Source organism: Pleurodeles waltl, chromosome 11 (genome assembly GCF_031143425.1).
Source record: "Pleurodeles waltl isolate 20211129_DDA chromosome 11, aPleWal1.hap1.20221129, whole genome shotgun sequence".
Taxonomy (NCBI): Eukaryota; Metazoa; Chordata; class Amphibia; order Caudata; family Salamandridae; genus Pleurodeles; species Pleurodeles waltl.
In genome coordinates, this window is record NC_090450.1 from 551,444,685 (window position 1) to 551,516,773 (window position 72,089).

Below are 72,089 nucleotides of genomic sequence, written 5' to 3' on the forward strand. Positions count from 1 at the left end.
TGCCATAATCCGTCTCGGTTCACAAAACGCGGTAAAAGAAGCTGGCGAGCTGATGGAGGGAGAGCAGCTTCTCTTTGGCCGCTCTGTGTCCCACGCGCTGCATACTGACGGCGTCCGGAGTCCGGGGTGGGCGGGGCCAACAGGCCTCAGCTACACCACTACACGGCAACCATCTTGCCCCGAAAAATGTTTAATGTACAAAGACACCTTCCCACATGTTTTTGTCACGCAGCCTTTGTACCTAATGGAAAATGTGTATGCTTATGAAGAGTACTTTTCGAAAAATTAAATGAAAGTATATTTTCAAGCATACTGTTGTTTTTTTTTTTTGCGAAGCCCCAAGACATCGAAAATCTTCTCTAAATGAAGGAAAAATCAGTTGGCATGGATTTCAGTCTTTTGCCAACAGGATTTTGTGAATAGTGTATAGTTATATTTACCATCAGAATAGCCACGTTGCTTTGTGAAGTCAACATTAAAGCTGAGGAAAGAAAGCACTCATAATATTCTCAATATCAAGTCATGTGAGTTCTGTGAATTATTGCCACGGACCAGTAGCAGTGAGTGGCCCAGTCGACTGTGGTATATTTTATCTACGGCACTGGATGGGGAAGACTACATGGTGAGGGTTCAAATCTTAAATAAGCATTTGCAATGCAATAGGGTCTCGCATTTCTCAGAGTTACAGCTATTAGCAGTTGTAAACTCCCAATCAGACTTTTCTTGCCACATTAAATGGAAAAAAACAGCGCAATTGTGCTGCTACAGTTCACTCGTATGGACAGTTGAAGATAGCATGCAGGTAGAAAAGAAAAAAAAATGCAAAAAAAGAGCGCAAGCGCGATTGCGCTGCCGCAGTTCACTCGTAGTGAAACCTATTGGCAAAAGGGCAATTATGTATGGAACCGGCAAAAGTGCAATTAACTATGTAACAGGGTCGATGCCATGCAAAGCTCTGGACTTCTGCCAAGCGAGATTGTGCTGAGAAAAAGAGATAAAAAGTAGTCCTTAAACCTGATGGGAAACAGCGAGCCTCGCATGTTTCCAGTACTTGGTCGCTGCGCTCGAGGAGGGCTAACCACCAGAAAAGGCATGACGTAAGCGTGCCTTCCACTAATGAAAGCAGGCAGATTTTGAAAGCAAGCCCATGAACCAATGAAAGACACTGACGTAACATGGACGGGGCTCTGAACCCTTTTCTATCTACTAAAGCATCTCGCAAGCGAAACGCATACGCAAGCGCAAGCGACGCAGGCCTGACCCTAAAAAGGGCAACTACGGGCAGTATTCCAAGGTTTTCATTGTTAAATGCTTGGAAAAATCCCCATTATCCACACAACCTTCACTCTCACATGCATTACCATTAGTAGGAGTCCTGTTAATTACTGGGTCATTGTAATAGCAGGGAGTACACAATTTTGGTGGATAACATAATGGGACCGGTATTTCCACACTGATTCCCGTATGTTTTCCCTCAGTGTTCACATGGCGATTTTGCCTGTTTTCAGCAATCAAAGTTTCTGTGGGAAACATCTCTTTTGATTCTGATGGAGCCCATAACTCCTTTTACTAGCCCCATCAGAATTACGGGCCTAAGAGATTAACTTGGTAATAAAAAAGGTAATGGGTCCAGTCGTGCCTGGGCAGGATTACATCGGGAGGGGTGGTGTGTGGGGGGGGGAGAAATTTTAATAAACTTACCTCCGCTCCTCTGGCGCCACTGCTCCTCAGTGTTGCAGTGCAGGCACAGGCTCCCACCTGCCCTGCGGCTAATTCTGATGCTGCTCAGAGGAATGTCAGGATTGGCTAGGAGCACCCTGGCTGGGCGTTCCCAGGCAGGCTGGAAGCCTGTGCAGGCTCTCTCCAGTCAGGCAAGACAGTGGCGGGCTGGAGAGAGCACACTGCACATGTATGTTTGGCCGGCCCGAGATGGCTGACCAAACACACATGCGCACTGAGGAGAGTTCACAGTGCACTCCCCTCGGTGCTCGTTACCCTGCCCCTTTCACAACAAAGGGATAATAAACACAGTAGTATATTATCCCTTCATTGAGAAAGCTTTTCAGCTTCTGCTGCTGGCGGGGGGGGCAATGCTCCTCCACCATAGCGGAGGAACCGCCACAAGATCAGTGGATTGTTTGGAACTGTCTCAGCCATTGACAATTCCTTGAGCTGCATTCCTGGGTATTGTTACTTTGCCCGTGCATAGCTCCAGACATGGTGCAAACATATGAACTTGGTCTTTGACTTGCTCCAATAGGAACAGTCCAACGTGCCATGCCAGGTCACTTCTCAACAGGAACACACGCAACCTCAAAATGATTCTAGTCTTGTTGTGACCATAAAAGAGAAGCAGTTTCAACTCAATGAGAGAGGGTACATGGGAGAAAATGTTGGCCATGCTCATCAGACTTTGGGCGTCACATTAAAACAACAAAAGGTGCTAGTTAGGAGTGCACAGAATCATGTAATTTTTCTCATGATTTTTTTGATAAAATCCATGAAACATGAGCATAAATTAGCATAACAAAATTTCATGAGAAAACTGCAGTAGACTGGTTTGAACAGGAAAAGGGTCTTTGTGAGGTATTTTTTGATTGAAACAGTCTCCTACTGTTATCTGGCATCTTGTGTGAGATGCACAGACTTTAAACAATTTCAAAATCACATAATTGTTTAGAAATGTAATTTTTGTGTGGCTCCAAGTGCAGATGAGCACACATTGGTTTGCCATTGGCATGCCTTCAGTGCACCAGTAGCGTGCAAGCACTGTGGCAGCCATTAAGTATGTCTTGAGAGGGGAGAGGAGAGACGTTGCTTCCTTTGTCGTTGGGTGACCGAAAATCTAGTGATGTCACTTCCTGTGCAGATGGACGACGGGAACTCTAGAAATGTCACTTCCTGTGCAGATGGCTCATGGGAAATCCAGTGATGACACTTCCTGGGCAGAAAAGTGATGGTAAATTCAGTGATATCACTTCCTGTGCGCATGGTTGTTGGAAATTACTAGTTTTGCTTGGGCTCTTTTCTTAAAGACATTTTTGACGGGAAACCAGTGATGTGATTTACTGTGCAGCGGGGTTAAGGTAAATTCAGTGTTGTCACTTCTTGTTCCAACGGATGATAGGAAATCCAGTGATGTCACTTCACGTGCAGATGGATGATGGGAAATCCAGTGATGTCACTTCCTGTGCAGATGGATGATGAGTACAGCTACAATTGCCATTAGCTGACAATTTGAAGGATGTGAGGTGCCCACTGAGAGGATGCAGGACAGTTAGTAACAAAGCAATCCCTCTATTAGGTTACTCTGGTGTTGTAAACTTCTTTTTCTGCTCATTACTTCATGGCAACTGTCAGTCTTTCACCTTCAGTCTCTTGCACGTCTCCAAAGAGTCAAGTCATGTTTAATTTGGTGGCAGCTGCTGCCCGTAAGAAACGCTTCCCATGTAAGGTATTGGTGTGCCTTTGGCGAACAAATCCACCAATTCCAGAAACTGTCCTCAGTCTTGGTGAAGTCCCTGTTCTTCTCATCAATGGTCAAGAGCATCATTACAGGTTCAAGCAGTCCGTACCTAAAGCTCCATTTACTGAGTAGAGGATGGAGAATTGGGAATTCATTTTTCTTCACACTGGTTTTATGAGAGAAATGAGCAGAAATGACAATTTTAAAAGGACCGTGGAGATGAGGAATATTCTGTTGAAGGGCACCTGGTGAGCTTGTTTGTGGCAAAAAAACATGCCATTATAGGAATCAGGGGTGGATTTTCTGTGGATTCTGTATATCTATGTTGTGAGCCCTTTAGAACTCAAGTAGGGGATTGAAGGATTGCTTAGTCAATTCCAGTGGAAAGATGTAACAGAAGGATGAAATGTAATTAGATTGAAGGATGCCTGGCACCCCTGGGGGCAGATGTTTCTGTGGCTTCTTTCTTCAATGTTCAACACATTTCTCATCTTGTGCTTCAATTTTTGTTTTTTATCCCCACTGCAGAAAAGAGAAGATGACATGGCAGTTCTGAACAAGGAGTGTGAATAAATGTTAAGCAATGGTTACCACCACCAATGTGTGCCATTGGAACCAAGCAGAGACACTGGAGCCACAAACCCTTGGGGAGTAGGATAAGTGGATGGTTTGTTGTAAGGACAAAGAACACTTTCCATGACACACCACTAGGTTCTGGAGGGCAGGTTGTTTCCATCCTACCCTGTAGCATTCCGAGGAGTCAGTGCACTACATCACCACGGTCTAGCACAGTGGTACACCTGTTCCACTTTCAGTAGAAGACGGAGGGTGGGAAGTAAAGGCATACAGAATAAAACTCAGACATAAACCCAGGAGGACCACAGGCCATAGTCTGGCCAACTTTAGGGGACAGAGAAAGAAACTGAGGAGGTAGGGTAGGTTGAGAGGTGTCCGAAGAACTTCTGGGTTCCATCAGAGCACAATAGACCACTCAGTGAATCCTGAAGCCATGAATCTCCACAGGTACTCAAAATAAAACAATGAGGTGAGTTCCTGTGGTGAATGTTTACCAACAGCTGGGCATAGAAGACAGTAGGGCTCACAGTCGCACAAGAGGCACCAAGTCCTTGTGTAGAGTTCAAGCGTAATTTCCCGCAGTGTAAATGCATTGGATATTCTTGCTATCTGATCAGATCGAACATCTCCTGATGGTGCACAGTGCGCCTCACTGTGGAGCGGTCTTGTCATATGTGGTCCTATCAAGTGGGAGGCATTCTCACCCTGCAGCTTCTTCCTATCATTCAGCGCAAAGCCTTACATCCACACCAGGTTAGAAAAATAGGTCTTAATTTAATGATTAAAATAAGAGCAAAACAACAAAAACCCCATTAGAGATGTTGAGATATGAATTTTGAAAAAAATAAACTTATTTGTAGTGCTTAGAAGCATAAAGTGCCAACTGGGACTATCTGGTCGTGCTAGACTGGGTCAAATCTGAAAAGTCAGGCCAACCACAATGGAACATGAGTCAGATGCAGAGACCACACCTGGCCTGCAGGAAAAGTACCTTGGTTCTTAGATGTGGTGATGCGTCGTCGTCGATCCTTTTGATGTAGGTGATGCGTCGGTCCTGAGTTGCACAAGGTTGGAGATGTGTCGGAAGTAAGAGACGATGCACCAAGCAGTCATTGATGCAGTATCCAATATCCTTGCGGTGATGCGTTGGCATCAAGAGAGATTTGTCAGTCTGGATCAGCACAATGCCGTTGATGTGCAGGTTCTGGCAGTTGCAGCACTTTACACCTACTTCCAAGGGTGCAGGACTGGATTGGCATCACTTGGCAGGCAAGACGTGCAGCAGTTACAGTCCAGATGCTGTTGCAGGATGATGAGAGGTCTTTGATGTTCCAGAGATGTAGAACAGGTGGCAAGTCAACATGCCCTCGGAGTCACTCTGGGTTCAAGTGAGATGGGTTCAGTCCTTCCTCAGCAGGGCAGATGGTAGAAGGCAATGGGACAGCACAGCAGAAAAGCAGTTCTTCAAGAGCAGCAGTCCAGAGTGGCCATCCTTGTAGCACCACATCAGTTCTTCCCAAGCAGCAGTCCAGAGTGGCCATCCTTCTAGCAACACTTCAGTCCTTACTTGTGGCAGAGCTCTTCACAGGCCCAGAGTTGATAGGGTCAGAAGTCCAGTACCACGTTGTGCCTTTGAAGTGGTAGGACTTGAAGGAAGGGTCTATGAAGTACACAGAGTACCTTTCTTCCTGCCCTGGGTCCAGATTCATTACTGGAGGTATGCAGCCCTTTGTGTGGGGATAAGACACTGCCTATTCAAGTGTTTGAGGCTGTGTCCAGCTCCTTCAATTCATCCTGCCCAGGATGGCCCAACACCAACAAGATGTTGGTGGCCCATCAGTCCCATCTAAGCTCCCTTTGTGTCTGTGTCTGTTTACAGATAATGCACAAACCCAGCTGTCACCCCACCCCCGATGTGTATCGGAGGCACACAGGGCTAAGATCAGGAAAATGCCAACTTTCTAAAAGTGGTATTTTCAAAATTGTAACAATAAATCAGACTTTACCATTAAAGAGGATTAATTATTACAATTCATTAAGTACTACACATTACATATCTACTCCTTCTCAATTAGGAGTTACAGCTTCTTAAATGTAATAAGGATTTTCAAATGTTAGCCTGCGGGAAGAATAGCCCTCACACTAGTAAAAAAAGAAATTTAGGAGTTTGTAACTGCCAGTATATGTAATACTTAAATGTATATACCCTGCCTTTAAAATACAAAACACCCTGTCCTATGAGCTACCTAGGGCATCCATTAGGGGTGACATATATGTAATGAAAGAAGAGTTTAAGGCTTGGCAGGAGGTTTTAAATGCTAAGTAAACATGGCAGTGTAACTGCATAGACAGGCTCTGCAATGGCAGGCCTGAGTCATGTTTAAGAGTTATTTGAGTGAGTGTACACAAGCACTGCTGCCTTCCCACTAATTGGACTTTATTAACAGGCCCTGGGCACATGAAGTGCACTTCACGAGAGACCTATAGGTAAATGAAGTATGCCAATTGTGGTGGTATAAATAAAACCATGTTTAGAAAGTGATCACATGCACTTTAGCACTGGTCATCAGTGGTAAAGTGCTCAGAGTTCTAAAGCCAACAAATAGAAATCAGCAAGAACGTGATGCAAGCAAGCAAAATGTTTGGGGGAAGACCACCCTAAGACTGTCAGGTCTAACAGTAATAAATATTCTACTATTCAGTTCTCCGCCATGTCCCACATTGTGCCTCACTTGTGTGGCTACTGGCATACATCACATTTTTACAATGAAAACTGAACCTTTTATCCATTATCAGGAGCTGGGTATTTTGAGCTCTTGCTCAGCTGGCACCTATGGAAACATAGAAACCTGAACATTTTTTTAAACTAGACACCCAGGGGGAATCAAGGGTGGGGTGACTTCTATGGCTCTCACCAGGGTTTGTTACCCAGAATCCCTAGCAGCCCTCAAACTTTAACTAAAAAAACAAATTTGCCTCACCTTTCTGTGACAAGAAGTTCTAGAATCTGTGGAGAGCCACATGCTTCCTTCCACTCAGCATTTCCCCATATGTCCTGATAAAAATGGTAGCTCACTTGTGTGAGTAGGCCTAGTGCACACTAATAGGAAACAGCCCTAAAGGCAACATGGACACATCACATTCTTCAACTCAAAACTGACCCTTTTTTTTGCAAAGTAGGCAGCTGTGGATTTTGGTCCCTCGCTCAAGCACCTAGGGAAACTTAGCAAACCTGGACATTTTTTAAAACTAAATACTTAAGGGCATCCAGGGTGGGTGACATGCATGGCTCTCATCAAGTTTTATTTCAACTCAGAATCTCTTGCAAACTTCAAACTTTAATTAGAAAGCACATTTTCTTCACATTTCTGTGATGCAAAGTTGTGGCATCTGTGGGGAGCCACAATCTTCTTTCTACTCAGCATTCCACTGAGTCTTCTAATAAAAATGGTACCTCAGTTGTGGGGTAGGACTAGTGCCCGCTACAGGAAACGGTCCAAAGCGTAACATGGATACATCACATTTTTCCACGAAAAAAACCATTTTGTTGCAAAGTGGGTAGCTGTGGATTTTGGGCTCTAGCTCAGCTGGCACTTAGGCAAACCTAGCAAATTTGCAAATTTTTAAAAACTAGTCCTTAGGGGAAATCCATAATGGTGAGACTGAGGCCCATATTTATACTTTTTTAGTGCTGCATTTGCGTCATTTTTCTACGCAAAAGTGGCGCAAACTTCCAAAATACAATTAGATCTTGTGATTTTTTTGCCACTTTTGCGTAAAAAAATGACGCAAATGCAGTGCTAGTCAAGTATAAATATGGGCCTCAATGTGGCTCTCATCAGGTTTTAACACCCAGAATCCCATGCAAACCTCAGTTTTTGACTAAATAGAATATATTTTCCTCATACGTATGTGATGGAATCTGTGGTGGGCCACAAACATCCTTCCAACCAGCATTCCCCTATGTTTTCTGATAAAAATAGTGCTTCACTTGTGTGGGTAAGGCTAGTGCCCGCAACAGGAAACAGCCCAAAATGCAACATGGATACATCACATTTTCATACTTAAAATGGACTGCTTATTTGCAAAGTGTGTAGCTGTGGGTTTTGGGCCCTAGCTCAGTCACCACCTAAGGAAACCTAGGAAACTTGGGCATGTTTAAAAACTAGGCAATCTAGGGAGGTCCAAGGGTGCATGACTTGCATGGCTTTCACTAAGTCATTTTACCCAGAAACCCTTTCAAACCTCAACCTTTGGTTAAAAACAGACTCACATTTTCTTCACATTTCTGTGATAGAAAGCGCCGGAATCTGTGGTTAGCCACTCATTTCATATCCAAGACTGAATCAAACCAAGGTCAATGTGAGCCCTTGCGAGGGGACTCCCATTAACCTAGTTTTAATACATTCCTGGCACTAGGTCCAGCCGTACAAATGGTGCAGCATTTTTATTGATCCAAGTCGGGTAATGCTTGGTGGTAGCAAGTGTATGGATTCCTCCTGAATCCAGAAGTTTCAATCACAGAAATGCAACAACAACTCGTGATTTTAGCAAAGTTTGAGGTTTTAAGGGCATTGTGGGTATGAAAACTTCATGAGATCCATGCAAATCGTGCTGCACTGGATTCTCCCATATGTCTACGTTTCAGAACTGTGTGGGTTTGGTCCATCTTGATATGTGATGGCTGAGCCAGGTCCCAGTTAACACAGCTACCCTTATTGCCAAATTCGGTTAGTTTTTTGATAGGATAGGTTTTGGAGCTTTTCCTGTTGTGGATACTAGGCCCACCCACACAGGAAGGGTAGCTTTTTTATCTGAATGGGTGGGGGAATGCTGGGCAGTAGGACTTTTGTGCATCTCTGTGTATTCTGGAAGTTTACTTCACAGAAATGCAAGGGAAATGAGTGATTTGAGGCAGTGTCTGATGTATGCAAAGCATTGTGGGTGAGAAAACATTATGGGATCGACACCAAGCATACCACCCTGAACCCCCCCCCCCAAGTCTAGTTTTCCAAATGTCTGGCTCTGGTAGTTTCCTCCAGGTGGTGGCCTACTGAAGAGGAAAAAGTGCAGCCATTCACCAAGGCAAGTGAGAAGATACTGTAATATAGGCCCACTCTCCTGGCCTACGTGGAAAAACAACACCCAAAAGAATCCAATGTCTTCTTTCTTGCCTGTGGGGTGGGTTGTTACGGTGCCCAGGAAAGCAGACAGACTGTTGAGGATTTAGGGGTGAGGATGGGGCCTGATGTCAGTATGGGACTGATCCATCTCATTAAGTTTATGAAAAAGAAAAATAGCTCTGTCTTCCACTGGGCTTTCACCCACAGGGGCAAATTGGAGGTAAACTCCTTCTCTGGCCTCTGTGATGGCCACAATACTGGTTTGTCTCTTTTGCAGTGGGGTTGTAGCCAATGCCAGAGTGCAACACCTGTGCCCCTTTCCTTTGCCCAACTGCATAATTCCTGTCTAGAGGGCGTTATATCCTGTGGGATAGATTTAGGACAACCTCTCCAGCTGGGACAAACTTCCTAGCTGCCTCGGAAGGGGGGGACACACTATTGCCTCTTCTGATGTGGAGGTGTAGCTCGACACCCGGGTAAGTGGTTGCATCTTTTTGTTTTTTTTGGTGCCATTTTGGATATCTTGGTGTCTAGGTGCGAACCCACAGGGGCAAATTGCGACAACTTCCCAGTCTACTGTTGGGTGAGGAGCAGGACAATTAGTTTGTCTTTTTTGGGGAGGGGGATGTGACCAATGCCTGAATGCAACTCCCATGCCCCTTTCTTTTGACCCAAGTACAAAATGACTGGGGTCTAATGGGCATAGTATCCCCCGGGGACAGATTTGGGGCAACCTCCCCAGTTGGGACAAACTACATATCTGCACGCACCCGGGAGAGGAAGAAAGACACTGTTGCCCCTTCTGGGTCAGGGTTATGGTTCGATGCCAGGGTAGGCACCACCTACTTTTGTTAGTTTTGCCACCATTTTGAAATCCCTTTCTGCACCCCAATTGGGAGGGGGTGGGGTGATCAGATTGGGAGTATATATTTTTATTTAAAAAAACGTTATTTTCTAGTGGACTTTCTGCCCCCTCAGGATAGTTTGGGTAATCATTCCCATCCACCCCACTGGGAGGGCAGAAAGACTGACCATTTTTAAATTTTTGGTGGGGACATAGCCATGCCCATCATGGAAAGCCTCCACTGCTATATTTTTATTTAAAAAAATAACCTGGTGTCTAGAGTTCTTTCTGCCTTTCAGGGGATCATATTGGGGTAATCACCTCACCGCCCCCCACCTCTCCAGAAGAGACAGAAAGACTGTTACCGTATCTATTGTGTGTGGTGGAATGGCCATGCACTGGTGGGCAGCCACCACCCCAATATTTTTCTACAAACTATAAAAATCCATCATGTCTAGAGGGCTTTCTGCCCCTCGGGGGGATCATGGGTAATTACCCCCATAGGTTCCCCAGGGGGGCAGAAAGACAGAATTTTTGGAGGGGGTAAGGGGAACACAACTCCTTGTCTAAGGAGCCACTCCCCCTATACTTGTGACTAGTAGGTGGATCACAGTTTGGAGATCCCTCTCATGTGACAACTCGAAGCAGGGATCAACTGAGCAGATTACTATTGGAAAGGGTAGATTCTCTGCCTTTGCAGCAATACCTCTCCCAAAAGAATAAGTGCATAAGGCAAGATATGTCCCTGAACACTGATTCAGTGAAACAAGCCCTTTGGCTTGTTTTACTTTCAATTTTCGAATGTAATGATGTCAGCACACCTTGAGCACTGACCGTCATTAGAAATTTAAAAAAAACTCAGGCTGCTCAGAAGCTCTTCTTGAGCATCCTGAGCATCTGGAAGGAAAAAGAAAGCCTTCTGGTGCAAAGAACCAGAGGGGCCTTTCCAACCCTGCCCGTGTTGACCAATTGCCAACAGATATACTGGGGAGAAAGTAGATGGTCTCATTTAGGGGGCATACAGAAAATTCTGAGAGAAACCAAAATGCTGGCTGGGTGAAACTCTATGAGGATCACAGAAAGTTTCTTTTATCTGGGAACTATATAAGCCACACTCCTTTTAGGACTCTCCACTTTTTACGTCCCATTTACAGCTTTTGAATGCTATATTACCATGAAAAATATAAATTTCACAAACTGCAAACTATTTGAAACCCACCTGTTTCTCACATTTGCCTGCCAAGCAAATTTGGTTGTGATATTTTTTAGCCCAATTTCACTTCTCACGTGATTTAAAACAGAGAGGAGATGTCACATGTTTTACAATTTGTGAAAATGATTCACTCATCCCTCATTGTGAACTGCCACCCTTCACTCAAGATTGTTGGTGTTACACCTAGGATCCTTAGGGTGGTCTTACCCAGACGTTTTGCCTGTATCCCCTGTTTTGTTGCTGTATCTTTTTGTTGTCCTTAGGACTCTGAGCACTTTACTGCTGTTAACCAATGGTAAAGTGCACATGCCTCTCCCTTAAAACATGGTAACATTGGTGTATCCACAATTAGCATATTTAATTTACCTATAATTCCTTTGTAAAGTGTTGTACCATATACCCAGAGCCTGTAAATGAAATGCTACCAATGGCCTGCAGCATTGACTGTGCCACCCAATTAGGTAGCCCTGTAAATATGTCTCAGGCCTGCCACTGCAGAGCCTGTGTGTGCAGTTTAACTGCCACTTGACTTGGAATTTAAAACCCATTGCCTTGCCCAGAACTTCCCTTTTCTTACATATAAGTCACCCCTAATGTAGGCCCTAGGGTAGCCCATAGGGCAGGGTTCCATGTAAGCAAAAGGCAGGACATATACCTTTAAGGTTTCATGTCCTGGTAATGAAGCCCCCCCCCCCCATTAGGTTTTCACAACAGGGAGACCTGCCCCTTTCATAGTCCAATGCTGAGAGTTCCTTGTAAGACCTTTAAGCTGCAATTCCTGATCTGAGAAGAGTAGCTGTGTCATGTTTAGTACCGTTGGAAGGATAATAACAAATCATCTTTACTGGTAAAGTAAGATTTATTATTACTGTTTTAGAAATGACACTTTTAGTAAGTAGCCATATATCTGCACTCACTGCCCTGTGTGTCCTCAGCCTTTCCCCAATACAGGTCTGACTTGGACTATGGACAGCTACACTTATGTATTCCCTTCTGACACCCACAACACAGGATACTCAGCTTCATCTGCATGGATCTGCACATTGATGGGTCTTCCTGTGGAGGAGGTTGAGAAGGGCTCACACTTACATCTCAAAGGGAAGTGTCTAGAGTCCACACAAAAGGGGCTGATTACCTCAAACTGATAATCTTGAGTTGAGGCTGACCTGATAGGGGGACCTATGAACTTCACAAGAACTCTTTGTAGTCATCCCTACATCAAAGGCACTTTGTAGAATAAGTACATGGTCCCTGACCCCCTAAAATCAGTACACTTCTGGATTAAGGAGAATGCTGTTGGAGTAAAGACTGCTGTGTGCTAGGCTTACCACTCTGTCATGATTGACTGCTCTCAGGAACTGCTGCCCTGCTTTGCTGTACTGCACTGCTGACTGCTGATCTGTGCCCTGTAGCCCAAGACTTGTCCTCCAGACCCAGAGAGACACCGAGTGGCTTCTGCTTTCCTCTGACACTTGCTACTTTCAACTTCAACCCGAGCAACTTTTGCCAAACTTTGCTGCTCATGTCTGTGACTTGCCCAGAGCGGCTCAGCTTTCCTTTGCAGCTCTCTTTCAATTTCAGCCTGAGAGGCCTTTGCCAAGCTTTGCCGCTCGCGTCTGTGGCCTGCCCAGAGTGGCCATGCTTTCTTGTGCCGCTCCCAACTTTCAATTTCAACCCAAGCAGCTTTTGCCAAACTTTGCTGCTTTGCATCTTTGAACTGCCTAGAGCGGCTCTGCTTTTCTTTGTCACTTGCAACTTTCAAAATCAACCCAAGCAGCTTTGTCAACTTCGCTGCTACCATCTGTGAACTGTCTGGAGTGGCCTTGCCTTCCTTTGCCGCCCTCTACTCTCAGACAACCCACGTGGTTCTGCCCAGCTTAGCTGCACACTGCTTCCTGAGAGGAGCAGAACCAGGACAGAACCGGAGTCCATCAGGACATCGCACACCCATGACGAGGAGTCCCTGGCACCACCACTTTTTGATCTCTATATTTGCTCATCAACCTTGCTTTATCGTTGAGTCTGCAAAGCCAATACTTCACTATTTGTGAATTGGATCTGTATTGTACTGAACTTAAAATTAACAAGATACACAAGCTTTATTTTTCTGTGTGACGTCTTTTTCTGTGGTATATCTCCTGAGGTTATTGTGTGTGTTTTGCAAAAGTACTTTGCACATTGCCTTCTAAGTTAGGCATGCCTACTCTGCACCAAGCTACCAGAGATGGAGCACAGGCTAATTTATGTTATGTTATTGACTTGCCCTGACTAGGATTGTGGTCCCTACTTGGACAGGGTGCATACCTCTGCCAACTTGAGACCTAAGGGGATATTTACAAGAATCTGACATATCGGCATTGATACGTCAGATTCCTTGCACCTGTTGCAAATGCGATAATGATGCCATGGATGCACTGTATTTACGATACAGAGCTCCATGGGGCAGGTTTTTAGGGATGCATCAGAAATTCTGATGCATCTCTTGGTGCTAAAGTGACACATAGCTGGAGTTGTGTTGTAAAAATGACGCAACTCCAGCAGTGCATCAGAACACAGAGGCAAGTCATATGTTAATAGCCCTGCATCAATCCTTACTCCTGGCTTGAGGAGGCGTAAGTATTTTGACGAAGTCAAGTCGTAGAGTGACATAGTAAAAAGTTGTAAATTTCACTACATCAGTTCTGCGTGGCTTTTAACCTGAGAACGCCTACCCTGCATACCTTATAACCAGCGTGGATATAATCTGACACAGGCCTCTACAAAACTGGCACACTGTGCGCAATGTATCACTTTGTAAATAAGGGGCAGTGTGGAGCACTGATTGTGCTGCTGCTGCATAAAAAAAAAAAAAAGTGACGCACTTGAGTCCAAGCTCCTTGTAAATATGCCTCCAATTTCTAACCGTTGTCAAAGCCAGAAACTCTAAAGGCAGATTGAAGAGACAGAGAAGGGCACATTTACAAGGAGCTTGCACTACTGCTGCGTAATTTATTTAAGGCAGCAGCGGCGCATTCAGTGCTCCATATTTGCAAAGTTATGCATTAGGCATAATGCAACACTTTTCTCTGTCCTGCATACTTTTTTACCTGCGCTACAACTGGCTGCGTTAAGTTAAGTTATTCATATGCAAGGTAGGCGTTCCCTCCTAAAATCCCAAGTTTTTAGGAAAGTGACGCATTGTTTGCAATTGATGCACAGAGTCCAAAATGCATCACAATTCCCACACCTCCTTAACCCAGATGTATAAATGATGCAGTGGCATTTCATTAGGAATTTGACCACCTGAAGTTACTTTACATACTTGAATATGTCTGTATTTTACTCCTTCTCTAGTAGCAGTGGGTCGCCACATGTTAGAATCATGTAGTAGGACCTCTTGACCAAGCTGTGATTATAGCACCTATGATTTCATCATCCACTGCAGCAAGGCAATGTGACGTTGTTTATTTTTTTGTAAGGGACAGGCCAGAATTGTCACTTCTCCATGGAAGAAGGGGTCCCCATGTCCAGGCCTGCACACTGCAAAGGACAACAGGCAAGTACATAAGGTAGGTAAAACATGTAATGCCACTTCACATTCCAATATATACTTGTATTCACTTACATAACACTGTCACTCACTATGTCACACATACTCAGGTCTGTACATCCACATAAGCAAACTATGCCCACTGTAATGTGACACATAGACATAATGCATGCATAACCTCTTACATCCAGGATCAATGTAAAAGTGTAGATTGTGATATACCACCATTTTACAGTCTTTTACATTGTTCCTAAAACATTAGACTACTTGCATCAATTAAAACCGACGCAACACCTCTGAAATTTGACACATTGCTGAAGTTGTGTCACTTGTGCGGCCAACTTCAGGGATGCGCCACATTTGTGGCTGATTAGTTATGGCAAAGAACCCACAGATTCGTCAGAATTTCTGACGCACTTTGGGTCCTTGTTTCATTGTGCCCTTTATATAAATATGGCACATCCATGGTGTAGTAACAGATTCATGCACATCATAATTAATTTTGCCGCATCGCTGCCACAATGCAGCAATGCATCATTTCTTTTAAATAGGCCCAGAGTGTTTGAACAGTGAGTATATTGAATTAGATGAGGTGACAGAGGGTGTGGACAGGCCGACAGTGGTACAGCAGCCTCAACTAGTGGCCATTAACAGCATGTCCTTGTATGATTCCCTATCAAAATATAGCAGTGGCTGAAGCTTTGTTTGAAGCTGAGGACGATTGTTAAAGTACTGATACTTTTAACCAGTGCAGCATTGCATTTATGACTGGAGTGACCACAGAAGTCATGTAGTAGAAATGTGCCCCAGTCAGAGGATGACAGTAGATAAATTCACAGAAAAAAGGTCAAACAGTCAAAGTTTGAGCATCCACTTTTATTTGTCAGTTACAACATGGCATGTTCTGATTCCTGGCGGGTGATGTATTCTGGCTTTATGGAAACTGGTAGGTTTACAGGCGTACTACTACATTAACCACAGAACCCAATCTCACAAATTTCTCTCTTCTCCTCATGCGTCCCTTCTAGGCTCTGGTGAAATGTAAATTATGCCGACGTGATTTGCGAAATTTTACTTTTGTTTCAAAATTATGCCAGTATTCCACATAGTTATGTGCTGTTCGTGGTATAATTTTACACAATCTCACAGGAATAATGCAAATGGCCAAAGGGTAACTGCTATTAGATAAGAGATGTCATGTAATCCTCAAAATATTGCTGTTTAAACGTGAGTTTGTGCACAGAGTTTTCATGAAGATGTGTATTTAGTTTAAAACACTGACTAGTGCATGTCTTTTTCTCTTTCCGTCCTGTTTTCTTTGTTTTGCTCTGACCTGTGTCATAGTCATAAGTGCATATATGTTCATGACACAAACACATTCTTCATGCCACTTGTGGTTTTTGTGGGGTTTTTAACTAAGAAATGCATCCTCACATCAAATGTTGATGCAACGACTCATGTTGCACAAAAATATATTGCTAAATGATGGATTTGAATTTTGTGTCCGTAAACATGATTTTCTGAAATTGTGTGTCATTGATGCAATTAAGCAAAAGTAGATTACATGGGTTGGTCACACTCCTATTCCTTTGCTATGCCAACAGTTATACTCTTCTTCCTCACACACTACTACTGTAGAACGTCCTTGGATTCCTGGAGCCACAGTGAGATAATTTCTCATCTTAAAGAACAGCTTCATCATGTATCCTGGCCTTCGGACTCTACAAGGGGCTCCTTGGTAAGCCTCTAACCTGATCCTCCAATGTTATCCAATCTGTACTATATAGTCATTACCTGCCTTTTTGCCTGCCTCCCCACTTTGTTGATCACCTGTAGCCCATGTTCAGAAATTGGAAGGGCGTGCCACTCCTACCAGACAGGAAAGAGGAGAACCAGATGCTCCTGAGTCCGCCAGTAGAGTTCGATGAGAAAGAACTGCAACCTAAATCCTGGGTGAAAGCCCTTAGGTGATGATAACTGGGAGGGAGGCCAGGTGGCTGAATATCCCTTTTGCCTAATGGGGCCTGGCCTTCTGCCACAAGGATACATTTGTCATGGTGTTAGGATATTAGGGATAGCAAAATCCTTGGATAAAAGGAAGCCATTTCTTCCCAGTTATATTATTTAAATTGTGTTTTGTACTGTTTATGCGAGTCTTTGACACACAAAATAATATATGTTTTGGTTTGGTTTGGTTTGTTCAGCATTCAGCAGTTATGAAAGTGCACTTGTGCATGCCCCTTCATTTAAAGAGATGCTCGCCATTGCAAAGATTCAGACCACCTTTTCTGACCCCGAGAGCTGCAGAGTCATCTACCAATGTTTACATGATCCTATTTGTTTTCAGCCCTAGGAATGACACTTCCATGTATAAAGAAGCTTTCCATTTTTTTCAAGTTTTGTTTGACTGGAGAATTCAAATGAATAAATATTCCACAAGATAGTTTTCAATGTAAAGTTATACCTAGGCATCAAACATCTCAATGAGTATGCAATAATGTCCCTGTGAAAGTGTTTTACTAATTAAAGATTGTCATAATTAATCTGTAAGAGATGTCATGTAATCTTCAACATAATGCTGTTTAAACGTGACTTTTTGCACAGAGTTTTCATGAAGATGTGTATTCAGTTAAAAACGCTGACTGGTTCATTTATTGCTCTCCTTCCTTCCTTCCTGTTTTCTTTGTTTTGCTTTGTCCTGTGTCATGGTCATAAGTGTATATATTTTCATGACACAAACACATTCTTCATTTTATAGTGTGAATGGGGACTATGCTGAGGATCAGCCTTTTCATTTGACCTGCATAAAAGTTTCTAATGTATTGAAATGATAGTGTAATCTTATAAAGTTGTTTATGAATAGAGCTTGTTCACAAAAGCGTATACGACTGAGAGTGATCTCATGATGTTATGTGTTGTACTTACCTTTACTGGTCTTATAGAAGGAAGCGCAGAAAGCATGAAACCAATTTCATAACCCTGTTGCGAATGGCAGTTAAATTTATCTTATATTTAGGACATACTTTGTTAAACTTTCTAAATGGACGGAAGCTGTCCTGTTCCCAGGAAGACATCATCATCCTATTGTTTGCCATCTCCATGGGACTTGCAAAATGTTACATTTTGAAAATGTATATATTGCTGTTCCTAGACTAGAGCTTATGGACAGACTTTTCTTAAACTGCTAGAGAGTCTTTCTTGAGAGCTCTGTGACTTAGGTACATTCTGACTCGACTCTTTGCTAATATTTCTCAGATTCATTCTAGGAAAGACTTTGATTTTGTGTGTTAAACGAATGCTGTTCTGACACTTTACTGAGTTTCCTGAATTTCTCTTTATGGGTAGTTCTATTATAGCCCTTATTCGTTCACCTCTCAAATCTTAAACTCTTTATGGGGTTTGCAAATATCTTATTTCACTCTATCTAGCTTAGAATAGGGATAATTTTATGGAATGCATTTCATGCTTTGTTCTATAACATGCATTTGAAAATAATATGAGATGCTAATAAAGATCTTAACTACTAAAACAATTTGAAATGAAGAATTGATTCTATACCACCAATCTCATTATGGACTGCTAGCAAACTGAATGATAGTTACAATGTTGTTACCTGCAAAAGTTAATTGCAGTACTATCACACTTGTCCTCACCTCTTGGGCCCAGTGGGGTGCAGGAACTTCACGTTTCCAGATACATCAATGCTTTAACTTGTGGAGTACCCTATAGTTCCCGCTTCAGCACCCTCTCCAGCACCTCTTGTCCTCCCATCAGCAGATGATACTGCAAACGTATCAGCACCAAAAACTCACACCCACAAAACTGGGTCTGAACAATCTTATGCAGGCTCTTGTTACCTCCACAGTGCAATTGTGCCTCCCTGACTCCCACTTTGTCTTCTACTTCTTTTCCATAATTACAACGATCTGTGTGATTCTCACAATGTTTCTTACTGTTTATCCTCCAGATCACCTCCTTCTCTATTAGTGCCAATGTTATCTCCTTCACAAGTACAGTACTAGTTGAATTTCTATACTCAGTATCGCCAACTAGCCATATGCACTTATCTGGCCCCTTTATCACCCAAATTGTAAAACATCTGTCAAGTTTCTCTTTAACCAGCCATCCATTCCTATATCTGTGTTGTTACTGCTCTAAAAGATAACTTTTGGTTCTTCATTCCACTACTTTAAGATAATGTGATAAAAGGAATCACACACTATCTTTCTAAACACACCCTGCTTCAACATCTACTGTATGGTTACTTGGAGCTTCGCTCTATGAAAGTTCTTCTACTATGTATCAACTGTATAACTTCAGCCAAGTAAACCACTCCACTCTGTTTACAACACATATCACCAATGCATTACTAACACTGCACTTAGATGGTTATGTTCTTTTATTCTAATACTCTGGTATACTCACAGTCTTGAGCCAAGTACTCTGCCTGACGCTCTTCCCTTTTGGCTAAGTCATCGGTCCTGTGCTCTTCTCCATGTGCTCCACCTTTCCTGTAGATGTTATATGCTCATTGGTATTCTTTCTTGAACAGAAGTGTTTGACTTTCTGTCATTAGATATAAGTTGGGCAGAATTGACCAGACCACATCTAAGCACCAGCAGTTAAATAAAGCCCTGCAAAGAAACGTGAGAAGACTGTGAGGGCCATTTACAGTGCGGCTGGTGAGTTGACCAGCCATAAATCATCAGGTATACTGGCATATCAAAAAATGGTTCTCACACTTCATTTAGAGTTGAGTGAAACACTGATTGACCTCCGGTGGAGACTCTATTGGTTTCACTGGCTGTTAATCAAAGGTGATGGCCTCACTTCTTAGGTGCCACTGACCTTCGTGTGAGGAGTTGTCCTATTTAGAATGATCCACCAGATGTGCGTTTTCTCCATTCTAATCTACAATGCAAGGGATGATAGACATGGGCAAGGGAAAAAACAGTGACCTGCACACAGAGGCTCTTCAAGTTCATTGTGGTTTTTCTATGTTTCAGAAGCAAACCCACACATTAGGGGCTTGTGTTTGAAAGTAAACAACAAAGAATATCAAGCATGAAAAAATTAAAGGAACCCATCTCGGCATTCATCTATTCTGGAAGCTGATATGCTGTACAATAATGAACATCAAGGATTTCTCAAATCTGGTTGTTTTCATCACTTTGTAGGAGGAACTCAGTTGATATCATTAAGTTTAAGCCCAACTGCATTTGTTTATTCTCGCTAAATATGAGAAGATCTTGACAACTGAGGAGAACATGCCTTGATAGACTATTGAATCTGTGTATTATTCATGCATAAGTGCAATTTCAGACCACAGGTTGTTAATGAGTAAATTTATTACCAACATTCTCATTGAGGCAGTCGTGCAGGACCCTTGCACACACTCTGCTCACCTCCTGTCAATCAAAGGAACAAAACTAACTTTCATACTGGCTAAGCAACTTTGATCACAATGGTCACACAATATTATGGCATAGAAGTAGTTGCTACATCTATCATTTGCTACCATGAAGATGTCATATGGAGCGCAATAGCTGTTTTTTTACAAACATCTGAAGGGAGTCTACCATCCACCTTCCTGCACATTGAACAGAGAAGGGCTCTTCAAGTTTGTTTGAAGCACACTGGAACTTCCATTTGTGATGATTTATGAATATTTCTGGTGCTTAAAGGCAAAGGTATGAGAGTGATGATCTTGATAAAAAGTATCAGTGGGTTAGTTTCATAGTAGGTGAGGAAGATGGTTGAAACAAAGGCTGATGAGACAAAGATTATCTTTCACCCTAGAAACCCTATGTCATTCCTACATTTTTAATCATATTATAAGTGCACAATCAACCTGGACTGGGATGTAAGGCCCTCATCTTCAAGAATTCCATTTAAGGAATCGTAAATTGTGACAAACAACAATTCCGAATGTGCAGTTCCTTAAATTGAATGTGCAAAACTGGATTTGTTAGTAGCGATCACAATATTTGCACTGACTTCTAACAAATTAATTGGTATTTTGAATGCCCAGATGTTTCACATATTTTAATAGAAAATTTATTTAACATATCACAAAATTCAACTGATGGTTAATCTGACAAGTTGGAGACACAAAGGAGAAAAAAGATTCTCCCTCTTCTTCAGTCATAACCACAAACCCTGTGCCAGCAATTGTCACTGAAAGGCTTGCCTGTCCCTTATGCTGAAGATTATTTATTATCCAATCAAAGGAACTTGGAGGAATGAACTGCCCTGGTATAAGTAGCAATAGTATCAGTTACTATTGTCACTTTTACTAGGGCTGTCCAGTAGAGTGGCTATTGAAAAAAGAGACTACTCTCCCGATGTTCTTGACTGGTTCAACCTACTTCACACCCCTAACTACATGTTTCTTTGATTGGATACTGGATACACTTCACACAATACCTTGCTATTACATATAAATTTCATTATGATTTTACAAGATTTGCACAGTAGTCAATTATCTCACAGTATTACTAGACTTGAAAACGTCATCTGTGATGAAACACATGTCATCTGCAATAGATGTTGTTCAGTTGGCTTGATCATTGGAAACTATTAATGTCACTTCACTCTCCTGTACATGAATAAAGTATTGAATGTACATGTGTTTCTTCTGACCACACCAAATTACGTAATTGTATTGCTATCTTTAATGAGCTAACTTAATGCCTTTTTTAATTGATAAAAAGTGTACTACCATTTGATATCATCTGATAATCGTCAAAAAGTATGGACTATATATCTTCAAATACTTAGTGTGCTTTGACAAACCTTGCTCAAGTTTCATTAGGTTAGTCAATGTGCAAGTGACCAACTACTATAGGGAAAGTGATTCAGCCTTCTACTTGCAATAGAGGGAGCATCCAAGGAGGCGACAGAGGTGGAAAAACACAATCTTGCCATAAACTATATCATTGATGATGTTAGCTGTGTAGTTATATGGGATGTCATGTAGGGTAATACATGTTTTATATCGGTGTTTTAAATTGAAGTTAGGGATTTAAAGTTAAATATTTGACGCATTTAGAGACTTCTGTGGTTTTACATTAAGATATTTGACAAAAGATTTTCTATACAATAGCACAAATGTTTTTTTTTACTATGAAGGTAACTTTAGCATCTCAAAAAGCAAAATAACATTTATGGAAGGGCAGTGTAATTCATTTCTGGTCTATTCTCATGTTTATTTGAAAAATGAGTCAGTTGTACTTGTGCAAAGGACTGTAGAAAAGTTTCTGTATTGTATATTAGTGTTCTTTCTTTTAAATAGAGCTTATGGGGCATCCCTTACAGAAAGTATACATTTCAACGATCAGCAAATATGTGTTTTGCTCTCTATTGAGGTCAGCCTGATGACATTATCAATATTAATAAAAAAACAGACAATAGTTTCCTTGGAGGAAGCTTGTAAGCCTATGCTTCACAGGAAAAAGAAACTGCAAACTAGTCAACAAGCAACCCCTCTTGGGCAATTAACATGAGTAAGTTTGCCTCTTGTCAGGTTTCAGGTAACTGCCAGTGAACACAGGGCATCTGAGATCACCAGTGCAAATTTGAAAGAATTTTTTCAGGACCTACATAGTATACGTTACAAGAGGCATGTTTGTCCATGGTAATTAATCAAGAGAAGTTGCTACCTCATTGTCCTAATAAACACCATGTGGAAATCATTTGTCTATGGGGAAAAAATGTTGACGCAATTTTATGATGACTTCAATTGATGTATTCATTAGCCCACAAACCTGTACTCCCGTATTGAGTCTGAGTTTCTTATATTGAAAGAACATTGAGTCAACATTATGTGTATATTGTCCTCTACACAAGCGCACTCATTATTCACTTCTGTCACTAGTTACATTCACTGCAGTGTTTTTGGGAGCACATCTTACTGATATTTGTATATTGACTGACTATAAGAGTAATTAAATACCTGTTTACTTTGTTCGCAAGTTTGTACAGTTTCTTTTGCTTGGGAAGCACAGACTTTCAATCTTCCTCCAAGGGAACCACTGTCTGTTTTGTTAATATTTTGTACCCAGGTATACTGTGTTGCCCCATATTTTGGTTTGATGGCTTTATCCAGGCATTTGGGCCCTGATTTATACTTTTTGGTGCAAAACTGCACCAACTCAGTTTTGCACCAAAAAGTTTAGCACTGGCTTGCACCATTTCTGTGCACAAGCCGGGCACCATATTTATGGAATGGGGCAAGCCGGTGCAAAGGGTAGGCTAGCGGCAAAACAAATGACTTCAGTCGGGTTGGGCTGGCAGTATGGAAGAAGGGGTTTTTGCACCAAAACATTACGTTAGGCGGGTTAGAGAAAAAAAATTATTCTAACCTGCCTATAGTCATTTTCTGATGCAAAGCCATCCATACCACATGACTCCTGTCTTGGAAAGAACAGGAGTCATGCCTACCACCCCATGGCCAGCACAGGGGACCAGGGTCCCCTGGGCCTGGTCAATGCACCCAGTGCCATGTGGGGGGGGGGGGCATTTCAGGGCCCCTAATGGCACTTTGAAAAATAAAATAAAATACTTACCTGTACTTACCGGGGATGGGGTCCCCCATCCTCAGCTGTCCCTCTGGTGTGGGTGGAGGTGTCCCTGGGGCCTGGGGAGGGCACCTGTGGGCTTATTGCATGGTGTTCCACCATGGAAATTGGCCCACAGGCCCCTAACGCCTGCCCTGACCCAGGCATTAAAAAATGGGGCACAGCAAGCTTTGCACTATTTTTTGACCCCTCCTTCCTTCCGTGCACCATTTTTGCACTGGAGTATAAATATGGCGTTAAGGCCATAGAGTCATTTTTTTCACGGGAATACCGACCTTGCATCTCATTAAGGTAAGGTAGGTTTCCACTTCCCAAAAATGACTTTAACTTTGTTGGAAAATGGGTTATTGGTAGGGCAGGTAGGTACCTACACCTAGCAACAAGCCACAAACCTCCACAAAAGTACAGTTAGGTCTCAGTAAATTAATCCCAGCTCTACCCTTGGTAGCTTGGCATCGAGCGTCAAGGCTTAACTTAGGAGACAAAGTGTAAAGCATTCAAATATCACAAAACAGTAATTAAATAAAACACAGGAAACAGTTTAAAAATCCAAAACCAATTTATAAAAATAGCTTATATTTTTATCTTTAAAATGACACAAAAACGATTAAAATCGGTTCAGGGGAACCGGAGATATGAATTTTTAAAGTATTATTATTTTCTAGCGCTTAGAAACAAAAAGCGCCAATCGGGTCATCTGGTTGCACCAGGACCGGGACAAAGTCAAACTTTCAGGCCGACCGCGATGGAGCCCTGCTCGGCTACAGGTCGCGGGAAGCCTCGGTTAAAAAGTTACCTTCTGACTTAGTCTTTATTTTGAAGTTTTTTCTTCACCGGGACGAACCTGCCAGTTGGATCCGACCTCCTGGAGCCCTTGTCCGGATACGCGAAGTCGGTTTCCTCGGTGGTGATTTTTACCTTCGGACTTAGTCGTTTTTTCGAGATGAAAATCCTTCGACCGGGGTAAACCTGGATCTTGATCCGACGTCCATGGAGCCCTTCTCGGATACGATGGCTGGGAGGTCCCGGTCAACTTTTTACGTTCGGACTTAGTCTCTTTTTTGGATGTTTTTCTTTACCGGGACGAACCACGAAGTCAGGCCGGGTCGCGGTTGAGGCAAGCCGGCTAGAATTTCCGCGTCGGGTCGGTCACTTTATGGAGCTTTTTTAAAAAAATTCTCCAATCTTTTCCAAACTTCTGGGGCTTCACCCAGATGTTCTTTCAAGGTTCTTTTGGGGTCCACAGCTCACCGCAAGGGTCCAGAAGTTCTGTGATGGTCCTTGGGGGTGCGGACTTCAACTCCCAGAATGCACCTGGCGCAAACTCCTTTTTGGCCACTGGACAGTGGTCAGCTGGTCGCTTTCTTCAGGAGTTGGTGCAGGGGACTCTGGTTTAGCAATTTTTCACCTGTAGCAAACAGGGAGTCCCTCCTTGAACCAGTTGAAGCCAGGCAAAGTCCTTCTTGTGGTGAAGCCCAAGTGTGCAGCTGGTGCAGTCCTTCTGAGTGCAGGGTCCAGGTGCAGGCCAGGGGTCCAGCAGGGCAGTCCTTCTTCTTCCTTAGTTCCTTTCTTGTTGAATTCTGGAGGGGATCTGAGGCGTGGGTGCAGGTCTGCCAGTTTTATCCTTGCTCCTGGGTGAAAAGCAGGGGGGCCCTGGTTCTCCAATCAGGGACAGGGTCGTCCCCCTGTGATGACCACTTCCTGGGAAGTGTGGCAAAAATCCATCCCAGAAGGCAACAGTCTCTAAAAATCCAAAATGGATGAATCTGATTTTTGGAGGAGAGATCTGGCTGAGCCCACCCACTGGTGTGGCTAAAAATCATAAACACACCCCTCTCCTGCCCTCTCCTAATCTAATCAAGGGGGCACCTAGCTGTCTGGGGTTGCAGGATGTGGGGGTGTTGCTGGGTGCTCCAGATGTCCTTCTCTGCCTTTGAAGACCAGTTTGGCAGCCCTCCCCCTTCCTGCCTCACCATCTGCTGAGGGGAGATTCTCTCCCCCAAGCACATTCCTTTGTGTGAAGTCAGGCCACTTCACACCTCATTAAAGTAGCCTGGCAGAAGCTGCTGCAGGCTGGCCAATCAGAGCACAGCAGCAAAAACAATGCAGAGCTGAAATTGGCAACTTTTTAGGTAAAGTCTAAACTTTTTACCTGCACTAGTTATATTAAATCCAACAACTGGAAGTTGTGGGATTTATTATAACAATCAATTTGATACCAAATTCTTGGTATGTAACATTTAAGGAGACTTTAAAATTTAAAATAAAGTCTGCCCATTCTAGCCTATGAAGGCCATTTACTTCAATGAGGGAAAAACGAATTTGGCTGTTTTTACCTCACCAGGGCTTATAAATCTATTTTTATAAAGTCCCTGCTTATAGTTACATGGCACCCAGCCCTAGGGGCACATAGGGCACACCTTAGGGGTGACTTATATGTAAAAATAAGGTAATTTAAGACTTTGGAAGTACCTTTAATTCCAAAGTCGAATTTGCATATAACTTTAATTTAAAAGCAGCCAGCAAGGCAGGCTTGCTTTTAAAATGACACTGGGCACCTCAGCAATGCACCTAGGTGTGCACCACCTATGCTGTGGTCCCTAAACCTACATGCCCTACCATATACTAGGGACTTATAGGTAGGTTAACTTAGCCAATTATAATTAGCCTAATTTGCATATCCATTTTACACAGAGCACAGGCCCTGGGACTGGTTAGCAGTACCCAGGGCACCATCAGAGTCAGGAAAACACCAGCATAAAGTGGAAAATGGGGGCAAAAAGTTAGGGGGCCTCTGCAATCAGCCCCAGTTTCTCACACAACCCCCCCCCAGCCCACACGCCCAGGAGACTCAGCCCAACCCTGGGAGAGTCTTCCTGGCTTGTTAGGCGAGGAAGACAGTGAAGAAAACTTGCTGTCCCTTTGCCGGGCCTACTCTGCCTTATATCCTCCTGTCAGGGTCACTCCCTCTGGGTAGTGAAGCCATCCCAACAGTAAAAGGACCCAACTCAAACTGAAACTTCCCTCTAGGGGGGTTTTCCTCCTCTCTCTCTGCCAACTTGGGTAGTGAGGTGCCCACCTCCCCTACTCCAAACTTTGCTAGGGCAACACCTAGCTTACCCAAAGAGGTCACCCAACACTTGAGCAACCCCACCATGACCAATAGGGTCAGGGGGCCTACTTTGCTATTGGCCCTGGGGTCTGCCTCCCAGGCCAAGTACAGTGCTGCCAGGAAGGCTAGCACCCAGCAGAGGCTACTGACAGCTGTCAGTACCCAGAACCACACCCTAAGCTCTCCACTGACAGGTGGCTGAGCTGCTTTAGGGGCAACTTTGGGGTCCTGGCACCCCTCTTGCTGTCTAGAGTGGGGGGCTACCACCTCCTGTGGCAGACACCCTCCTTCCACTCTCCCTTCTGTCAGTGCAGGGGCAACACCTTGCATCTGGACAGCTGCCTGACTACTCAGGACTTCCTTGGGGTCAGGTGAGGCCTCACCAGTGCCAACTCTGGGCTCCCCCCCTACTGGGGCAGAAGGCCTTTGGCTCCATGGAACTCTCTTTAAGAGTGGCCTACCCTTCCTTTTCTTCTTTCCTTTTCTTGGGGACCCCTGTCTCCTAACTGTAGGGACTGACTCCCCAGGACTTTGGGTTGGGGGGGCGCTCTGGGCGACCACCCCATCTGTGACCAGACTCACCTCTGGGAGGTCATTGCCGAGGATACAATCTAGGGGAAGGTCAGCACTGACTACCACCCTAATCCAGTCAAGGATACCCTCCCTCTCTAGGGGCACTATGGCTACAGGTTTGGAGGTGACCTCCCCTGTGGCTATCCTGACTTTCTTTGTCTTTCCTGGGACATACATGTCTGGGGTCACTAACCGGTCACTCACTACAGTGTGACTGGCACAGGTGTCTCTCAGGCCAGTGGTAGGGATCCCATTCACTTGAATGTGGTGGAAGTGCCTACTCCCACCCTCAGGGATCACCAGCTTACCATCTGGTCCTGTCTCCCAGCACAATGCTAGGAGGATTTCATCATCTGAGGAATCCTCCTCTATGGCTACACTGGACAGCCCAGTGCTAACCACCTTCCTTGGACAGGCTGCATCTCCTCTGAAGTGACCTGTCTGCTGACAGTCAAAGCAAGCCCTACTGTCCAAGAGCTTTTTTAACCCTGGGTCTCCCTGTCTCTGCTTGTCAGAGTGGGAGTGGGATTTACTCTCCTCCTTCTTAGGGTTCTGGGGTACAGAGGGAGTCTCTGTGGTGGGCTTACCACCTCCCTCCTTAGGTTTTTGGGGACCTGTCCCCCCCTTCTTGGAGTCTCCCCCCTGGGACTTGACAACCACCCTGGTTCTCAACCACTCATCAGCTGCCTCCCCTAGCTCTCTAGGGTTGGTCTGCTTAGAGTCCACTAGATGCTGGCGTAACCTTTCTTGGATACAATTGGTCAAGATGTGCTCTCTCATGATCAGATTGTATAACCCCTCATAAGTATTTACTTTGTTGCCAATAATCCAGCCCTCTAGTGCCTTTAGTGAGGTGTCCACAAAGTCAACCCAAGACTGGGTACTGACCTTCTGGGTGTCCCTGAACTTCATTCTATATTGCTCTGGGGTCAGACCAAACTTCTTGACTAAGCACCTCTTCATACTAGGGTATGAATCTGCCTCCTCCCCCCTTAAGGTCAGAAGCCTATCCCTCCCTGAGTTGGGGACCAACTCCCACAAAAGGGAACCCCAGTATTGAGGCCTAACCCTTCTCATTTGGAGTGCCCTCTCAAAGGCCCCTAGCCACTTATCTATGTCATCCCCCTCTACATAAGCAGGAACCACCCCCTTGGGTAATCTGGGGCAAACTCCCCCACCCATGGACACCTCAGCTTCTTTATCGCTGCTTCCATCTCTTTTCTCTTTGTATGCCCACTTTTTCTTTTCTAGGGCCAGCTTCTCTGCTTCCAAAGCTATGTAGGCTAGCTGGGCTTCCAGCTCTCTTTCCCTGATGGATGGGTTCTCTCCTCCTGAAAGGACCCTCTTCCTACCACTAGCTTTGGGTCTGCCCCTAGTGACTGTATCCAGTGAGGACCGTTCCTCCTCTTCCTCACTTGGGGTCTGATGCCTTCCCTCCCCTGAGTGGTTAGAGTTAGCATCTTCCTCTTTTTCTTCCCCCTCTGGAGCTTCCTCTGTGCCTAGCCCTTGGGCCTCAGCCCATGCTGTCAGGGATTTAATCAGGATTTGCTTCCTGAGATCAGTGGTTGCAGGCAACCCTCTTTCAAGACACAACCCCCTAAGCTGGACTACTGTCAGTGTGGGTAGGCTAGCCAGATCAAGCTCCATGGTTCCCTAGTTTTGTGTCAACAAAAACTTTTTGCAAAAATTGGTAACAAGAATTTAGAAAAATTACAAAAATTCAATAATTGAAATTAATCCAAATTAATTAAAAAAAAATTAAAATTAAAAATTAAAAACAATTTTTGCACTAGGACAATTTAAAGGATTTTTAATTTGTTTTATCTAAAACTGTAACGTGATATTGAACACAAGTACAGGATCCCGTCGCTGCTTCCAATTATGTTGGAAAATGGGTTATTGGTAGGGCAGGTAGGTACCTACACCTAGCAACAAGCCACAAACCTCCACAAAAGTACAGTTAGGTCTCAGTAAATTAATCCCAGCTCTACCCTTGGTAGCTTGGCATCGAGCGTCAAGGCTTAACTTAGGAGACAAAGTGTAAAGCATTCAAATATCACAAAACAGTAATTAAATAAAACACAGGAAACAGTTTAAAAATCCAAAACCAATTTATAAAAATAGCTTATATTTTTATCTTTAAAATGACACAAAAACGATTAAAATCGGTTCAGGGGAACCGGAGATATGAATTTTTAAAGTATTATTATTTTCTAGCGCTTAGAAACAAAAAGCGCCAATCGGGTCATCTGGTTGCACCAGGACCGGGACAAAGTCAAACTTTCAGGCCGACCGCGATGGAGCCCTGCTCGGCTACAGGTCGCGGGAAGCCTCGGTTAAAAAGTTACCTTCTGACTTAGTCTTTATTTTGAAGTTTTTTCTTCACCGGGACGAACCTGCCAGTTGGATCCGACCTCCTGGAGCCCTTGTCCGGATACGCGAAGTCGGTGGTGATTTTTACCTTCGGACTTAGTCGTTTTTTCGAGATGAAAATCCTTCGACCGGGGTAAACCTGGATCTTGATCCGACGTCCATGGAGCCCTTCTCGGATACGATGGCTGGGAGGTCCCGGTCAACTTTTTACGTTCGGACTTAGTCTCTTTTTTGGATGTTTTTCTTTACCGGGACGAACCACGAAGTCAGGCCGGGTCGCGGTTGAGGCAAGCCGGCTAGAATTTCCGCGTCGGGTCCGTCACTTTATGGAGCTTTTTTTAAAAAATTCTCCAATCTTTTCCAAACTTCTGGGGCTTCACCCAGATGTTCTTTCAAGGTTCTTTTGGGGTCCACAGCTCACCGCAAGGGTCCAGAAGTTCTGTGATGGTCCTTGGGCGTGCGGACTTCAACTCCCAGAATGCACCTGGCGCAAACTCCTTTTTGGCCACTGGACAGTGGTCAGCTGGTCGCTTTCTTCAGGAGTTGGTGCAGGGGACTCTGGTTTAGCAATTTTTCACCTGTAGCAAACAGGGAGTCCCTCCTTGAACCAGTTGAAGCCAGGCAAAGTCCTTCTTGTGGTGAAGCCCAAGTGTGCAGCTGGTGCAGTCCTTCTGAGTGCAGGGTCCAGGTGCAGGCCAGGGGTCCAGCAGGGCAGTCCTTCTTCTTCCTTAGTTCCTTTCTTGTTGAATTCTGGAGGGGATCTGAGGCGTGGGTGCAGGTCTGCCAGTTTTATCCTTGCTCCTGGGTGAAAAGCAGGGGGGCCCTGGTTCTCCAATCAGGGACAGGGTCGTCCCCCTGTGATGACCACTTCCTGGGAAGTGTGGCAAAAATCCATCCCAGAAGGCAACAGTCTCTAAAAATCCAAAATGGATGAATCTGATTTTTGGAGGAGAGATCTGGCTGAGCCCACCCACTGGTGTGGCTAAAAATCATAAACACACCCCTCTCCTGCCCTCTCCTAATCTAATCAAGGGGGCACCTAGCTGTCTGGGGTTGCAGGATGTGGGGGTGTTGCTGGGTGCTCCAGATGTCCTTCTCTGCCTTTGAAGACCAGTTTGGCAGCCCTCCCCCTTCCTGCCTCACCATCTGCTGAGGGGAGATTCTCTCCCCCAAGCACATTCCTTTGTGTGAAGTCAGGCCACTTCACACCTCATTAAAGTAGCCTGGCAGAAGCTGCTGCAGGCTGGCCAATCAGAGCACAGCAGCAAAAACAATGCAGAGCTGAAATTGGCAACTTTTTAGGTAAAGTCTAAACTTTTTACCTGCACTAGTTATATTAAATCCAACAACTGGAAGTTGTGGGATTTATTATAACAATCAATTTGATACCAAATTCTTGGTATGTAACATTTAAGGAGACTTTAAAATTTAAAATAAAGTCTGCCCATTCTAGCCTATGAAGGCCATTTACTTCAATGAGGGAAAAACGAATTTGGCTGTTTTTACCTCACCAGGGCTTATAAATCTATTTTTATAAAGTCCCTGCTTATAGTTACATGGCACCCAGCCCTAGGGGCACATAGGGCACACCTTAGGGGTGACTTATATGTAAAAATAAGGTAATTTAAGACTTTGGAAGTACCTTTAATTCCAAAGTCGAATTTGCATATAACTTTAATTTAAAAGCAGCCAGCAAGGCAGGCTTGCTTTTAAAATGACACTGGGCACCTCAGCAATGCACCTAGGTGTGCACCACCTATGCTGTGGTCCCTAAACCTACATGCCCTACCATATACTAGGGACTTATAGGTAGGTTAACTTAGCCAATTATAATTAGCCTAATTTGCATATCCATTTTACACAGAGCACAGGCCCTGGGACTGGTTAGCAGTACCCAGGGCACCATCAGAGTCAGGAAAACACCAGCATAAAGTGGAAAATGGGGGCAAAAAGTTAGGGGGCCTCTGCAATCAGCCCCAGTTTCTCACAAACTTCATAAATTTGGGGCCATATTTATACTTTTTGACGCAAAGCTGCGCCGCCGCAGTTTTGCGTCAAAAATTTTACCGCCGGCTAACGCCATTTCGATGTGCCGTGCGGGCGTCAAATTTATACTTTGGCGCACGGCGGCGCAATCAACAGGTGGGAGTCATTTTTTTACACAAATCGCGGCGTCAAGTCGTAAAGGAAAATGACGTTAACACAACGTAAATGACTGTGGGTCGATTTACGACAGCGCAACCCGGAAAGCGCAGTTTTTTTGACGCAATACCCGCGAACACTGCCCTTTCAGCAGAGGAGAGCCAAAATGGATCCCAGATGCCACTACAGACCCCAGGAAGATGACAGCAGACCAGGAACCAGCCAGGATGATCCATACAAGAACCAGGACATATATAGAAAAAAAAGAAAGTGTCGCTTCAGTGCAGAGGAGCAGGAAATCCTGGTTAAAGAGGTGACGGAACACCAGCACCAACTGTTCATCACCTCTAAGTTGCCAATCAATAGGAGAGAGGCCATATGGCAACAAATTGTTGACAAGATCAACAGTGTGGCTGAAGTATGCAGGACAGTCACCGAGTGTAAGAAACGCTGGCATGACTGCAAACGTAGGACAAAGGAAAAAATGGCCAGCAACAGGAAGGCAGCACTGCAGACTGGAGGGGGTAGTCCAGCACACCAGGAGGCCCTGGACCACATGGAGGAGATGGTCGCAGCCGTCATCCCCGAGGAGATCGTCACAGGGATTCAAGGACAGGACAGTGCAGACTACCACGAGACAACGCACATGCAGGGTAAGTCGCATGGGGAATAATAATGCAATAATGTTGACTGTAAGCAGGGGGGGAAATACCTACTACACATTGCATGTAAGTCAGCATATACATGGAGTGGCATGGGTAAAGGGGCACGGCAGGGGGGCATGCCCTGCACATACAGAAGCTGGGGCACAACATAACACAACACCAACAACAGTCCCATGGGGGCATCCTGTCATGACAACAATGGAGCTAAGGGAAAGCCTCGACAGGAGGGAAGGCCACTACGTCAAACTTACATCCTGGCACTCGTCAGCCAAAATATCTCCTACATTAACTAGGGCCCTATCAGCAATCCACTAGCCAAAACAACAACTGCAATGTAACTGCAACAACAGTTGACACTAACACCTCTGATCTCGGTGCAGCTATAGTAGCCAATGGCAGTAACCTCCCCATGGAACATACATACCTAAATTAGGGGTTGAGGATGACATCTGCAACAATCTCCTGAAACAAGACAAAGGCCCCAGTACACTCATATGTCAATGCCCATAGTTGTCACATACATCAGCCAAAGTAAACAGCAATAGGAGCAACACAGCACTAAGGACACACACATGCTGCATATGTCAGGGTCCTTCACGTGCCTGGCTAACAAGGCAACATCACAAATGTCATACTGCTCAGACAACAGCATTGAGGAAGGGACACATGCAACTGGTCACTGAAATACACCTGCAGAGGACCAAATAGGACATTGATACGATAAACAGGGCAATCCAATTAAACGCACATTACCCAACATCAGCAGGACACATTAACAATGTCTACATCCATATCACATCATAACATTGCCATGCATATGATATCCCACATGTCAATTACAATTAAGTCAATGTGAACAATCAGGGATTGGGGCAGGTCCTGAGAGGCAAGTGTGCTGCCAGGGCAATCAGATCACCCACAGCCAGTGAAAGGTCTCACCATAAGAATAGATATACACGGAGGGTCGAGTAGGACAACAAGATGGCTATTCCCTATTTGGTACAAAGCAACACCTAGAGGCGATTAGGCAGACAAGTCTGATAACTCTATATCATACATGTGACACACAGGTGGGCCATAGGCCTATAACAATGCCCATATGAAGGACAGCAGATACCAATACCAAACAAGATCACAAAGTAAATTCATCAAAAGGCTGGCATGTTACGTAAAAATTGTCACAACACAGACACACTAATTGTACCCTGTTTCATTGCAGAGGAACGTGGATCCCCTGCCGATATGCCTGTCCCAGATATCCCTGATGACATGGATGACGAGCCCATAAACATTCCCCAGGAGACCATCCAAAAGGTCCTTGAAACCCTCCAGACCCCACCTTCAGTCACAAGGAGGAGCACAGAACAAGCAGCCATCACAGAAGAACCACCCACCACCCCAATTGCAAGACCTGCCAGCTCCTACACAGCTGAGGACTCTGACGACACTGGCACCAGCTTTGAAAGAACTGTAGTTGGAGTACAGCGGGAGCTGGCCAAGGAGGTGCGGGTGGGGATGCAAAATATGGCAGCCAGCCTTGAAGGGGTGCGCTTGTGCATGATGTCATCTGCAGATCAGGCCGCAGCTATGCAAGCCCTAACATCCATACTGCAAGGACTACAAGAAACTATAAAGGAATTCACCACTGCAGTAAGGGAGTTGCCACAACACCTCGCACCCCAAACTTTCCACTGCATGCACGAATGCAATCATGACTCCTTCAGGGCCGACCTGGCTGCCTACCATCGTGATGTAGCTGCTATTCTCAAAAACCAGCAGGTCCTCCTTGCTGCAGTACTGCCCTTAAGACCTTCACAGGGAGCAGCCACGGGATGTCTGACTCCACGTCTTCTAACACTGAGGTGTGTGTTGCCCCTTTACAACCAACAACAACAAGGACAAAGCAGGCAACACACACATCAGAAGAAGAAGACATGGAACAGATCACATTCACACAGAAGAGTACCCGGAAGCACTAGTCCCTGCACCATGGCCTACTTTGACCAAGGTCCTGCGTTTTGTCAAACGCCAGTCTCACTACAACTATACTCAATGACTGTTCTGCTAACCACTGTATGACTTGTCAGCATTGCCAGTGAATGTCTCTCTCCTACTAATTGGCAAATCCTGTCCCTCTGCACTGTCTGTAACATCACCCCAGCATGTCAGGAGCATCATCCACACCCCTTCTGTAGGATCACCATGTAAGAATGCACTAGAACGGACTCAGCAAACATGGACAATGTACATTTTGCACTACAGCACCTATAAATAGCACTTGCACCTATAAATAGCACTTGCACACCTAATATGTCTCTGTGTAATTTGACACATCAACTGTGCAGTAGATAACTCAAAAGTGCCTGTGTGACAACCATGTAGCTTGTCAATACAACTGTCCTGACATCATGTAGTCTGATACATCTGTGCAGTGGCCAGGATCGCATCATAGCCTGACCATCCTGAGGAGAATAACTGATGAAGGGACAAACCACACACAATCATGCTGTGTTGGACAGAATAATGCTCCATCAATAGCAATCAAAGTCATCTAATGGTGGCTGATAAATGTGGGCACCATGCAATACTAAAACATTAAATTATGCAGTCTAATCTAAGCAAACACAACTAAACACAGCATCAATCACCCTTTCTGAGTATACTTCCAAGAAGAGAAGTCATGCTGAATTTTTGCACACATGATCTATGTCAGTAATGAAGACAAGAAGACAAGAGTGTTAACAACACCTCATCTACAAAGATGTCCCTGAACATCACACTGCAGTCCGACCTAATAATTTACCCACAATACCAAGTCTGGAAGCACACTTTGTGATGTAGAAAACATACTCATCAACACAAATCCTTTGTGATCCATGTAAACTCCAAATGGTGGTTCTATCAAATGGTGGATACTTACCAAGTTAGCACATGGGTAGCTGCCATTTTAAACCTCTTTTTTCTTTGGTGTGTAGCATAGGACACAAATGTCATAGAACAACAATCACCTACACTGATGGCAAGGCCATGATCAAGTAGCAGTTAACATATAATGCAAAGGGTTAACTATATATTTATTCATAAGTATTCACACCAGAGGCAACTAAGGGAAAAGTCATACCTACACTAATCTAACCTGACTACTCCTAACCCACAACTGTCCCTAACTAACCTAAGCTAAACTTACTCTACACATATAACGAATCGATCTAAACATCAACCCCCACCCACCATTATGAGACAGGACACATGCAGGACAACACATACTAACCTACACACATACTATACTATCCTAAACAATCATATATTTTTTTGTATTTTTTATTATAATTATTATTTTATTTTTTTTCTAAACAGACAGGAAACCCAACATTGACCCCCACCCACCCACCCACACACTCAAAAATGAAAAATAGAAAGAATAAGGACCCCCACCCTCCTCCCTAACACTAACTAAGGTAACAACCTATACTAACCTAACACTAATCTCCAAAACCCACCTATCATGATAAAAAGGAAAGAGGAGAGAGGGGAGGGATAAATTAAAATAGACCATATAAGTCCTAGAGGTTGGCCCTCTGGAGGGTCCGCCTGATGGACCTGACCCGCTTCTTTATGTACGCCACATCCTGGCTCAGCTTGTCCACCTTCCGAATGAACTTGTCCATTTTGCGGTCTAAAGCCTGGAATGCCGCAGGGTCAATTAGAGGTGCTGCTGCTGTCTGTGTGCTGGCAGAGGTGCTCTGTGTGGGAGTTGTTTGTAGCCCACTGGACTGTCCTGCAGCTCTGATATTGCTGGGTCCAGGTCGTGCTGCAGAGGCAGGGACAACTGTCCCCGCCGTTGCTGGGGCCACTTGGGGAGAACTGGTGGTTGTGGTGGTGGTGGCTGTAGTGGGCAACATTGGGTCACCCTGTGGTGAGGCCCACCATGCTCTGGAGGCCCGATCTGCCTGGTATTTTCAGGCCATCCGTCGGAACCCCGACTGCACCTGCAGGATGTGCCGGTATCTCATGGCCCGCCTTTCAAAATCATGCCTCTGTGCGGCACTCATGTTTGCAGCTGTGAAGAGAAAGGGCAACTATTTACCATAGGAGATGCATTGGGTGGAATAGCACAATGGGTCAACTGGAAATTACTTTTACTGTAGTTGTAACAGCTCATAGCACCACATAGATCATTGAAAGTCTCAGAGGAAGTACATGGGAAGCCTGCATTCAAAGGGCATCTCACACCTAGCATATACATGTCTATACATGATGGGTGACATCAACCTAAACTTCTCATCAAAATAATTAGTAATGCAGCTGACATTAGGGCTGCCCCTCCTCCGCCTATTGCCTTGACTACATATGTCAGTGTATGTGATAACAATCACAACCCTCAATATCTGCGATTTGTAATTGGATTTGCTAGTATAGAACTCATGTGCCATAACCGAGTGTGTACACTAGGTTCAAAACAAAGTTTCAAATGGTCACAAGTATGTGTAATATACTGGTTGCTACAGTCCTAGGTACCCTATTCCCAAACACATGGCAGTCTTTGAGGGGGGGGGGTGGGAAGAACATCCAACAATCCCATAATCAATGCACACCCAGGAGTGTAAAGAAAGCTCAACAAGTTTTTGCCTCCACACACCCAACACCAGTGAAGGGCTAGCAACAAATCGGAGTCAGCTAAACCTTGTCCTATCCATGGTCCACACATGTCAAGATGTACTGACTTAGGCCAACATCACATACTACCAGTGAGGCATATTTTTCTACAGACACAGAGGAGCAAGAACACCCATGATCATGAGTAGAATGTACACCTAGGCCATTGCACTCTAGTCCCACACACTTCTAGTACACCTTGTGGAAGTACATGCCCCCGGAAGATCCAACCTACAGTGTACTCAGTCCATCGTTAACTAGGGAAGCAGCAGATTTCAGACAAGCCATTTGCAGAAGCTATCTGGGAGAATGTCAGTCTGAAATGCAGACTCAGTCCGAGACAAGTCCCAGAGCAACTCTTACATTAACCAGTGTATTCCACATGACTCACCCCATTCCCCATAGCGGGCCCTACTGGAATGGCCTACAGACCCAAAATCTGAGAAATGGATAAGCATAGGTCAACTCAAAATTACGTGATAACTGAAATCCCACTAATGGAACAATACTAATGAATGGGCAGCGCATCAAACCTTGAATTCTGTTGAACACACAGTAGTCCATCATGCATCACCAGCAAACATTAAAAATAGCACACATGCAACACTCACTGTAGGTGTCGGGCCCTCAAAATGAGCCACCTCTCCCACTGTGTACGGTGCAGGTCCACCTGTAAAGCATGGAAGGAAGAATATACTCAGAATCGGTGCACTGACAAACAATTGCAATTACAAAGACAATGTGAGAATATGACATGAGTAATGAAACCCTTTCACACATGCTCATACTGCATGGAATTATTCATGAGCAACATTTACATTGGATGAGTCTCCTGCTACAGTTACACACCCTACTACACACATGCAGTGGCCTGGACAGTCATGTGGTGGCAAAGATGCACCTCCATTAGTATGCACCAACAATATAGGGGTGCATTCATCTCATCATGTGCATCCAAGAGAGACATCCAAAAGCTGGTTACTTGAGGACTGCATGACCTCTCAAACTCAAACAGCCTATGTGGTCATTTTCCGTACACACCAACCAGACACACATGTGACATATGTGTGGACAGCATTGCTAACTTCAATTGACGTGAAGGCAGCACTCATTTATAGCATCATGTAGGGTTTACAAATGTCAGTCTAGCTATGGCGTCTACATATGTAGGTATGATGTTTCAACATCCATTTTTCACTGGCTATTGTGACCTGTAGAGTCCTAATTGCGTCATTAATGTGTCGCTTGTCTGACACAAAGGCAGAACTACATTACATACTGCTACAGGCAACCGGTATGTGTAGAAAACATGAGCTACCTGACTGCTAGCGTTTGTCTTCCTTCACATTGTGCATCAATTACCCAGTCGGTTTCCCCAGCATTACACACAGTCAGCTACTTATCTGGCAGATTGGGTAACAATCATCACATGTAGCCACACAGCTTTAAGTTGTGCACATGAAATTGATGTGTACTTACCAACATGGCCACCAATCCTGATTCCCAGGTGGTCCAGCAGATCTTGCTCCCTGGATATCAGATCAGCCCAGCGGTGCTTCAGTTGATGGTCATTCCTTAGGCCAGTGATTCCCAACCTGTGGTCCGGGGACCCCTGGGGGTCCGCGAAGCCTTCTCAGGGGGTCCGTGAGAGCATAGAAAATGAAAAAATATGAACAAATATTGAGAAATTAGGTCCCCAGCTTCCAGTAATGATTCAGGCGGGGGTCCCCGGATTCCCATAATGATTCAGTGGGGGTCCCTGGGTTCCATTAATGTTAAAGTGGGGGTCCACAGAAATCAAAAGGTTGGGAACCACTGCCTTAGGCTACCATATACACGGACCAAGTGATGGCGCACCTTCCCCCACCGGACTTTATGGGCCTCCGTGTGATACCCCTGTATCACCCTACCCCCAGCCTCCAGCATGAGTGGGAGGAAATGGCAAACAAGCCATATAAATCCCCCTAATTCCTCCTCACCCATCCTGGAAAGCCGTGGCCTACCAGACATGTCAGCACTGACAAAGGGGAAAAAGTTGTAGAAAAAGGAAAAGGGGAAAATGGGGAAAGGTAGAGTGGTGAAATACAAAGAAAACTTAAGAAGAAGAGCCCAACTAACCCCTATATTACAGTACCCACAACAGACTCCCACAGACAGTAAATAAAACACTGGACTTGACAAAATAATACAACACAGACTCAGACAGTATTCAACAACAAGACAATGATGACAAAAGCACAATTGAGATGGTACACTGGACACAAAAGCACTAATACACAGGAAAACACTTTCCACACAGCCACACAGTCTAGAATAATCTGAGACTGCAAAGTGAAAGTGAAAGTGCACCCACTGTACAGATTCTGTAAACAGGATATCCTATTACATCACATCCTGCATAAAATGGCCACCGTTTTTTTCCCGCTATGCGTAATTTTTTCATGCATACAGCTTGTGCGTCATATTTTTTGACGCATAGGAGTGCACATAATGCAGAGTCAAAAAAACATTTCTTCATTGGTCTATTATATTTGTTTGAGGCTTATTTTACAGTTCTAGAGTTGAAAATTAAGCCGCTGGAAAATATGATATCTAAATATAAAACATATTTTTGACTCTGCATTATCTGCACTCCTGTGCGTCAAAAATTATGACGCACAAGCTGTATGCATGGAAATATGACGCATTATGGAAATAAATGGAGGCCATGTTATGCAGGATATTATGATATCTATTTTTGAAATAATTTTTTGACTCTGCATTATCTGCACTCCTGTGCGTCAAAAATTATGACGCACAAGCTGTATGCGTGGAAATATGACACATTATGACAAATATGTCTTTCATTTGTCAAATTGAGAAATGAATTTTGTCATGACCAAACGGTGCTAAGTGATACACATTTGGGGTTAGCTATGGCAAATGTCCCTTATAGGATGTATAGAAGGTATTCACAGTGCAATAGTAATGATTGGTCAGAATGGATATTACTCATAATTGTACACATATGTGGGTAATTGCTGATGGCTATTTTCAAAATATGAATGGGATACCAGGATGTATTCCTTAGCAAAAATGTGTCCACATTTATCACGGTAATCAAAATTATATAAAGGCCAAATAGGTAGTGCAATTGTCGCCTACACTTTTTAAGGGGGTAACCATGTCCTAATTACGAGTTAATGGATCTTAAATGTGTTTTACTTTTGACATTTAGGGCACACATGCGCCTTATGCATGTGTGTGCTTCACATGTGCATAAATAATGTATATTTGGGGGGCAGTAGAAGTGGACTTAGGCCCCCAGCACCCTAGGGTTTGCTCTTCCAGACTTGCAAATTTATCCAAGGGTTTCCCAAATTCAGTAATGCTAAACCTTCAGCAGCAGGCTCATGGAAACAAATAGGGTATGATTCACTGTTTGCCATTCTGTAATCCCATTTGCCCATTTTATGTTTGCCCTATTGATTCTTTGGAGAAATCTGACATACCATTTTGCATTGATATTTTTGCAAAATCTCAACGTTCCTCATGTCATGATAGCAAATAGGTTGTTGATGTATGTGGCCCTTTATGCATTACCTGGTTTAATGGCATGTTTCATTCTTCCTGCTAGGTTACAACTGGGACACTACTGTGATCGGCTGCTTGCAAATATTTTGTTGATTGGATGGTACATTTACATGTGTGTGGTCCAATATTGATCCAGTATCAACTGTCAGGGTGTATGTTGTCACTGTAACTTCCAGGTCTCCTCATGAGTTAGTGGCAGCTAATCTTGTTTCTATTGGGTATTGTTTGTAGCAAAATTTGAGAGAAGCCATTGAGGACATGGTCACCTACACATAGATGGTCCCACCCTGTCACTGAAAACGTGTAATGAGACTTTCAACTGGGCAACCTTGGTGTGCTGAGTGAGAGAATGTCTCAGGTGTCTGGATCCGGCATGTGTCATTGCAACATTTGTACTCCAGTTGGCCTCTGTGGATGGTAATGTATCAGGAAACATCCTAGCCTCTGTGCAGAAGTAAATGGCTGGTATTCAACACACATGACTCATCTTTATCATTTGAACAATGTTACTCAGCGTTTGAACAGTCAGGGTCCTCATATGTGTTGACTTTTCATGGACATTATCTGAGGTTGCTGGTTTTGATGGAGGCCATTTGCACCATCATACACCTTGGTCCTGGTCCACTGTCACACTTTGTAGTTTAGGCATTAATGAGGGCCAAACAACGGAAGGGCCAAGATTTGGCTATTCAAGGGCACTGTCACAAATCGGATGCAAATAACAGTCAGATGATGCAATACTATGTATTTGAGTATACATTGATGAGGCTAATGACAAATTAGTGTCTGAGGTACAAGAGGTTTTGGACAGCACGTGTGGTCCATAGGTGGACCCCAGGTATCTGTAGAGTGACCCACGGACAGGTGCCAGTCAGGCTGACAGGATGCTGGGTCAATCAGGAGCAAGTTCTTTCAGTAATTACATGATCAAGTGTTCTGACTAGGACTGGTCAGAGGGAGCAGTAGACAGTTGAGATGTCACACTGTGTATGTCCTGTGTTGTTTTGAAGGTGACACATGAACCCTGATAAAGGTTTCTACGGCAACATTAGTGTCAAAGCTTAATGATGTAATAGCTCAAATTCAAACATGTATGCAGTAGGAGGCATCAGCAGGGACGGGGCATGTACATTTGGGTGGTGTGCATGGAGGGGATCACTGGTGTGGCCTCCATCAGTGTCTCACTAGTCCTGTCAGATGGGATTTGCTGATAAATAGCCTACAGTACCTTTCACAGAAGAATCAATCTACAGGTGATACCAGGCCTTATAAACTCAAAGCCAGTGTATTATATGAGCTGAGTTCCATACAGTGAGATGGTACAATGACAATGGTAGGCATAGGAAAGGGTGTGGCACACTGGATGACTCTTGTGAGTGTGTGTGTGTAGATGAGGGAATCTCAGTGTACACAAATCGGCATTCCAGGGACCTCTTCAGACAGGTGGGGTGTGAGCAGCTGCAAGTGTGTGTAATGTTTTTAGAAAAGGGCTGACATGTAGATGGGATGTGATGTGCTGGATGCTTGTCATAGGTGTAGCACTTGTGCTGTGTATGTTCTGCTTATGTGTAACTCTAGTGACAGATAGTCATTGCAATGATAGTAAGTAGTTGGAATTACTGTTGGCAAGAGTCTAGTACTACATTCCTGTTCCTGAAGCATTAGCATGTGAACTGCCTGATGTATGAGGCCTGTTTTCCCCTAGTTGAGTGATGGTGTTTTAGTTGTGTGCCATCTGCTGCGATTATCCATGTTTACTACATGTATGTGAGTCATATGTGTGGTCCTCAGCTATTGCCCTTCAGAGGTGAACTGTACAGGATGTCTGTCATTTACATTGTGTGTGTATTTGACCATTGTATGGTGGCCATTACATTTGTGGTGTATTTTTTTGTGTCCTGATTGTTATATCATTATTGCTCAATGAGACGACATTCTTCTTCAGATATTTCAAGCTAAAGGTGGGCAGAAATGAATAGGCCAAACCATGATGTGGTGTTTGTTATCAGTGTTTATTTACAATAGTGCATTAAGTGGTGATGGTGATAATTGTGAAAAGAAATTATTTCAATGTGTTGGCGCCTACGCACTCCAGCAGCCGTGTTTGGTTGTTCCCCCTTCTGTTGCAGGCCAGCATCCTCCTCTTCTTCGTCTTCAGGCATGTATGGGTCTGGTTCGAGGAGGGGAATGTTCCTTTTTACACAAATGTTGTGCAATATTGCACATGTGAGTATGATCCTACAGACCATCTCGGGGGAATATAGTAGGCTACCGCCAGTGATGTCAAGGCAGCGGAACCTTGACTTGAGGATCCCAAAGGTCCGCTCGACAATGCTGCGTGTCCTCTTATGGGCGTCGTTGTATGCCCGCTCTGCAGCAGTACTCGGGTTCCCAAATGGTGTCATTAGCCATGGCTGGATGCCATACCCCTGATCAGCTGAAAGAAAAACACAGAATGGGATCATGTAAATGTAGCTGGCACTATTGAAAAGACCTTTAATGGCAGTAGTTGTCTTGTGTTGTCTGTGACTCTTTTGTGTACTAATGTGACATCCTATACTTGTAGGCTATACCATCTGCATTGTGTTGTTTCCTTGGCTGAGCAAGTGTTTGTCTGCTAACCGTTTGTCAGCAGTATGTTTTGGGATTTGCAGTACAGTGTGCCCTCCCTAGCATTGTGACTTGTGATACAGGTGTCCGTGTGTCTTCACTGAGGGTGAGATGATAGTTCCATGCACATTTAAATTTGGAAGTGTTGTTAACACGTTCATATCAAAGTACCCTGTACATCCCATACCTTGAAACTTATGCAATGTATTAATGTAAAGGTCATTGTGACACTTACAATTTGCAAGGTGACATTTAGGTAACCACACTTATTAATGTCTTCACATTAGGCTGTACAGTAAATTCCAATGTGTGACAGGTTCAATGGTGAGTTAAGAAACATGGCTAGTGATGTCAGGACCTCAGTGTGTTCCTGTCTAGATGTTGCCGTTGTGGTGTATGTGTTGTGTGTCCTAGAGGGTTGCTGTGCAGTGTGTATATAAGTAGGTTTCTGTACTTACCAACAAGTAGTCCATTGCCATACCGTCCATCCTGGAAGTGTTGGTTGATGGTGCAGTGACGGAAGATGAATGAGTCATGTACACTCCCAGGATATTTAGCCACGATGTTGGTGATCAATCCCTGGTGATCGACTATGGCCTGCACGTTGATGGAATGTGTGTGCTTCCTGTTGCGGTAGAGGTGTTCTGTTGCAGCAGGTGGCACAAGGCGTACGTGTGTGCAGTCGATTGCACCAAGGACGTGTGGGAAGCCACTGATGAGGTAGAACCCCTGTTTTGTTTCCTGCTGCTTCTGCAGTGTGTTAGGGAAGCAGATGTGGAGGGGTGTCAGGCGAATGATGGCATCCAGTACTTTTGGCAGAAATGCGGAGAATGATGGTTGTGATATTCCGCCAACCAGAGCACCAGTTGTTTGAAATGAGCCACTTGCCAGCAGGTGAAGTATGGCAAGCAGCTTTGTTTCTGTGCGGATGGTGCGGGGTGTCACTAAAGTGGGGGCCAACTGCGGTTCAATGTTGCGCAGCAGCTTCTGAATGGCCTGGCAGTTCAACCGGTACCTCTGGATGATGTTGTGTTCCCTGAGGCCATGCAGGGTTGTTCTTGGGCGGAATATCCTCTCCTGCCTTCTGAGCTGCCTTTGGGGTCCCTGCTGGTGTTGTTGTAGCTGCTGTTGTTGCTGCTGGGCTCTGCGTCTACGTGCACGCTGGATAAAAATCACCTCCATGTCTCCCTGTTGCTGCTCTGCTGCTCTGCTGTTTGTTCTGTGTGTTCTGATTAAATACAGGTGTGTTTGCCCCATTTTAACGCCTGCCCTGAACCAGGTGTTAAATTTTGACGCACATCGGGCTGTGCGTCATTTTTTTGCTCCGCCTCCCGGCCGAGAGTAATTTTTGCCCGGAAGCATAAATACGACGCACGGCCGTTTGCGTCGTTTTTGGACGGGAACGACTACCCTGCATATCATTAACGCAGGGCGGGTTGCCGCATCCAAGAAATGACGCACACGGTGGAATTTTGTCATCCGCGGGCTCAGGCGTCATAGTTTAAATATGGGGCAACGTTTGCGCTGATTGTGCGTCAAATTTTTTGATGCACAATCGGCGCAAACGGAGTATAAATATGCCCCTTGGCGCTAGATGACACTAGCACTAAAGTATAAATATGGAGTTAGTTTTGCACTAAATTAGAGTAAAAACAAATGACGCTAATTCGGTGCAGGCAGAGTATAAATATGCCCCTTGGTTTCAGATCTTTAGTGATAACATATGGCTTGCGAAAATATGTCGTGCAAATACTGAGTTACAGTCTTCTGGTCCCCATTTTGCATCCTTCATTTGTCGAATTGTGTTGGGATGGGAATGTCCCCTGCATGGTGTCCCTTTCCTGTTTCCTGGGCTGCATGTGAAACTGTTATATTGTCTTTTATTTGGCTTCGGCATCATGCTAATCTAGCATGTGTTCATAAGCCTACACCTGTCAAGTACAGAAACCCATCTGTGCTGTGACATAGAGATGGGACCTGACATCCTTAGAGTGGTCCTACCCCAGACTTCTTGCCTTTACCTCCTGTTTTGTTGCTGTATCTTTTTGTTGGCATTAGGACTCTGAGCACTTTACCACTACTAACCAGTGCTAAAGTGCATGTGATTCTCCCCTTAACATGGTAGCATTGGTGTGTCCATAATTGGCATATTTAGGGGCATATTTATGAGCCTCTGTGCACCCAGGTATACTGTGTTGCCCGATATTTTGGTTTGCATGACGCTACGGTGGCGCTATGCCCTGCGCCATATTTACATGGTGGCATTAAGCCACTTTTTGTAGCTTAATGCCACCTTGTAGATACGGCCCCTTCACATGCAGCACTTTGAGTGGAAGGGGCGTGCAATGGGTGTTGCTGTGGGGATTCCACAGCAACACCCATTGTGTTTTGACGCTGCCCCAGACTTACTTGTTTTCTTAAACCTGAGGCAGCGCCACAATCTAACGCCACCCAATGGTGGCGTTAGCAAAGCACAATGAGGAGGAATACTTTTATTCCTCCTTGTTTTTTGTTTTTCTATGTGTGCTGCATTCTACAGCATGCATAGAAAGAGCAAAATGTCAGAAAGGATTGTTTATGTGTGGGAAGTTGTCTCCTCCTGCACATAAACAATCATTTGAAAATTATGCTGTAGCACTTCTGTATGTCCTGCATTTTGCAGGACACACAGAAGTGCCAAATCGCCATTAGTGATTTTTTATGTGCAGGAAGGGACACCTTCACACACATAAACAATCACACCTCTCAACACAGACGATGGTGCAAGGATGCCTGCGTTGGCACTGGCAGCTGTATTTAGCGCCAGTGCAGGAGACAGCATAGGGGTGCGCCGTATTCAATTAAATAAGGCACATCACTGCGTTGAGAAAATGACGGAGCAAGGTGCTGCAAGTTTTGGTGCAGCGTTGCACACTGTCATTTTCCCATAGATGTGGCCCTTAGTTTACCTATAAGTCCCCCTTTAAAGTAGTATACCATATACCCAGGGCCCATAAATTAAATGCTACTGATAAGCCTGCAGCACCAATTGAGCCATCCACTCAAGTAGCCCTATAAACATGTCTCAGGCTGTCCACTACAGAGTCTGCGTGCACAGTCTCACTGCCACCTGACTTATCATTCACAACTCCTTGCCATGTCAAAGACTCCCTTTTTCACACATATAAGTCACTCCTAAGGTAGGCCCATAGGGAAGGGTGCCATGTAAGTAACAGGCAGGATGTACTTTCAAGTGTCCTGGTAATGAAAATCTCCCAAAGTCGTTTTTCATTACTGTGAGGCCTGCCCCTCTCAGACGCCAGCATTAGGAATTCCTTAAAATACTTTTAAGCTGATATTCCTGATCTGAGACGAGTAGCTGCATCATGTTTTAGTATCATTGGAATGGTAATGACAAATTCTCTTTACTGATAAAGTCTGATTAATTATTACTATTTTAGAAATGCCACTTATAGAAAGTTGGCATTTCTCTGCTCTCATTAGGACTGCCCTGTGTGTCCACAGCCTATCTCCAATACACATCTGTCCTGGGTTGGGTGTCAGCTACACTTGAGCATTCCCTTTAGACACTCACAACACAAGATACTCAGCTGCATCTGCATTCATCTGCATACTGATGGGTCTTCCTCAGGAGGAGGTTGAGAAGGGCACCCCCTTACAGCTCAAAGGGTATTGACCAGAACCCTTTGAAAGACGCTGATTAACCATCACTGATAATCTGGAGCCGGGTTGAGCTGAAAGGGGGACCTGTACATGTCACAGAAACCTCTTGAAGTCATTACCCACATCAATGGAACTTTTCAGTATAAGAGTTAGGTCTCTGAACCACTAAAGACTATACACTTCTGGACTCAAGGAAATTCTGCTGGAGTAAAGACTGCTGTGTGCCGCTATTGCCACTCAGCCAGAATTGACTGTTCCAGGAACTGCTGCCCTGCCTTGCTGTGCTGCCCTGCTGCCTGCTGATCTCTGCACTGCAACCCAAGCTCTACCAACCAGTCCCAGAGTGCCTCCAAGGGCTAGCTGACTTGCTTCTGATTCTACTGCAGGTCTAAGGGACATCAAAGACTCAGTTCCATCAAGCATCACAAAGTGAGAGCTGTGTCTGGTGTTGTGAACTACTGTGTCTGATGACTACTGTGGGACTGACCGGCTTACCCCGCAAGTCTGGTGGCAGGTTGACCTGTGGCAAGGACTGACCTGCATTATAACTGGAACACCTGGTTGTTCGGAACCCAAGAAAACTCCCAGGACTTGCGCTGACTAATGCTGCAGTGTGGTAAATACGGACTCTGTCTCTCACTGCAGCAAAGGCTCCCTGGACTCACACTGCAACACTCAATTACACGCATTAATGGACAACATCTCAACAGATATGGGGGGGCTTCAAATACTTTAGAGGAAATTCCCATTTGCCTGCAAGTGAAAGTTATCTTGCTGTGTTGAGACTTTTTCTTAGCTACCACCCCGGCTGCTCCACCAGGGTAGCATAACCGGAATGATTACCATACTGTCTGTAAGAGAAACGTATTCACCTTGTTGGGTTCTCCACATCGTGTTGAACCCCTCGGTACTGCAAACTGCAGAATTTAATAACTGTAGCCAATGAATATCTGCTAATGTACTGATTGGATTTTTACCATGTTGGTCTTGATTTTTACAGATAAACAAACGTTATTTTTCTACACCAGTGTGGAGTCTTTTTTGGTGTACTTCATGTGATTACTGTGTATCTGTTGCACAAATACTTTACACATTACTTTCTAAGTTAACCCTACATGCTCTGCACCAAGCTACGAGAAGGTGAGCACAGGCTAATTTAGGTTGTGTAATTGACTTACCCTGACTAGGATTGTGGTCCCTACTTAGGCAGGGTGCAAACCTCTGCCAACTAGAACCCCGTTTTTTATCCTCTGTATCAGAGAGAGTGTGATCTACTGACTCCACTTTTGGGAAAATATTCTTAAGTGTCAGCCCCAGACCCTTGTGATAACATTCCATGTGCATGCTGATTGTGTGTGTGTGGAAATGTAGCAAGTGGGTAATGAAACTCCATGTGTGGTGAGAGTTGGACTGCTGGGACGGGTGAGATGTATTTTGAATGGGCCTGCTTTAGCATGGCACAAAATGGAGAGAAGATACAGCTTTTCCAGATAGTGGGAGTGTTCTGACTGCATCCCTGTGACAGGAGAGAGGAGGCTCAAGCAGCAAAGTGAATGAGGATAGAGACAGGGTTAATATTAAAACTCCAATGAGCATTTTGTTAGCAAAGTGTTGTCCCTGAGCACTGTCAAGTGGTAGATAGTAAGTGGGAGTTGTGCAACTGTAGTTTCCTCAAAAGTTTAAGAGGTTTTCCTGTCAGGGACAACCCTTTTGTCTACCCCTGATCATTGTCTCAGGAAGCCTAATGCAGCAAGATGCAGAAATTACACTCTTCATTTTGTCTTTGTTTTGGATACTTCTACTTGAAATCAGGATCATTGCTACCTGCTATGAGTGACTTCACCCTGAGCGAAGGTTGAGGCTGAGAGGAAGACCAAAAATGTTATCTAGTAAAGAACTATCACAAACCAGTTCTGAAGCCTTAGACAGTCAATTCACATCCCCTGTTAGGAAAACATGTACAAAAGTGGATCTAAACCACCCCTGCAGAGTACTCAAATAGCTTCTGTGTGACCAGGGTTTGTGCCTGCCTGACAGCCAGTCTCCACCATGTGAGGTGGTATTACCTGAGATCTGCACTTTCTGCTGGAGGAGCTGATCTTCTTCCTGGTGCCAGAAAGCGTGTCTGCCTGTTGCAAGAGGAAAGAAGAGTGTCTGGCCCTTCAGGAAGAGAGACTGTTCAACAATAGAAGCCCAGCACGTTCCAAGTATAATAAACAGCCAGTGAAATGTTGACAACAGAAAGCACAGGGGCAACCTCTCCAGTGAGTGGCCGCTACCATCTTTCTTTGCAGTTCTCGCAGTGAAATGTACCAAGACATTTCAAGAAGAAGTATCACTGTGTCATCCGGCAATCCTCCATGAGCCCTAAAGACGGTGATGGCACTGCCGACTTTGGGAAAAGGAACTATGTCACTACCAAAGTGGAAGGTTTCATTGGTCCAGAGACCTCAACTGCTGAACTCACACCATCATGGACAGTGTAGGCTGCAGAGACCACTCCTGCAAAAGACAAGTGCTTCTATGCAGGGTTACCACACTGACACTGTCTAGCGGCCCTTTTCCAATTCGAGGTCACCACTGTGACCCAAATAGAACTGAAGACAACACTGCAAGGGAGAATAAACCAACTGCACCCGATGCACTGCTATAGTTGCAACGCTATCCTGTAAGTGAAAGCAGGCCTTAGTCTGAACGTCCAGAAGTATCTGTTGTGTTGACATAGCTTTTTGAATAAGTAAAAACAAGGGGAAATATGTTGAACTCGATGGCACATCTGATTAGTAACTTAGCATGACGTAATCAGCACCTGTGCCTATTTAATGCCTTTACTCACAGTATGCCTGTGTGGTAATGAAGAACCGCATCCACAGATTTAGGTAAATCCAGTTTATTAGTTCAAAACATCACCCACAGAATGCCTCAGCCATCTGGCAAGGGAGTTTAACCACAACTGACTCTACAGTTGGATCCATTCCCAGAGTCCACTCCATATGCGAGTGTGGTACATTACAAATAAGAACACGTCACGAAATACAATACAAATGATAACGTCATGAGGAAACAGCACACAAGGCATGCTATATACCACAGCCCTGGGCTATGGCAATTTGAATTCACCTGGATTGGGTAGAGCGTACTGCAAGGAGGGGTGTAGCACTTTACTGAAGATCATATCCAGGATTGCAATTCTTTAATTGCAATTCCTATTGAATTGGGTAGTATTTTGTTTTGTTGTAAGACTAAAGTACTTTATTTTAACTAAACGATAAGCCCTGGGCTGGCCCATACTTTATTGTGTATGTTGGTTTTGTTGAGATCTGAGCTTTTGCCTTCCATACAGCCTCTCGGACAACCCTTTGACTGCTCGCCCTCCCTACCCTGAAGTGTGGAAAGGTTTATAGTTGGCCAATTGTGTAGAGCCATAGTCGGATGGTTGTCAAGAAACCAGTGGTAAACAACCTCATATATAACATTTGGGGCCCAGTAACCTCTGTCTGTCTTGTGGTCCCTCAACTGGGTCTGGTAAGTTAAGTCCACACATGGCTCAAATTTAGCAAACAAATTTACCCAGATCAGCTCTTTCTAGCCCTTAACATAATAATGGGTTTACATACCCCAAAGAACTAGCAGGGGTATCTGCAGAAGACATATAGGGATGAAGAGTGAATGAAGGAGTATGGGTAGTGCCAGTGTGAGTGGATGGCTCACAATGTCCAAGAGTAGTTGTGTAAATCAAACTGGAGTTCCAAGAATACGTCCATGGAGGTCATGTGTATGTGTAGAGTATGGCTAGTGTTTACACATCATAACATGCGTAGAGGTAAAATGGATGTCAAGTTAGTGTGTGTGATACCTAGAGGCAGCAGTATGTGCACTACCCATTGGTGCCAGAAAGGTAATGAGCTGTTTGGTGTCAAGAGCGTGTGTGAATGACACAAAAGTATGAGGTTTCTTTAGACAACACATAGGTATTGCTATGTTCATGAAGCCCTCATGGCTGCCAGGAAATGATGGGCAGAGCACGAGCATTATTTCAACAACTCTCTAATCTTTGAAATTTTATTTTAGTGCAGGCCCTACATATCTTACTAATGGTATTTCGATGTCATAGGTGATGTAGTCAGTGATGACAGTGATATGTAATTGACGATGTCATAGGTGATGTCAAGTGTGATGCTGTTGTGTCATATGTGGGAACAACGTCAGTCCTGGGAGTAAAGTATGTCTAGATGCACAACTGAGGCATCTGGGGAGTCTAGGTTTCTACTTTGTAATGTTGCAATGAAGTTAATTACCACGATAATTATGCTAGTCAGGTAACGTTACCATTCCCCTTAGTTAATACTTTGTCCATGAGTTCCTATGCTCTACACACTATGAAAATGTCTCGGAAAAGCTTATGTAGACTTAGGAAAAAAGACCAGAAAACCTGACTTAAAGTGAGGATGAAGTTTTATGAACACCTGGCTACTGTTCTAAATAAAAGGTGCTGACCTTTCATTCTAGAGAAGGAAATATATAATTAAGAGACGAACATGAAAAGTGGCCCAAGACGCTTCAAAGGATTGCTCTATAGAAACAAAACGGAAAACAGCCTTTTGTTCATTTTGGCCTTAATCTCTGGAAAAACCGATCAGCAAAACAAGCAATTGTATTTTGATGAAAGCATTTTAATCGCTGCCGCTTGAGGGCCCTTCTGGCGGCCAGGGCTTACTAAAGTCCGCTAAAAGCATAGCCTTTACGATATGGACAGATCAGCACAACATGCCGTGAGCTTCTTTTCAAAATGGATTTCCCTGAAATGTCATTTAGTGCAGGAGACTGTGCTTCAATAAGCGTTCAGCGGGAGCTGAGAATATAAAGTGGTGATCGGCACTCTGTGGAAGTGGCTTGTGCGTGCGTGCACTGTGGGTGGTGCGCTTGGAGTGACGAATGAGGATGCAGGCGAGCGCTGTCCATGGTGCCTGTGCTTGGCTTGCTGATGCTGTTTTATATGAAACAAAAGGGGAGGAGCGAACCTGACTGATCATCATTTGCTACTTTAGCAATGCTGGTCGGAGCAGAATGATAGAGCTCAACGGGGGTCCCGGCCTTCAAAAGCAAATAAGGGTTCGGTGGTATTTACTCTGAAGAAATCAATTAAAATGTAAGGCACTGGAAGGAGAGAGAGAGGGAGAAAGAGATGTCTGGGGAGTAACAGGGTGTGAGGTGGATGAAAAGCAGAGTGTAGTTAGAAGCAAGTGAAAGATGTGTAATTAGGCACATAAAATGCACAGGCAGGGAAATACAATGAAATATAAACAGTGCCACGTGTGAGAGGAGAGATATTAGAGAGAATTGTGCCCACCACTATCTGACCAACCCTAGGAACACTCACATAGGCTACTCCCTTCTTCTCCCATCCCTCAGGGAGGTGGCAAAACCTGAGATGGACTTCTTCTATGCAGAGGAATGCAAATAATTACCTCACATATTAGATCATGCATGACATGTTCAATGACATCATTGATATATCACAACAAGTTTAATGACATTATTGATGACAATATAGCAAGGTGGGAGAGCATTTCTAGTTACTTTAGGGCATAAGGTATAGTTACTTGAGATTATAACTTTTTTAAAGTTTCAGTGAGTATATATATATATATATATATATATATATATATATATATATATATATATATATATATATATATATAGTTAGAGTTTGGGTCATTGGTTGACTGGGGTGTAACCCCGTCCAAGCACTAACCACAATCCCAGTCAGGGTAAGGCTCAAGCAAACCCTAAATTAATCTGTGCTCACCCTCTGGTAACTTTTCACAGAGCAGTCAGACGTAACTTAGAGGCTATGTGTAAAGTATTTGTGCAACCCTTCAAACAGTTAAACAGTGAAACCACCACACAAAAAACCCACACCAGGTTGGAAAAATAAATTTGAATTTAATAAATAAAACAAGACCAAAATGAATGACAAAAATCCAATAGGTAGAACTTGAGATATGAATTAAAAAAATAAACAAACTACACCTAAAACCAGAAAGTGCCAACCATGGCCATCTGATCATGCTGGACAGGGCCTAAGTCAAAAGTTGAAGCTGAACGGGAAGGAGTGTGGGTCTGATACAGTCCAGATTTGTTCTGCTGATGTTTTACCTTCTCAAGAACTGTGCCAAAAGTCCCATTCACAAGGAAGAAGTTCGAGGGAGCACGGAGAGAATGCTGGTGATGCTCGGTGGGGAGCAAGGAGCAGGTCAAGTGGTACAGTTGGATGGGCTGGAGCCTTGTGGTGGCGCTCCACGTGGCTGGATGATGCTTGCTGTGCGAAGAGAAGAAATTATGGCTACTCATGCTGGATTTCCGGGTGAACAACGAGGTTGCGGAGCAAATTTACCTATTTTCATTTCTGAAGATCTCAAAAGCTTGATTTTAAAAGCTTAAAAACCTCTTCCATGGACCCAGGACCTGAGAGGCGCCTCTTGGGGTCAGGAGCTCATTGAAGATAGAACCAGGAGCTGTGGGGAGCCTGTTTTGTCCCTAAGGCTCAGATCAGGAGGCCAGCAGACTAGCCCTTTGAGTCATTCTGGGGTCCTGGGTTCAAGATGGGTTCCAGGTCCAATTCCTCCTCTCCAGGCAAGAGGGCAGCAGGCAACAGGTCAGCATAGCAAGGCAGCAGCTCCTTCAAAGTTGCAGTCAAGCAGAGCTGCAATTTGTTCAGCTGCACAGCACTCCTTCTTGGCAGAGTATCCACAGGTCCAAAGGTGTACTGAAATGGTGGTGTCTGAGGTCCAGTACTTATCCCAGTTGTGGCTTTGAAGTGGGGGAGACTTTAAAGACATGCCTTTGAAGTGCACAAAGTCCCTGCCCTTCCTGTCCTGGCTCCAGATTCGCTACAGGGGGTTAGGCAGTCTTTTGTGCGTGGACAGGACACAACCTATTCACGTGTACGTGAGTTTGGGTCCAGCTCCTCACTCCCTTCCTGTCAGGATGGCCAATCAAGTCACACCTAAGCTCCCATTGTGTGTGGCTGTCTAGGAGGAAAACACAAAGCCCAGCTGTCACCCACCCGAGACATGTGATCAGAGACACATGACTAAAGAAGGAAATTGACTAAAGAAAGAAAATGTCAACATTCTGAAAGTGGCATTTTCAGAATTGCAATTTAAAATCTGACTTCACCATAATTTGTGATTTTAAACAGTGATTACAGAGATATGGAACCTGAAAAATCTATTTCTTCCCAGTTGGAAGTTATACTTATAAAAGGTTGTTAGGCAACTTCAATTTTTCCTATGGGGGAGATAGGCCATGCAGTACTGAAAAATGAATTTAAGAGTTTTTCAATACCAGGACATGTAAATGCACAGAACCCTGCCCTTAGGGCTGCTTAGGGCCTACCTTAGGGGTGACATACATATTAAAAAGGAAGACTTAGACATGGAAAAGAGGTTAGTTTGCCAGGTCGAAATGGCAGATTTAAACTGCAAAGGTTCTGCAAGGGCAGGCCTGAGACATGTTTAAAGGGCTACATACGTGGGTGGCACAATCAGTACTGAAGACCCAGTAGCAGAATTTAATTTACAGGCCCTGGGCACATGCAGTGCACTTTACTAGGGATTTATCAAAAATTAAATATGCCAATTGGCTATAAGCCAGTTCTATCATGTTTTAAGGAGAGAGCACAAGTACTTTAGCACTGCTTAGCAGTGGTAAAGTGCACAGAGTCCTGAAGCCAACACAAACGAAGTCAGCAACAAGGTGGAGGAAAAGGCAAAAGATTTGGGGATGACCCTGCAGGAAGGGCCCTGTCCAACACATATATACATACATCTACACATACATAAGTGACCTGAAAGATATACTCTAGGTGGACCAAATCATCATTGTTTTGGCAGACGTTCAATACTTCCTAGAGTGCCAATACCATCTGGGGATGATTCTGGGTATGACCGGGGTACACAGTGTGGATCATGCTCACTTTTCGTAATCCTACATCAGTTCTATGTTACCAGAAGTGGCTGTTGAGACATGTGCCCCATCGGTAAATTGCACTGCAGAAGTGTAAAATCAAACCTCGTGGAGTGGGAAAGGGGGCCTTCCTTTATTCATATGGCTGTTCTCATGATGGAATGCCTTTGTGAGTGCATCCATGCCATATTAATGGGACACAGTCTTTACAACATGAGCATTACAGCACAATGCCTTTACCATGCATTCATTACCACACAATGCCTTTACCACGCATTGTAGTTACAAAGTAAGCATTTGCCATGATTATGCCTTTACAATGTATGCCTTTACATCACAAGGTAAGTATTTATAAGGTAAGGGTTAATGTCTGTGTGTATTTGTGTGTTTGTGTGTGTGTTTGTGTGTATTTGTGTGTGTGTGTAGGGGTAGGTAGTGGTAAAGGGAGGTATGGATATTTTTAGAGTTTATGGTTGTGTAGTGGTAAGGGCAGGTATGGGTAATTTCATTAAATTGATTATTTGATATATTGATTAAGTTACAAACTAAATTACAAATATATATATATATATATATATATACATAAATATATATACATAGACACATTGTTTTTCTTCTTGGAGGGAACCCCCCGAAGCTCCCTTGTTTTTAAGTTACACCTAACCTCCTTTTACCACTGCCCACTCCTAAACTCTAAGATTACCCATGCCTGTTCTTACCTCTACCAAGCCCTAAACCCTAACGTTATCCATACCTCCCTTTACCACTACCTACCCCAAGAACCTTAAATTACTCTCACCGCCCTCTACAACTCCTTGGTCCTAAACCCTAAAACTACCCACACCTCTCTTTACCACTAATCTTTAAAATTACCTTTATCTCTCTTTACCAATGTCCACCCCAAACCCTAAAATTACTCTTACATCCCTTTGCTATACCACTTAGGGCATTTACCAAGGGCATGCATGGTAAAGGTTGTGTAGTAAAAGCATTACGCAACTAAGATTTCATAGTAATGGCTGTTTCCCCATGCAGACCATGCGCACACAACCCAGAAAAACCCACTGTCTATTGGGTTTACAGATTACCTGGTGTCCTCTAATATTAGTTAATCACCTGGAGATCTTCTGAAGAATGCCGATATTGTGTGGCTCGCTGTGGTACTGTGTATGTTGATAGGTCTTCAATATACCCATGCTGAAAATCAGTGAACATGATACAATGACTGGCATTTCACTGCTGCCTGATAAACCCCAGGAAACATGAAGCATGCTCATAATATACAGCCTCATCACAGAAATTAATTTAGCAATCCGAACCTGGTTCTCTTGCTCCTCGGTACCCTAATTTGAACACATAGGGCCAGATTTAGAAAGACCTTGTGTCACCGAAGCATCACTTTTTGTGATGCTCCGACACTTCGGGGACACGGTGCAGTACACCACATTTACAAGGCAGTGCTAAGCCACTTCTTGTGACTTAATGCCACCTTGTAAAAATGGGCCCCTCTGACTTCGTTTTCTGTGTCAGAGGGGCATGAAATGGGTGTTCCACTGCAACACCCATTGCTTTTGACGCTGCCCCAGATTTACAAGTCTGAAATCTGTGGCAGTGCACAACAAGGAGGAATACTTTTATTCCTCCTCGTTTTTGCTTTTTCCATGTGTGCTGCAGTTTGCAGCGCACATAGAAAGAGCAAAAGATCATTAGTGATTGTTTATGTGCAGGAAGATACACCTTCCTACACAGAAACAATCATTCAAAAATTACGATTTGGTACTTTTATGTGTGCTGCATTGTGCCAAACAGCCATTGTAGATTGTTTATATGCAGGAAGGCATAACTTCCTGCACATAAACAATCAATCCCCTCAACGCAGACACCCTTGCACTATAGTGCAAGGACACCTGCTTTGGTGCTGGCAGCTAAATTTAGCGCCGGCTCTGGGGGAAACACAGGGGTGCACCGTATTTGAGGGAATACAGTGCATCCCTGCGTTTCTAAAGTGACGTAGGGCGGTGCTGCAAATTATGGTGCAGCACCGTGCTGTGCCACTTATTAGTAAAACTGGCCCTTAGTCCTTGACTACGAGTATTCCACATGGGTTGGTGATAATTATCACATGAGATAAAGTTCAATACCTCTGGGATCATACCGTATCAGGTGTAATAATTCTCAAATTATGTGATAAGTTTAGCTCCTCAAACTGGGGCATAATGTATTTTGATGCTTTCCCCATTAAAATGTGCATGTTCTGGTGTTCACTGGGCATTTATCCCCAATATATATGTTTTGATCAAAATGCACATGGGGAAAATTGAAGCGTTGCATTCGTTATCCAACTCAGTAATCACCCGATGAGATAAACTCAGCGCAACTCATAATTTCAACCTGTTACCAACAGAGGATTGTACAGGCGTTGACTCATGGGTCCTCTTGTAATCAGGATCTTAGTCTCATGAAGACGGACTATCTGAAAGAGATGGATCCATATCCAAAATCCACAATTATGGCCGGTATTAGTCAGATTGGTTCCCCCATCTTCCTCCTCCCTGCCCTGAATTCTCCATATGAGTTCCCTTGCCTCGCCCTGCTCTCCTCTGTAGCTGTTGGGCCGCCCCTGCTGACCTGCCCTCTATGGTCAGATTGTTGTCCCTGGCCCCCATTTTCCATCTGCGAGTGACTACCCCATCAAACTTGACCTCCTTGATCCATTGTGCTGTCCCTTCCCATGCCAGCCTTACCTCTGTGGTCAGCTTTCTGCCTCCCCTCCCCCATCCTCCTTTCACCATCATCCTCTCTTCCCTCTGTGGTTAGCTTACTGCCCCTACTGCCCCTGCTGGCCTGCACTCCATGATCTCCTGCCCCCTGCCATCTGCCTTCCGTTATCTGTGTCTTAGCCCATGCCTCTGTGGTCCATTGTGCTGCCAATGCTCCTTCTGCCTGCCGTTTATGGTCAGCTTGTGACTGATGACCCCTATTGCCCTACGTTTTCTGGGAGCATGCCCCTGCCCCTCTATCCTGCCGTCCATGATCTGTTGTCATACCATTGCCCCTACCACTTACACTACATTTTCCCACTTGCCATTGATTCTCTGTGTGCATGCCCCTGCCTCCTCTCTCTCTGGACCTTTGTGCTGCCATTACCTCTCCTGCCTGCCCGCTGTGGCCATCTTTCTTCCCCTGCTCACTTCCCATCTCCCTAGGACAAGAATATGAAAATTTTTTAAAGTGGCATTTTCAGAATTGCGACAAAAAATCTGAAATTACCTTTAAAGAGGGCTTTTAATTACAGCTCTTTAGACACCAAACTTGAATGTTCCACCTGCTCCCAATTGGAAGCTAACACTTATTAAATGTAATAAGGTAATCCAATGTTAACCTATGGGAGAGGTAGACCTTGCAGTAGTGAAAAATTAATGTAGGAGTTTTCTACTACCAGGACATGTAAAACTTTAAAGTACATGTCCTACTTTTTAAACACACTGCACGTGCCATCTGGGCTGTTAAGGGCCAATGCTAGGGTTGACATATGTATTAAAAAGGAAAGTTTGGGTTTAGCAAAAAGTTTATTTTGCCACATCGATATGGCAATCTAAAAAATGCCCACACAGGCTAAAATGGCAGACCTGACACATGTTTAGAGGGATAATTAAATGGGTGAAACAATCAGTGTTGCAGGTCCGCTAGTAGGATTTAATTTATAGATGCTGGGTACATGTAGCACTAGGTTAATAGAAATTTACAAGTAAATTAAGTATGCCAATTGGGTGCAAGCTAATTCTGCTATGTTTAAAGGAGAGAACACAAGGACTTCAACACTGGTTAGCAGAGGTAAAGTGCACAGAGTTTTAAAACTCCACAAAAATGGGTTCAGAAACAGGTGGGTCAAGGCAAATAATTGGGGAGGCCCTACAGAAAGAGATAAGTCCAACACCCTCCATGTTCAGCTTCCTTCCTCTGCTCCCGCCACCCTTCCCTTGTCCTCAGTTCTTCATGTGCATGCCCCTACACCCTTTCTCCTGCCCTGCAGGATCCATTGTTCAATGTTTGCTCTTACCGCCTGCCCACTGTGATCAGCTTGCTGTCCCTGTGCCCCTCTTCCCTGCCACTGTCACTCCCACCTGTCCTCTTTGGTCATCTTGCTGCATTTGCCCCTCACTCCTTCCCCTGCGAGAGGTTCTCTGTGTGGCTGCCCACTCCCTCCTGTCCTCTGTTGTCCTTTGTGCTGCCACTGCCTCTCCCACCTGCACTCTGTGGTCAGCTTGCTGCCATTGCTCCTGCCCTTATTTCCCAGCCCCGCCCCTGCCATCCATTGTCTGGCACAGAGAAGTGGGGGTGGGGAAACACTGTTTAGCAGGGAGGGATGGGGGGAGCAATGAAGGAGCACTGGGTAGGGGTAATAAAAAAGGGATGAGGATGAGAAGATGAGGAAGGTTGGGGGAAGCAATAAAATTGCTGAGGAGTGGGAAAGCAAGGAGGAAATACCACATGGCCAGGGAAATAGAGAAATCATCACACACAAGATGGGGCCATGAAAGCATGGAGACATTGGTGTGCTGAAAGCAAAAGAAATGTAGTTCACGGGATGTAAGCATTGGAGGGATACAAGGCAGCCAATCAAAAGGATGCTAAATAAACTATTCCCTAAGAGAGAGATCAGCACAAGAAGCTTAAGGAAAGACATTGAACAAGAACAGAGCGAATGAGATTGACAAGAAAGCCAACCAACGATAAACAGTGGGTTGACCTAAAGCCTACTGAAGGTATTGGTAATATACCCAAGAGGGTTTTACCAACAGAGGTAGCTGTCTGTAGATTAAATCTAAACACCTCATCCCACCCCGTCTTCCACAGCCAGCTTTACCAGGGCGTGGCCTTTCCTAATCCACAAGCTCACTTTGTCCTTGACTATGTGCTTTCCTGAGATAAATGTAACTGTTGTATCTGTAAACTGTACATGCACTGGGAAAATCACGCAATTGCCTTATGACTCAGAGTATAACTATGCATATATAAAATGTCAAAAACAAAGTATACAGTGCAGACCGGGACTGTCTATGTATTTTAAGGGGCATTTCTCTAGGCCCAGAGGGTTTGGGGAGAGAGAGTGACAGAAACAAAAAAAAGACTGGTTTAATCATTTTGGCCAGGCTGCTGTTGTTTCCTGGGGCCAGATGTAGCAAAGGATTTGCGCGTCGCAAACGGCGAAAAAATCGCCGTTTGCGAGGCGCAAATGCCTCTTTGCTATGCAGAAATGCATATTGCGAGTCGGGACCGACTCGCAATATGCATTTCAGAATCGCAAATAGGAAAGGGTGTTCCCTTCCTATTTGCGATTCGGAGTGGCATGCAATACCATTTGCGACCGCATATGCGGTCGCAAATGGTATCGCAGTTACCATCCACTTCAAGTGGATGGTAACCCACTCGCAAATTGGAAGGGGTCCCCATGGGACCCCTTCCTCTTTGCGAATGGACCCAAAACAATTTTTTCAGGGCAGGTAGTGGTCCAAGGGACCACTACCTGCCCTGAAAAAATACCGAAACTAAAGGTTTCGGTTTTTTTTTTAAGTGCAGCTCGTTTTCCTTTAAGGAAAACGGGCTACACTTAAAAAAAAAAAAAATGCTTTATTGATAAAGCAGTCACGAACATGGAGGTCTGCTGACGACAGCAGGCCTCCATGTTTGCGAGTGCCTAGACTCGCTATGGGGCCGCAATTTGCGACCCACCTCATGAATATTAATGAGGTGGGTCATTGCGACCCCATAGCGAGTCGCAGACGATGTCTGAGACACCGTTCTGCATTGGAAATTGCGACTTGCAATTTGCGAGTCGCTCCGACTCGCAAATTGCACGTCGCAATTTCCAACTTTGCTACATCTGGCCCCTAGTTCCCTAGTGCAGGCCTTGGACAGTGGCTGCATAGCACATATTTTGTCATTTTTGATCTGAATATACGTTTTGAAATCTGTGTTTCTCAGTCTACTAACTCTTCACATACTATCACTGGCCTGTGGTCACATCTTATGTTTGAGACGGTTCTGTTTATTAGAAGTAATCTTCATAGAGCGCTTCACTGCTTCTTAGAGCTAGACCTCCACCAAATCAAGTAGCTAAGAGTAAAATCTCGAGACCCATAATTGGGACAGTAACTATGTGTGGTAACCATACCAATATTTATTAGCAAAGATCTTCTTTGCATCTAGAAAGTCACTATTCTGGCAACACGTTTCCTAATCTTAAGGACGATAGTGTCTTACATATGTGTGGGTGCGTGTATGTGTGCAAGTGCGTATATGTGTGTCTGTATGTATCTGAAATAATTCATCTCAGTCTTTAATCTTTCCGAGGTAGATAAACGGAGCACCATTAATTTGGGAAATGATAAATTACGATATTTACAGAACTGAGAAATGTCAACACTACAGTACAAGCAGGTAGAGAAAAATGTTAGTATTAGACTCGTAAATCACATACACTGTATAAAACAAAAAGGTTTCTGGCATTAAATATAGCCACAAACATATTTCAAACAAGAATTCTTTAAAAATCCTGATTATAAGCTGCTTTCTGTTAGAGCATATGTTTTTGTTTTACCATATAACACCCAAACAGTGGGTTGCACCAGCTGGCAGAAAAACCCACATCCGGGAGGGGAAAGATGGAGTTGAAATGAAAGGAGGATGAAAGCTAGACAAAAAGGAAACACCAATTAAAGGGATTTATGCTGAAGGTTTTTTAACAGAGTTGAGACCCTGTGGTATTAACTACGCATGGTTGACTTCTAGGGTCTGGCTTTGACATGCTACTTGAGCATCTGCCAAGTTTATGTACAATAAATAGCAAAGATGACTTCAAAGGAAATGTTTAAAAGCGCAAGGAGACTGTAAGAACGAAAACGATTGAAAATGCCGGTATGGCTCTTCCAACCCACGCTACGTTGACCATTTGAAATTAATCTGAAACAATGGCTCATTTGTCCACTTCATTGCTATTTAATCACGTCATACAATCTCACTTCTAAATTGCAAATCAAAAACGTGTTTACCACAATTCTTGGTACCTTGAAACTGCCATAAAAGTTATGCAGAACTACACACAAGTACAAATAAACCCATTTAATAAACTAAATTGAACAAAAAAAAGCGTAGAAATACAGTATGCTTTTTTATTGCCCATGCCTACTCCGTGTATTCTTTTTTGTGGTTTTTGATGTGATATTCTTGAAAACGTTTCTTGAACTACTTGTTCTTAACCACCTCTATATCCCACTTTCTGCAGTACTCAGAAATAGTGATGGGATATTTTTGCATCCCAAATCAGTGGAGCAGGATAAATTTTCAGAGTTGGGTGCTGCCATCAATGTTACATATCTGAAGTCATAGGGATTGTAACAAATTCAAGCATCACACAAAGAACAAGTGTAGCAAATGAGACATGCTCATTCAGTATGATAGTGGTAAGGGTGTGATAGGTAGAAAGTGCAAGATTTTAGAGCACACTTTCGCAAATATTGTCCTAAAACATTGTGTGATACGCAACGCCATTTACAGGCAGCAGTTTTCCATCCAAATGGCGATAATTTTTGCATCTGCTTTTACTCATAGAAGATATATATATATCCCACGGTGATAATGGTATTTGTGGAAATTGAGTTTCTGCAAATATTTATCATTTCTCCATCACCAAGAAACGTTTGTTTGGAGTCATTTAAAATTCGTGTTTCAATTATTGTTCTGAATTACACAAAATGTGATTCATTAATGCTTTTCTAACTGCTGATATACTTGAGGATATTTGTATGGTTCATTTGCAGAAATTTATATTTTGTTGTGTTAGAAAAAAATGACATCCTCCATCTTTTCGTTTCACACTCCCTGTACCCCAGAAAGATTTTCAGTTATTTAACTTTTCAAAACCCTCTAATATGTTTGTTAGACAAAGAAAACACAAGTCACCATGATAGAAGAATAAGCAACAATTTGTCAGAAGGCATAGCCTGATATTTGACCTCTGTCTTTCAAACCACAGTAAGAGTGACACAATAAAAATAAAATTGACAGGCATTGTTATGCTTCAATCACCTCTGGAACACCAGCATAGTTATTTTGGGGCTGCTATTTCACCCTCCAACCCATAATTTTAGCATGCATGTTCATAATTATTGACACCAAGGGCATTACGTTTCGGTAATCCCTAAACATTTTAAGTTACCCTGAGAAGGCCTTCAGAAAAGGTGTTTTACCATAGGAGTCTATGTTACCACACCTGATTCGTTTGTTAATTCATACATTTCACCCTGCCCCCACCAGCAGTGTTAGCATTCTTTTTTCAGGTAAATTGTCCACACTGGGAAGTGAAGTGGAGAGGGGTGATGACAATGGGGAGTCTGCAGGCCTCAATGTTTGATGATTCCATTTCAGATATGCTCTAGGGGCTGGGATTATTCCACTCTTCCATTGAGACAAGTAGAGCTTAGTAGGAGTCCTCTTATCTATGGAGTTCACCACCAGCACCTCAAGACTGGAGTCTTTAGTGCCTTTCTGGGGGGAGCAGGGACCCAAGTTTCACCACACCCATATCAAGTAGGGTCAGGGTGGGAGTAGGGATCTTGCTGTTTAGCAATGTTGATTATCCTCCTCAATTTCCATGGATGTACCTGAGTGTTAGCTATCTTTTGACCAGCCACTGGGTTCTCAGTTGAAGCTCACCTCTACTACTCTAGGTTGCAGTCTGTCAATTATTTTCATTCCCTGTTCATGTGCTTCCCCCCCCCACCAAACCTCAGTTGTCCATGTGCTTCCTGTTGCCCCTCTTGTGTCTTCTCCACCCTGCTGTTTCCTTCTCAACAACCCTCACGCCTTCTGTGTTGCCTCACCCTTACCCACTTTCTTATGTTTTGTTAGTAAAAAAAAGCTCATTAACTATGCCTGAGTCATAAGGGTTTAAAAAAAAACATATTTTTAGCCATGCTGCACTAAAGCCAAGCTGCTGTACAGCATGACTAAAAATCAATGCCAAAGCCAATAGATCTTATAGGCAAGACCTACTGGCTTTTTCAATTCTCATTTTAACCAGTTCAGTGCTGAGGAGGGAACGGTTCAGTCCGCAGCCATGGTGCTCATGTGCTGAGGATGAAACCCTTCTGTCACATGAGAAGAATTTCATTTTTTTTGCATTGGAAGCTTGGGAACAGCTTCACTATCCAACAAGGCATTTGTTTTGTTTCAATGTAATGAGGATTGTGCACACGGCACACTGACGTCACTACATTGAAAGTGACAGTGAAATGAGCCGATAAGCTCATTTCACTTTTACTGCTTTGATGCTCATGGGGCTATCTCAGCCCCCTGAACTCCAAAACACATGGGAGAGGTACTGTTGGAAAGGGGGGAAATCTCCTCTGTCCAAAGGTACCTGTCGCAAGTGGATTCCTGCTTGAGGATCACCCAAGGAGGGTGATCCCCGAGCTTGGATCACCCTACAAGAAACCAGGAATTGTTTCTGGGAGCAGGGAGAAGCCCCCTAGGCAAGAGCTGCTCCCAATATTTGGTAGTACATGTTGGCCATTTTCTGCCCCCCCAGGGGCAGATTGGCCTTACTTGTGAGCAAATCTTCCCCCAGGGGGGAAGAATCGCACTAGACAACATGGAAATTAATAAAATAAGTTGGGACCTCGGGCAAGGGCTGCACCCCATTATGGGGTGATTATTCTGGCTATTTTCTGAACCCTTGGAGCAGATTGGCCTTATTTTTAGGCCAATCTGCCGCAGGTGGCTGAATACCACTAGACATCAGGGATTAAAAAAAATATAAGTTAGGAAGTGGCCTGTTGGGCAAGGGCCGCTCCCCATTAGGGGGTGCATATTTTAGCCATTTTCTGCCCTCCTGGGGGCACATTGGCCTTGTTTGTAGGGAGGGGCAGAAAACCACTAAGCAGCAGGGATTGCTTTTTATTTGTAAGGTTGGGGGCTACCCACCATGGGCATGTCCATGCCCCCACACATCCCTAAAAAATACAACTAGTCTTTTTGCCCCCCGGTGGGCAGATGGGGGAAAATACCCTCATCTGCCCCCTTGAGGGGAGAGGAACGAAAGCTCACTAGATACCAGGGATTACTTTTTTTATTTGTATCAATGGAGGCTGCCGAGCATGGGCATGGCCATGCCCCCCTCCCAAAAAAGGGAAACAGTCTTTCTGCCCCCCGGGGGGCATAAGGGAGTCGAAAGCCCTCTAGACACCAGGAATTACTTTTTTTTGTCATGTGGAGGCTGCCCAGCATGGGCATGGCCATGCCCCCATCGCCTCAAAAATGGGGAAACAGTCTTTCTCTCCCCTGCAGACTAAAGCATCTCATCCCAATGGGAAACAAGATGGTATTTGATTCTTTTGTGTGTTGTTTTTACAAGTGGGCCAGGAGAGTTTGGCTAACTCCCAGTGTCATCCTACTTTCAATGGTGAACAGCTGAACATTCTGAAAACTAGACATCCGGGGGAGTTTTGCATCTATCCCACACCATTTTTGTACCCAAAATGCCCTGCAACCCTCAAATGTTCACTAAAAATATACATTTTTCTTCACATTTCAGTGATGGAAACATCCAGAATCTGCAGGAATTCACAAAATCGCTAGAACCCGTCATTGCCCCACTTCTGCTGATAAAAATGCTCTGCTACTTGTGTGGTTGGACCAAGTGCCAGAGACAGGAATGTATCCAAACAATGCCATTAGGAGTCTTCAAGCATGGGCACCCATTGCCCTTGGTTTGATAGGTTACTGTCACTGGCACTAGGCCCAGCCACACTAGTGAGGTCTCATTTTTATCAGTAGACTCAGGAGAATGCTGGGTGAAAAGAAGTTTGTGTTTCTGTGCAGATTCCAGAGCTTTCCATCAAAGAAATGTGATGGGAATGTGTTTTTCAGACACAATTTGAGTTTCTTAAGGCATTCTAGATAACACAATCTAGTGAAAGCAATGCAAGTCACCTCATTCTCGATTCCCCTAAGTATCTAGTTTTCAGAAATGTAAAGGTTTGCTTGGTTCCCCTAGGTACCGGCTGAGCTGGAGCCCAAGATCACAGCTAGGTACATTGCTAAAAAGGGGTCAGTTTTCAGTGGAAAATGTGATGTGTCCACGTTGAGTTGTAGGCCCTTTTCTGTCATGGGCACTAGGCCTACCCGCACAGGTGAAGTAACATTTTTATCAGGAAACTTGGGGGAACACAGAATAGTAGAGCAAGTGTTATTACTAATTATCTTTCGCTACATTTGCACCTTCTAAATGTAAGACAGTGTTAGACTTTTCATCCTTGGCGTGGTCTCCCTTAACTATTTGCCTCTGTTTCCCAGGTTATTGATGTGTGCTGGACTCTGATTTTGCTGTTTTTGTTACTCTGGGCACTTTACCACTGCTAACCAGTGCTAAAGTGCAAGTGCTCCATTACAAAATGTGTATGGAATTGGCTTATCCATGATTGGCATATTTGATTTACTAGTAAGTCCCTAGTACAGTGCACTAGAGGTGCCCAGGGTCTGTAAATCGAATGCTACCAGTGGGCCTGCAGGACTGGTTGTGCCACCCACATAAGTAGCTCTGTAATCATGTCTCAGACCTGCCACTGCAGTGTCTGTGTGTGCAGTTTTAACTGTACATTTGACTTGGCAGGTGTACCCACTTGCCAGGCCTAAATCTTCCCTTTCCGTACATGTAAGGCACCCTAAGGTAGGCCCTATGTATCCCCAAGGGCATGGTGCAGTGTATGGTTAAGATAGGACATATAGTAATATGTTTTATATGTCCTGACAGTGAAATATTGATAAATGTCTTTTTCACTGTTCCAAGGCCTGTCCCTCTCATAGGTTAACATGGGGGCTACCTTTAAATCTGATTATAGATTCCCTTTGGGAGAGGATCGACATGTGGAGTTTGGGGTCTCTGAGCTCACAATTTAAAAATACATCTTTTAGTAAAGTTGATTTTAAGATTGTGTTTTTGAAAATGCCACTTTTAGAAAGTGAGCATTTTCTTGCTTACACCATTTCTGTGACTCTGCCTGTTTGTGGATTCCCTGTCAGGGTCAATTTGACAGTTGGGCTGGTTGCACCTCACACTAGACAGTGACACAAAGGGAGCTAGGGGTGAAGTCTGCATTTCCTGATGAGCCATCTGTGCTAGGAGGGAGGGGAGGAGTGGTGACTTACACCTGAAAGGGCTGTGTCTGTCCTCACACAATGCAGTCCCAAACTCCCTGGTGAGTGTCTGGGGACTGGCCTGGGCAATGCAGGATTTCACAATCAAGAGAGACTTTACTTTGAAGTAGGCCTACTTCAAAGGAGAAATTGGGTATAAGATGGGCACCCAAAACCACAGACTTTAGAACACTTCTGGAAACCGAGAGGAACCTCTGCTTGGAGAAGAGCTGAGAAAGAAGAGCTGCCCTGCCTGTGACTGTGCTTTGTGGAGCTATCCTGCAGTTGCTGCTTCTGCCAGAGTAAGAGGCGCAAAGACTGGACTTTGTGTGCCTTCCATCTTGAGAAGAACTCTCCAAGGGTTTGATTTAGAGCTTGCCTCCTGTTGTTTGAAGTCCCCAGGACAGCAAAGGCTTCTCTCTGCCAACACCTGGAGGCTCTGGAGAGACTCCTACTCTGCCCTGTTGTGTCCATCCAGTTCCTGGGACCCTGAAAGGAGAAGCTGGCTGCCTAAGAGGAAGAAATCCACGCTCTGAACTCCGTGCAGGCAAAAGATTGATGCAACTCCAATCTGCGGCTGGGAAATCGACACGCCGCTGGCATCGCAGCTGAAAATCGACGCTCGCCTGTAACATGACCGAAGAATTGATGCACAGAGCAGGAGAAACAACGCACAGCATCGCTGACAGAGGCTGGGAGATTACAACCTGCACTGCGTGGTTTTTGGATCATCGTGCGGCTGGATTTCCGACGCAAACACAGCTGGGTGTGTAAAAACAACGCAAGGCCTGCCCGGACCAGAGAGTGCTGACCGGATCGACCCATAGCTCTCCTGCGGAGAGAAGAAATGACGCACCCTGACCCGGCAAAAGGAGAAACAACGCAAGGTCTCGCTTGTGAGTGAAATCGACACATCGCAAGCCCTTTTTGACGCACACTCGCCCGTGTGAGGTTATTTTTGACGCACCAAGGTACATTTTTACACTAACAGTGTTAGTGTGTGTTTTAAACTACATAAAGACCATGGGCCTGAATACAACTTTGGAGGAGGGTGTTAATCCGTCCCAAATGTGACGGATATACCACCCACCGTATTACGAGTCCATTATATCCTATGGAACTTGTAATACGGTGGGCAGGATATCCGTCACATTTGGGACGGATTAACACCCTCCTCCAAAGTTGTAATCAGGCCCTATTTTTGCTTTTTAATTGAGAAATTGACTTGTGTATTGTGGATTTTTGTTGTTTCGGTCTTGTTTTGTTTAGATAAATATTTTCTATTTTTCTAAACCTGTGTTTTGTCATTTTGTAGTGTTTTCATTGAGTTACACTGTGTGTTGGTACACATACTTTACACCTAGCACTCTGAAGTTAAGCCTACTGCTCATGCCAAGCTACCAAGGGGGTAAACAGGGGTTAGCTGAGGGTGATTCTCTTTTACCCTGACTAGAGTGAGGGTCCTTTCTTGGACAGAGGATAACCTGACTGCCAACCAAAGACCCCATTTCTAACAGACAGTGTGTAAGAAAGAAGTCATTTTGAGAAATGCCATGTAATTCACATTCTACTATGGGTATCTACAAATACTGTGATGTGCAAATAACCACTGCTTCTAAGCTTCATTTTCTGTGCCTTTTTTCAGAAATAAATTAGTTTTCTTGACTCCTATTTTTCACTCTTTAAATTTTACCAAATTAATTGCTATATATCCAGTACCAAATGAAAAACCACGGCAAGGTGCAGCTCAGTTATTGGCTCTCGGTACCTTGGGTTCTTGGTGAACCTACAAGCCCTATATATTCCTGCAACCAGAAAGGTCCACAGAACTTAACTGTATATTGCTTTTGAAAATCTGCTAGATTTAGAAAAAGTTACAGATGAAAACATAAACACAAATGGCTATTTTTCTCAACTCAATTTTTATATTTTTTTTATTTCAACTGGTGCTTTCTATAGGAGAACCTTGAAATCTATACAAATGACTGCTTGCTGAATGCAGAATGTTGTCCACTTTGCAGAGATGTATAGCTTTCTCGCCTTAGTAGGGAGTGGGTTAAATGGTGTTGTACATATTACTGTTTTATGTTAGTTTAGGATAGGGAAACTTAAATCTGATGTTTCTAAAGTTTAATATTTTCACTACATTTGCTTATGCTGAAGTGGGAACAGTAGTTCTCACCCCTTCAAAATCCAACATTTTGTTTACTGTTGCTCACCTCAGAGTGGATAAGGTAAATCTACCCCTCCAAGGTCTATAATTTCATTATTATTGCTCATGTTGGAGTGAGAATAGTACATCTGACCCCTCCATAGTCTAACACTTTCTCTTCTGTAGCTCAGGTTAGAGTGGGAATTGTAAATCTCGCTCACCTAAGTCTACTATTGTTTACATTGGAGTGAGAATAGTAAATCTGACCAAAGCCCTGCACTTACGTGGAGTGGGAATAGTAAGTCTAACCCTTCCTAAATCCAACCTTTTGCCACTGTTGCTTACTTTGGAATGGGGATAATAAAGGAAACCATTCCAAACTCTAACACTTTCCCTGCAGTTGCTTATGTTGGAGTTGAATAGTAAATATGATCCCTGAAAATTCAAGTATTTTCTCTACTTTTGCTCAGATTGGAGTGCACCTAGTGAATGTTACCTCTTCTAAGTATATTTGTTTTTGTAAAAGTTGTTTTAATATGTATTTTTTGCTTTTATTTTTTAAAGCCTATTTTAAATGCTAGGTTAATGCAATTGTTTTTTTTTTAATGTTATGTTATTCATTTTTTAAAATTATGTTAAAGTATATATTTTTAGTGTAAACGTTTCAAAATTATTACAGTTTTTAATAGCTAAAATTCAATATTTTACATCCTTTAAAAAAATATTATGGTCATCAAAATTGTTGTCGTCAATAATTTGGCTTCAATATTTTTGTTCATGATATCTTTGTTGGCGATATCTTAGTGCCAATAATTTTGTTAGAAATATTTCCTCAGACAACCCTCATTTTAGAAGAAAGTTGAATAGTTAAAGTGCATATTACAACAATAGATAAAACATTCCAACATGAATCTAGGCCACAACAAAGTATCTAAAACACTGAGATGTTCATGTTGCAATACTAGATCAGGGTCACATGAAAATCATCGGAGTGTTTTTGAGGCTCGAGGTTTTACAGATGTGTTTACCCATAAAACATTGACACTGATTCACATTGTATTTTAGTGCTTTGTGAAAGATTCAATTCATTCAACATTGCCTTTAGATTATAAAAACAGCTGATCAGACCTGTTTATTTACACAAATGTAATCTGTGAGGTAATCTCCAGAATGTAAAATGATAATGCTGCTGATAATGATGACACTGCAGCTTTTCACATTGTTTTTTTTTTCCTATTGGACATATCGCATGTGAGCATTTAGGACACATACATACCACTACTTGAAATCAAATAAATATTCAAGCATTATCCAAGTAGAAAAAACCCAACCTAAAGGGTGACTTTTAGAATGAGAGTCTTTTCACATGCAGCTGGTGAAATCTACATAAAAGTTATGCCAGATCTATGACTTTATTCCTTTTGGCACTTTCTGTACAAGAAAGATGATTACCAAGGCTGCTGTTTCGCTATAATAGTACAGACTTTCAGTCAAAACTCCACTGGATAGTTTTAGATCAGAATACATACAACAACAATATTGATTCCGGAATATTGTTTGCCACTTTGTAGTCACCAAAAAAACCACAGAAATTTGCATGTTATGCTTAGGACCACAATCCATAACTTGCACAGTAGCCATGCAAACTATAACTTACACACCAAATGTAAAGCAGTCACTAATGTTATAAACCATTTTACAGATGAAGTTGCATATCACATTATCCTTACCACTTTGACAGAGATTTATGCACTTTTAGTATTATTTATTAGTTTGATTGTGTTTTGGACAACCCAGCAATCCTCCAGAGGAATGGGTTTAAACCTCAACATATCAGAATCCCCTGAAGGAGAAGTATTTCATAAATACTTTGTTTGGAAAATTGCAGTACAGGTATCAGCTACTCTCACTATATGCAAAAAATAGCAAATGGAAAATAGATTGAATCAGATATAAGGAGTACTTCTCTCCATGCTGGATATCAAACACAATTTATTCAAAAATTACATAAAGCACAGGGGCATATTTATACTTTTTGGTGCAAAACTGCACTAACGCATCAAAAGGATTTGCACCGGCCTCCACCATTCTTGGGCACTAGCCGGGCACCATATTTATGGAATGTTGCAAACCAGCGCAAAGGGTAGGCTAGTGTTAAAGAAAATGACGTTAGCCAGGTGGGGGTGGCGGTATGGGAGAAAGGGGTTTTGCACCAAAAAATGACGTTAGGCAGGTTAGAGTGAAAAAAATGACTCTAACCAGCCTGGCATCATTTTCCGACGCAAAACCATCCATGCCACATGACACCTGTCTTAGAAAAGACAGGAGTCATGTTCACCAACCCAATGGCCAGCACAGGAGACCAGGAGGGTCATTGCCATGAAGTGGAAGGATACTCTCCTCCCCAGCCTATCCCACTGGTTTGCAGCCTCCTTGAAGTGGGGCAAAATGGAGTCTTTAGCTGTTCGTAGAGAGGAAGTACGTGGCCTGTGAAAAATTCCATTGCACTGGAATGAGATACACTGCTACACGAATGGCAGGTGCTCCCAGATGAGCGCCAGGATGCCATCTTGATTGGGTGATTTGTGACTGATAGATATATTACATGTCAGACTGAGAAAATAGAATGAGTTTTCCTGTGTTTGTTCTCTCTCCCCATCATGATACCCCACCCCCAGAATAGAATGCGTTGACTTTGACCTTTGGTGTCTTGGCTGATACATTCCATTAGCTACTCCCATACTCATTGGGGAATGAGACAACTCATACCGATACATAGTGGAGCTGGACTGATCACTTGTGGGCCCACAACTGGTGTCAAATCATTTTTCATTTTTATAGCGTATATGTGAAGATCTAATCTCCTTGTATATGTAGTGACCTGCCTAATTCACACCTTTGAATTAATGTTTGTTGTTACTGAAAAACTGAATGTCTCCTGTCCAGATGAAAGGATATTTTCTAGCATAAGTAGACCCGCGCAACATTAAACATTGATGTCGAAGAAATAAAACTGCTCACATGACTGTAACGTGGTTTGTATCATTCATGAATAAAAAATAGTAAATATTGGT